Source organism: Salvia splendens, chromosome 4, assembly GCF_004379255.2.
Source record: "Salvia splendens isolate huo1 chromosome 4, SspV2, whole genome shotgun sequence".
In the NCBI taxonomy this organism is placed as follows: domain Eukaryota; kingdom Viridiplantae; phylum Streptophyta; class Magnoliopsida; order Lamiales; family Lamiaceae; genus Salvia; species Salvia splendens.
The window spans coordinates 5,837,876-5,904,704 of NC_056035.1; the positions used below are offsets into that span (position 1 = coordinate 5,837,876).

The 66,829-nt window shown below is 40.1% G+C and overlaps 13 protein-coding genes, 2 long non-coding RNA genes and 1 pseudogene across 28 annotated transcripts; 7 read left to right on the top strand and 9 right to left on the bottom strand.

The window, feature by feature from the left end:
* Positions 1 to 1,465: 1,465 nt before the first annotated feature.
* On the top strand, positions 1,466 to 6,568 carry LOC121798138. Of its 8 annotated transcripts, none has more exons than XM_042196991.1 (8): positions 1,466 to 2,256; positions 2,953 to 3,152; positions 3,328 to 3,562; positions 5,849 to 5,914; positions 5,998 to 6,048; positions 6,127 to 6,199; positions 6,369 to 6,418; positions 6,502 to 6,568. In XM_042196991.1, exons 1-3 carry the CDS (start codon positions 1,563 to 1,565, stop codon positions 3,352 to 3,354), a joined length of 921 nt encoding a protein of 306 aa, XP_042052925.1. In that variant the 5' UTR covers positions 1,466 to 1,562; the 3' UTR covers positions 3,355 to 3,562; positions 5,849 to 5,914; positions 5,998 to 6,048; positions 6,127 to 6,199; positions 6,369 to 6,418; positions 6,502 to 6,568. The 8 variants fall into 8 exon arrangements, with proteins under 8 accessions (XP_042052925.1, XP_042052924.1, XP_042052929.1 ...); XM_042196990.1 differs by having other exon boundaries at positions 5,849 to 5,905; XM_042196995.1 differs by having other exon boundaries at positions 3,328 to 3,463.
* A 1,751-nt stretch (positions 6,569 to 8,319) lies between these two features.
* LOC121798140 (thioredoxin H-type-like) lies at positions 8,320 to 9,369 on the top strand. Its single transcript, XM_042196997.1, has 3 exons — positions 8,320 to 8,775; positions 8,843 to 8,965; positions 9,062 to 9,369. Exons 1-3 carry the CDS (start codon positions 8,605 to 8,607, stop codon positions 9,191 to 9,193), a joined length of 426 nt encoding a protein of 141 aa, XP_042052931.1. The 5' UTR covers positions 8,320 to 8,604; the 3' UTR covers positions 9,194 to 9,369.
* On the bottom strand, positions 9,324 to 11,850 carry LOC121798139 (dnaJ homolog subfamily B member 4-like). The gene is made up of 2 exons (XM_042196996.1): positions 11,378 to 11,850; positions 9,324 to 9,992 (listed from the first exon to the last, which is right to left on the bottom strand). Exons 1-2 carry the CDS (start codon positions 11,848 to 11,850, stop codon positions 9,545 to 9,547), a joined length of 921 nt encoding a protein of 306 aa, XP_042052930.1. The 3' UTR covers positions 9,324 to 9,544.
* A 3,115-nt stretch (positions 11,851 to 14,965) lies between these two features.
* Positions 14,966 to 17,811, top strand: LOC121799410 (annotated as a pseudogene).
* Positions 17,801 to 19,542, bottom strand: LOC121799409. Of its 2 annotated transcripts, none has more exons than XM_042198774.1 (3): positions 18,943 to 19,542; positions 18,239 to 18,530; positions 17,801 to 18,124 (listed from the first exon to the last, which is right to left on the bottom strand). In XM_042198774.1, exons 1-2 carry the CDS (start codon positions 19,476 to 19,478, stop codon positions 18,479 to 18,481), a joined length of 588 nt encoding a protein of 195 aa, XP_042054708.1. In that variant the 5' UTR covers positions 19,479 to 19,542; the 3' UTR covers positions 17,801 to 18,124; positions 18,239 to 18,478. The 2 variants fall into 2 exon arrangements, with proteins under 2 accessions (XP_042054708.1, XP_042054709.1); XM_042198775.1 differs by having other exon boundaries at positions 18,896 to 19,541.
* Positions 19,543 to 24,591: 5,049 nt separating this feature from the next.
* On the bottom strand, positions 24,592 to 28,701 carry LOC121801212 (tetratricopeptide repeat protein 38-like). Its single transcript, XM_042200664.1, has 14 exons — positions 28,553 to 28,701; positions 28,018 to 28,170; positions 27,815 to 27,913; positions 27,359 to 27,460; positions 27,064 to 27,207; positions 26,711 to 26,805; positions 26,507 to 26,636; positions 26,313 to 26,417; positions 25,849 to 25,955; positions 25,731 to 25,782; positions 25,238 to 25,327; positions 25,071 to 25,155; positions 24,933 to 24,997; positions 24,592 to 24,853 (listed from the first exon to the last, which is right to left on the bottom strand). Exons 1-14 carry the CDS (start codon positions 28,646 to 28,648, stop codon positions 24,761 to 24,763), a joined length of 1,416 nt encoding a protein of 471 aa, XP_042056598.1. The 5' UTR covers positions 28,649 to 28,701; the 3' UTR covers positions 24,592 to 24,760.
* Positions 28,702 to 30,881: 2,180 nt separating this feature from the next.
* Positions 30,882 to 32,731, bottom strand: LOC121799236 (glutathione S-transferase U17-like). Its single transcript, XM_042198563.1, has 3 exons — positions 32,234 to 32,731; positions 31,820 to 32,157; positions 30,882 to 31,070 (listed from the first exon to the last, which is right to left on the bottom strand). Exons 1-3 carry the CDS (start codon positions 32,549 to 32,551, stop codon positions 30,917 to 30,919), a joined length of 810 nt encoding a protein of 269 aa, XP_042054497.1. The 5' UTR covers positions 32,552 to 32,731; the 3' UTR covers positions 30,882 to 30,916.
* Positions 32,732 to 35,389: 2,658 nt separating this feature from the next.
* LOC121800554 (glutathione S-transferase U17-like) lies at positions 35,390 to 36,060 on the bottom strand. The gene is made up of 2 exons (XM_042200106.1): positions 35,740 to 36,060; positions 35,390 to 35,650 (listed from the first exon to the last, which is right to left on the bottom strand). The coding sequence occupies exons 1-2, from the start codon at positions 36,058 to 36,060 to the stop codon at positions 35,390 to 35,392; spliced, it is 582 nt and encodes a 193-aa protein (XP_042056040.1).
* Positions 36,061 to 40,685: 4,625 nt separating this feature from the next.
* LOC121798149 lies at positions 40,686 to 41,647 on the bottom strand. Its single transcript, XR_006050024.1, has 2 exons — positions 41,512 to 41,647; positions 40,686 to 41,336 (listed from the first exon to the last, which is right to left on the bottom strand). It is a non-coding gene; the product is annotated as an uncharacterized LOC121798149 (long non-coding RNA).
* On the top strand, positions 40,983 to 43,787 carry LOC121798144 (HIPL1 protein-like). The gene is made up of 7 exons (XM_042197001.1): positions 40,983 to 41,116; positions 41,186 to 41,343; positions 41,515 to 42,309; positions 42,394 to 42,610; positions 42,697 to 42,875; positions 42,981 to 43,219; positions 43,325 to 43,787. Exons 1-7 carry the CDS (start codon positions 41,002 to 41,004, stop codon positions 43,704 to 43,706), a joined length of 2,085 nt encoding a protein of 694 aa, XP_042052935.1. The 5' UTR covers positions 40,983 to 41,001; the 3' UTR covers positions 43,707 to 43,787.
* Positions 43,788 to 43,930: 143 nt separating this feature from the next.
* LOC121798148 lies at positions 43,931 to 44,703 on the bottom strand. Its single transcript, XR_006050023.1, has 3 exons — positions 44,606 to 44,703; positions 44,345 to 44,505; positions 43,931 to 44,259 (listed from the first exon to the last, which is right to left on the bottom strand). It is a non-coding gene; the product is annotated as an uncharacterized LOC121798148 (long non-coding RNA).
* Positions 44,704 to 44,890: 187 nt separating this feature from the next.
* Positions 44,891 to 49,629, bottom strand: LOC121798143 (pentatricopeptide repeat-containing protein At1g05670, mitochondrial-like). Its single transcript, XM_042197000.1, is given in 6 exon segments — positions 44,891 to 45,648; positions 45,733 to 45,802; positions 46,092 to 46,174; positions 46,176 to 48,365; positions 49,208 to 49,271; positions 49,412 to 49,629. Coding segments are annotated over 3 exon segments (2,208 nt in total). The 5' UTR covers positions 48,276 to 48,365; positions 49,208 to 49,271; positions 49,412 to 49,629; the 3' UTR covers positions 44,891 to 45,648; positions 45,733 to 45,777.
* A 2,522-nt stretch (positions 49,630 to 52,151) lies between these two features.
* On the top strand, positions 52,152 to 53,367 carry LOC121798145 (wall-associated receptor kinase 3). The gene is made up of 2 exons (XM_042197002.1): positions 52,152 to 53,061; positions 53,135 to 53,367. The coding sequence occupies exons 1-2, from the start codon at positions 52,209 to 52,211 to the stop codon at positions 53,185 to 53,187; spliced, it is 906 nt and encodes a 301-aa protein (XP_042052936.1). The 5' UTR covers positions 52,152 to 52,208; the 3' UTR covers positions 53,188 to 53,367.
* A 791-nt stretch (positions 53,368 to 54,158) lies between these two features.
* Positions 54,159 to 60,525, bottom strand: LOC121798146 (protein TWIN LOV 1-like). 6 transcript variants are annotated; one of them, XM_042197004.1, is made up of 4 exons: positions 59,480 to 60,525; positions 58,832 to 59,039; positions 55,160 to 55,224; positions 54,159 to 54,990 (listed from the first exon to the last, which is right to left on the bottom strand). In XM_042197004.1, exons 1-4 carry the CDS (start codon positions 60,045 to 60,047, stop codon positions 54,929 to 54,931), a joined length of 903 nt encoding a protein of 300 aa, XP_042052938.1. In that variant the 5' UTR covers positions 60,048 to 60,525; the 3' UTR covers positions 54,159 to 54,928. The 6 variants fall into 6 exon arrangements, with proteins under 6 accessions (XP_042052938.1, XP_042052944.1, XP_042052941.1 ...); XM_042197006.1 differs by lacking the exons at positions 54,159 to 54,990; positions 55,160 to 55,224 and adding exons at positions 58,268 to 58,382; positions 58,701 to 58,730 and having other exon boundaries at positions 58,857 to 59,039; XM_042197009.1 differs by lacking the exons at positions 54,159 to 54,990; positions 55,160 to 55,224 and adding exons at positions 58,365 to 58,382; positions 58,701 to 58,730.
* LOC121798147 lies at positions 56,885 to 58,324 on the top strand. The gene is made up of 2 exons (XM_042197011.1): positions 56,885 to 57,003; positions 57,673 to 58,324. Exons 1-2 carry the CDS (start codon positions 56,900 to 56,902, stop codon positions 58,322 to 58,324), a joined length of 756 nt encoding a protein of 251 aa, XP_042052945.1. The 5' UTR covers positions 56,885 to 56,899.
* Positions 60,526 to 64,133: 3,608 nt separating the features above from the next.
* Positions 64,134 to 65,458, top strand: LOC121800555 (putative F-box/kelch-repeat protein At3g22730). Its single transcript, XM_042200107.1, has one exon. The coding sequence runs from the start codon at positions 64,349 to 64,351 to the stop codon at positions 65,456 to 65,458; it is 1,110 nt and encodes a 369-aa protein (XP_042056041.1). The 5' UTR covers positions 64,134 to 64,348.
* The last annotated feature ends 1,371 nt before the right edge of the window (positions 65,459 to 66,829 follow it).

Genomic DNA, 66,829 nt, shown 5'->3' on the forward strand with positions numbered 1-66,829 from the left:
GATAGTACCCCATTTTATAGCGCCGGTTGTTAGCGGTGAAGTTGATGGCCGGCGCTTTACCATCCAAAACTTCGGCGAAGAGGTCGGATTGGTGGAGCACGTTTATGTCGTTGTTCGAGCCGGGGACCCCGAAGTACGCATGCCAGATCCATAGCCAGTAGTCGGCGACGGCCTCGAGTATAACGGTGTGGTGGGTGCCTTTGTGGCCGCTCGTGTACGACCCCCTCCATGCCACCGGGCAATTCTTACATTGCCAGTGCATGCAATCGACGCTGCCAAGCATCCCGGGTAATCCGTGCACTTCTTCGTGAAGGCGGAGCAGGAACTGGCAATCTGTCGTGCTTGGCTTCCGGAGAAATTCGTCGGTGAAGGCTGCCCGGACGCCTTTGCAGAATTGGAGCAAGCACATTCTCCTAGTGCTTTCTCCAATGTGAAAGTATTCGTCGAACACATCCGCCGTTTGTCCAGTTGCAAGCTGACGGATTGCTGCAGTACATTTCTGCAACGTCATGTGGTTGGGACGGCCGACGGCGTCGAACCTTTCTTGGAAGAACTCTTCCCGATCCGCCAATGTATTTGCGATGTGGAGAAATAGCGGTCGTTGCATGCGGAAACGGCGACGGAAGTAGGTATCTCCCCACACCGGGTTATCGCTGAAGTAGTCGCGGACTAACCTTGCGGCGGCTTCCTCCCGGTTACGATCGATGTAAGTCCGGGAGCGTCTTTGGGGCAGGGCGACTTCCTCTGTCTCCCGGCGTTGATCTTCTTCAAGTGATTCTTCCATTATTCGACGCATTTGCTTATATGGATCCATTAGATCGATTAAATTTGGGGGAAGAATAAAAGAGATGATTTGAGATGAAAATTGGAGAGGAAAGAGAGAGGATTTGAGAGGTTTAGATGTGTGTTTGTATGTGAAATGTGGATGAAATAGGAGTATATATAGAGTAAAAAAAAACGGTCGAAAATGGTAATATTACCGTTTTCGAATTTTTAATTTTTTTTATTTAATTCGAAATTTTTAAAAAATGAATTATTGTGTTAGCGTGACGAAACCCACTCGCGGGCCGGCGAGTGGACGTCACGATGGCCTGGGAGCGTGCCACATCGCGGGAGCGCGTGACGGACGTTCCGGCGAGATGGTGACGGGACGGGACAGGACGCTGCAACGCGTCCCGCCACCGATTCATCACAGAGAAACGAAATTCGGGCCATCCGCATAACCCGTTGCGGATGACCTTATTTCCCTTACTTTATTCCATCCATTTTTCTCCATCCATTTTTCATAACAGTCAGGCGGAGGGAATACTCATTTATGAATAGTGTAATTGCCGGCGCAATAAATCGGAGCAGATTTGATAGGTCCACTTTAGAGCAGCTGTTATAAATGCTAATAAAATGTCCTTTATTGACTTGCATTGACAGTGACACCATCAGCATCCACTGTATTTCATTTACAATTAGCCTATACAATCTGTCTCTCATCATCATTCACTCATTCACCGCTTCTCAATATCCCTCTCCTCCTCGTTTTCTCCGCTCGCGCATACCCTAACCTAACAATGGCCGCCATTCCATCATCTCACTCTTCCGTAACCGCTACCGACGGCCCCGTCCTCACCCTGCTCAACAAGCGCATTCGCGCGCTGCGCAAAAAGCTCAACCGCATATCGCAAATGGAGGAATCCCTCTCTCGCGGTAAATCCCTCAACAAGGAGCAGGAGGAAGCCCTCCGTTCCAAGTCATTCATCGTGCCCCTCATAGACGAGTTAGAGAGGTTCCGCCGGCCCCTCCTGCAGGCTGTTGATCAGGAAATTCAGATCGCTCTGGAGAAAAGTGACCATGTTTCCGAGACTCAATCAGAAGATAAGAAAGCTCAGGAGAAGAGCGTGGAGCGCTCCGAGAGTGATGAAAGTGGCGTTGTTTCCTCAGCTGTTGCCGATCTGCTCAAATTGGTGTATTTTGGGAGCATGTTTGATGTGCGCACTCTGTCGATGGCACACGACAACTTTATGAGGAGGACTCATGAGAGGAACTGCTGCCTCTCGTATGATTACGTGACGGATGATGACGCTGCTGGCGATCCCTTGAACGACTTTGATTTGGATTTGGTTGCGCTGTTGGGGGGTCTTCTCACCTCGCGGCCACCGCATTCCCACCTGTCACACAAGGACACGTTGAAAATGTGTGTGGAGCGTGCAAATCTGTGGCTTTCCAACTCAAACCAGCCAATTCAGCCTAATTCTAGTGTCACTTGTATGAAAATTCTTGCCCTACCTCTCTAAATTTGCATTTCAGTTGTGATATGTGCTTTCTTTATTGGCATAGTAGCATGTTTAATGCCTTTTGTGTGGTTATATGTTTGGTGAAAATCCTTGCTTTGATAAGCTAATTAATTATTTTTAGAAGAGCAATTAGCATTGATACACTGGAGTTTAATATTCCTTTATCTGTTAAGGAAAATTTTGCTATGAGAAAGTTACACGCTTCTTAATAGTACCAGTAGTTAATATTTATGTAGTAGACTATGATAATTGGAATAAGTTTTGCTATTTGTTGTTCATTTAAGTTCCTTGCTTTGTTACAAGGGTTAGTAGTCTTAGGATTTAACTAGGAACTAAATGATTTTCCCTACTTTAGTGTGAGTCTCTTATCCTTGATTGCTTTATTGCCATCTTATAGTCCTATCTTCAGCTTTCTGAGAAGTTTAACTTGTTGGATGTGGACTGTCATTTTCAATAGGGCCTGTAGTTCAAGGGATGTACTTTACCAATTAAAATTATGCACCACCATAACTTACTTGCAGTAGAGTTTTGCTTGTTCATGTAGCATGATTTGGTTGCTTATGCTTTTCTGGAGATGTCTTTTTGGTTGAAAGCATCTTGAATTTCTCTAAATGTTTGGACCTGCGTTTACTTCTGTATTTTTTCTCTATTCTTGGGGTTTTTCTAGACACTGGCTTGAGAGAGAAGCTAAACAAGATTATGGCTTCGGACTACTTCACAACAACCCCACAGATTATAGCTCCTATTCAAGTGGCTGCAGCTGTGGGAAATTTTACTTCTTTTCAGGGTCTGCTGCATCGTTCTATAATTCCTCATGTTGGTGTCATTGGCCCTGTGGAAAGCTCAGCCGCAGGGTCTGAGCAAGAGGTAGAATCTTTTATGAACTGAATAACTGTTTAGGTTCTCCTTTGGCCAATAGTATGGCAGTAATCCTGTCTAACTAGATTGAAAGTCTTTCGATTGTTTACCATTTGCACACGTTGGCTGAATATTTAATCAGTGGATACTGTAATCACTTCTTCCTTTTATGTTAATTTTTTAGGTCATGCAGCGAGGAAGATGGTTCTAGCTCACCCTCAACACCTGCCCCATTGCACTCTTGGAAAATTGAAGTTTGTTGGGTGATGAAGTTATAATTTGCAAGCATTTTAGACCTGGATCGTGCTTTCAGTTTTAAAGTTGCGTTTCTTCTTATTTTGGTTGGACATTTGATGCCTTTGTTTGACTTACAGACTCGATCAGAAATAATGTGGAAGCCTTCTAGCAAAGTTTTTTAGGTAGACTTCAAAACCTTAATGTGGTGCATTTCTAGATCATGGTAGCAGAGCTATGCATAATAAACCAAACAGGCTAGGTGATGTGCTTTTCTAGGAGATAATATTTGCTGATGATCAAATTTTAGCACCTGCCATAGGGACTTTGCCCCTTTCGAAAACCTTTCATGCATAATCACCATCTTAAAAATAAAAATAGCAGGGGAGAATTAGTATCACAATCTAAAATAGTTAGTATAGTAAAAGTGTGCATGTGCAGTTATATTGAATGTGACACAAACAACCATAATGTTATCTATACCGATGCAACCGCGTGTGTAGAATAACTGACCTCGGGGTGAAAGGCTTCAGGATCCAAAAGAAGAGAACTCGAAAATCTTAGTTCTTCAGGAACAAAGACTACCCTCCACAAATTGATGCCAGCATTTAATGAAAACCATAAGTCTCATTGTTCATATACTCTGACACGTGTGCCGTCAATTTATATTTAGCATGCAACGTCTCAGTGTCTTCCTGATTTTTGCTGGAAAATGTCAGTGATGCCAATCAGTAGAAAAATAGAAAGTGACTGCAACTAATTTAGACACATAAATGTCTGGTTAAGCTGTTGTTGTTCCTTGGGGCTGGTGCATGGTATCCTAAATTTCGAAGCTAGGATTACAGCCTTAGAGGGAGAGATAGTTTGGTCTAATTTCTAAGTTGGGGATATAAATGACAAGGGTGATAAAAGCATCTGGCACTTATGTGCATGCCCTTTTCTTGCGTTCAAAATTTGTTCAGAGTCAGTGATTTGTTTGAGCAAAATGAAAAGAGTTATATGTATCATCCTAGGTTTTAAAAATCTTGTTGGCCTTTTTCGACATCCCATGCGATATTGATGTATAGTTACCATATTTGCTGCAATATTGAAGTGGCTTTCCATGTTCTGGTTACGAATCGCTAATCTGCACAATAAAGTTACCTTGTTCCTTTCCACATTTGTCTTTCTCCCACCTTGATGTATTCTTTGTCAAACATATTTTTGGAGGTGCCATGTGAGGTATACCTATTTTTTTCATTGTGAACTCTATTGGCCACTATTGTCCATGTGTGAACTACTTGTTCGGTTAAAATGTATCTGCTGAAAGATTTCTAGATTAGTAAAAGATGAAATATTATTTTGAAGAGCATTTATTTACCTTAGCCTTTTGGCTCAAATCTTGATTTAATTATCTCTGGAGAGAAAGGCCATAAGTTAATTACTATATATTGCCAAAGTTCCAAATGTAATTAGTTTCAGTTAATGCTTTTGTTCATAGTTTGCACCTAGAAGCTTCTTTGGTCTTTGCTATTGCCTGGTAACTTTTGATGTTCGTATTCTTGTCTTCATCCTGGGAGTGGCCTAATTCTTCATACTCTGCCTTATTCTTTAGCATAGAGAGATGCTATATTCTTTATTACTGATCAACATATATACTCACAGTTCACTTGCAATATATAGAAATGTAGCTGATTATATGACATTTTTTCGTTACATGAAAATGAAATAGAATAGCCCAGATAGCGACAAAGAGTTAGGCGAAAGATTATTGCATCTGAATGACTTCCTTTCTAGATCTTGTTCTTCTCTAAATGTCAAAATGTTAATTATGTAATCTGGTTCCTCAAAAGGGTATTTATTTTTTGAGGAATCATGATTGTTGAATTCCATGGAAGATGTGTATTTAAATAGGATTATAGGAAGATTGTCTTGTTCCAATTTAAACTGCTCCTTACTGTTGAATCCTGTTTCATCTTGTTTATTTTTCATGAGATTGCCTACTTTATTGATATTAATTGACTGTATAATCTCTGGGATGTCATTGCTTAGGTGGCTGCGGATTGCCTTGTGACCGTTAACGTGTATTTAGTCGTCGATATTGGTTTTTTGGTTTCTTCTTAGGAGTTTTTTAACCAATACAAGTTTGTTTGTATCAATTGTCCCTTATTCTCTCCTACTTGACAGCAAATGCTAGTTTTGGATTATACAGTATGAAGGTCAATCCCCATTTCCCTCCTCCAACTTAAAAGAAAAAAATGTTGTATTGTGCTGCCCATATATCGTGATATTGGTTGAGATCTTGTAATTCAACTTTGTAGTTGGTTGCTAGACTAAGCTGATTGTGTACTGTTTCTCCAATAAATAGTTATATCCATATGTGTTTAATAAAACTCTCTCTTTATGCAATCTATGAAATAAACTAGACCTCTGTCTATTCCTTGCAATATCTTCCTTCATCACTAACAATTATGAATCCTTGTATCTTGCAGGAGGAAGCCGCAGAATTATAATGACGATGGCATTTATAAAGATGAATTGCTGGAGAAGTTTGTCAAGTTCTGATTATCTTTAAATTCTTGAAAACACATTCTGGTTGGTTTTATTTGACATTAATATCTAATCTGCTCAATTTATTCAGAAAGCATCAGAGGTGGAAAGCACATTAGGACTCCATATGCAGACTGAGCAGGTAACTCCTCAAAACTTCAGGCAGATGGAATCTCAGGAGCAACTGTGTAAGAACTAAAAATTGTTGTGGTGGCTGCAGAGGATATGCAACGGTCATGGAGAGCATCTCATCAAGGGCATACCGCATACCAGCATATGCTGAATTGGTAAAGGTATGGATCGCTACTATGATTATTGCTGTACTGTCCGTCTTCAAGCTAGGCCGGCCCTCAGCGTGGCCAGAATTGTGACCACCTTAGGTCCAGAAGTCCCCCCACCCAAAAAAAAGTATTAATATTATATATGGGCAAATTATCTTCTTTTTTCCCCTGTTTTGGCTAGGGCGGATAACGTCTGAAATGGGGTTGGTCCAAACGTCCTCACCTCTTAATGTAGGGAGCTTATGATTTACAGTTTTGTTAGGATATTCTAAACTATTGTTATGAACATCTAAGAGAGAACTTATCAACTACAGGTACAACTTTGCCAAAAACATTTGTGATCTCCTCTGAAATGGTAAGACTGTGATATTTTTGTGGTCATTGATACTTAAAATTGTAACTTCTTACTGTATTTCATAATCAAATCAAGATCATAATCAAATCAAGATTGTTTTTTATTCCCTACTTATCCACAGCTATAAAATAAGCATACTTTATAAATCATGATGCAATCTTAGTGCAATTTACTTGGTAGATGCTTTAAGAACGATCATAAATTGACAATCACAGTTAAGAGGTGTCATTAGTGACAAATTTAAGAATGATCAAAACTAATACCACTATCTAGTTAATGTTAATGGGGGACACAAACCTTTTACCTTTACTAAGAGTCGCCCCTTTTTTGTGGCGAAAATCATATCAACACCAACAGTGCTACGGCTGTTTAGAGCATTCACAATGGAGGGCCGATGGAGGAGCCTTCCCCATCGGCCTCCATCGCCCCACCACTGCGGCGGAAGGGCCGTCCGTCGGCTCCCTCCTCTCTCTCCAAAAAGGCTGTTGTATCGGCCTATGCCGATGAGAAGGGCCCCTTGATCGGCCCTCCATTGTGGAGGAATGGCCGATCATCGGCCCTCTCAATTTTATTTTATTTTATTTTATTTTTTTCAATTTTTTTATTTAATTTCTCTATATATACATCCACTTCCCATCATTTCCAATCATCCCTACACTTTCTATCATTTTTTTTATTTATTTTGCATCTCATTGTATTCTATTTTTCAATATTGCAATTCAATGAAGATTGGAGTGTTAATATTTTTTGCATTTAAATTTATTTAATTTGATAACAAATTAAGTGTAGAAGTGCTAAAAAATTAAAATAAAATAATGATGATATGGAAATGAAGTGGAATGAGAGGGCTCTATGGGAGAGCTTTTTCATTGTGAATGCTCCTAAGAGTACTATTTCAAATTGATATTTCTAACTAGATAAAATCATCAATTCATTTAGGTCTATTATATTATAGTATGCCATACGTTCTCAACTTTTTTCTATCAAATAGTAATATATGTTATGCCTAATAAATATACGCACTTTAAATTATATAACTACAAATTCAGTTGACAAATACACACACCTCAAATAGGGAATTTCAAGATATATACGAATCATATAAAGTTAGAAAGAAGGAAGCAAACAATTAGTAAAAGAACGTGCGTCTATTGCATGGAATCACAAATTATAAAAGCAGCAGTTGCATTAATATAGCAACGAGAAATTATCATTTGAATTACAATATTTATCGGAGAAGAGCAAACTACCCAAAATTGTCAAATTTGATTAAATATGATAAATTCTGCAACTTTAAAAGTTAACTGAAAAAAGCCATAAAAAGTGGATATATTCTCAATTATTTCTAAAAAAAACATAGTAGTTTAGCGTGTAATATATTGATAATATTTTCACATCATACAACACCGTTTTATTTATGAATCAACGATATCATTTAATTTACTGGCAATAACGATTTTTCGACATAATTGATCATTTTAAAGTGGGACGAAACCGAACCAACAAGTAACCCTGAAGAGAATAGAGTTCCACTCCATATTGGTTAATGCATGTTGGCCAATAAGATGCTTGGGTCTCATCATCGGAGGTTACTTGTTGCATTTGTGGATGGTCATGTGAAGAATGAGACGAAAACTAAAGCAAAAAAGAAACAAATGCAGAATCAACTTCTCCACTAAAATTATTCTTTTTTCACTTTAAAATCTGCACTCAACAAAAACCATCATCACTCAACTCAAGGCTATACTTCACTGTAAAATTCTAGATGAGAAAAATATGTTTTGAGGCAAGGAATATTGTGATGAAGAAGCATGCTACAAGAAACAGTATGGTTTTTTATATTGGTTTTTATTAATGCATAAAATCTTGCCGCAATTAGCATCAGCGGTGGAAATGGCTCACGGTCCCAACAAGAACATATTCGGCAATGACTGTAATAAAAAAACTAGAAACCATTGCTGTGTCAAAGTCTATAAATAGAGCATTGCACCAATTCACAAACATAGTAATTTCACTCCTTAACCTCTTATAACTAGCCAGATTCAAGAAAATCTTCATCAAGATGGGAGCCAATGTTTCAACAGCTTATGACGGCCAAGCCTCGCCAAAACAAATCTACCAAATGCCGCCACCGATGCAGCCTCAGCCAGCCAAGAAGGGCCAGGTCATCGCATTCCACTCCTCGGCTAAGTGGAAACTCCATTTTGAAGCAGCGAAGCAGACTTCAAAACTGGTATATATGTAGGGATGTATTCACATAATCATTCTTCACTCTTCTAATAAGTTTATGTTTCTTGTAGATCGTCGTTGACTTCACAGCCACGTGGTGTGGGCCGTGTAAGCAGATTCTTCCGGCGATCAATGAGTTCGCCGAGAAATATACAGAAGTCGATTTCATCAAAATCGACGTTGATGAGTTAGATGTATGCGTTTCACTTGCTGTTTCTTTCTTTCTTTCTTACCAATCAAACTACCTTAAGAAAAATGTCCTGATCATCCGACACAAACAATGTGAACAGGATGTGGCTGAGGAATACGGGGTTCAAGCAATGCCGACTTTCATACTGATAAAGAAAGGAAAACAAGTGGATAAGGTGGTGGGGACAAAGAAAGATGATCTCCAAAACAAGATTGAGAAACACAGATTCTAAATTTCTAACAGATATAATGAGCATCAATACCTTTGCCTTTATGGCTATTGAGAGAGATTCTAGTATATTTATTACCGCAATAATCTTGGCTCACAATCTTCAGTACGAACAGCTGTGAGAGATGTAAAACTATGAAGAAAGAGCTTTCCATTTAAGAGGAATTATTATATGATACAGATTTCTCATTGCAGATAGTTTTTTACAGCAGAGATAGCTGTGCTAATATGTAACTGGTAACTACTTCAAAATATCGAAGATAAATAAGAAACTGAAGTGGATATTTCTCCTACTATGCACAGTAGATTATCTAGTCTCGATAGGTTAAGTGTAACTAGAGTTATATTACTAAACTTACGCGTTCGCCTTGCCCAAAATCCTTCTCAAATCCGATTTCTGTTCTGCAGTGAGCCTTGAAGGGAATTTGATATCAAATTTTATCCTCAGCTTGCCATTCTTGCTAGGTTCTTTGGATATTGGCATCCCTTCGTTTTCAATCAACATTTCATGTCCCGGTTTGATGACATTCGATACTTTGAGAGGTAGATCCCTTCCATCCAAGGTTTTTATGTTGAGAGTCTTGCATGTGAGAGCATCTACTAAGGAGATCTTATGATTGATGATTAGATCATTTCCGTTTCTCTTGAAAACTGGATGTGGCTTCTCATCTATGACAAAGATGAGGTCACCGGGGGTGGCACCAGCTTCGTGGTTCCCTTTCTCAGGAAAAGTGATCTTTGTACCCTTCTTCCAACCAGGCTTGATGTTTATAGCCAAAACCTCTTCAACAGTCACAGGTTTACTGCAATAATAAAACTGCACATCATTACACTTTGAAATAAGCATCAAATAGCAACCAAACCAACCAATATAAGGTGCAATCTCAAGCATGAAAGTTTGTAATTTGAAAACATCTTACTGCAATCCCACTCATGAAGCTCACGCGCTCAACGTTTAATTTATCTTTCGAACGAATAATAGTTAAAGAACATAAAAAGAAGTAACAAATGTTTGTTGAAACAGGGCATTGGGAAAAATTGGAAACAATTTAAAAAATTATAGTTGTAAAACCTGTATCTACTGCCAACAAAAGCTACAACTACAAAGCTTAAATTAATGCTAAAAATAGAAGAGGGGCAAATATTCCTCCATAAACTTGCAAACTAGTTATGCTCTGTTACTAATCATAGTTTCAACGGGGAACTACTCATGCATAAGCCACACCTAAATTTTGAAATGAGGGACATGAAATCAATATAAAGAGTGCATTCATGCACAATTGCACATGAAACAGAAACTAAAGCTTCCAAAGTATTCCGATTGCATGCACCACGAATCAATCAATGTGAAAATAGATAGATAATAGTATAACAAAGACATCAGAAGTTAGAAACATGAAAGAGAAATGAGTGAAACAAATATCCACATATAAATCTCAGTTCATGATGTAATAATCACTCTCTCCAAAAGTTCTTACTCGCATACTTGCACGAACCAGAAAATTCTACTTTGCATTTCTCCGGCTATTTCCAGATATGCTAATACGGAAACTTCTCCAAAGTTTCAATCAACAACTCACAGACAACCACCAAAACTTTTGACTCTGTAGAAAGAATATTATGCATCCATAAAAGAAATAAAAGCAGACAGTATCAATTCTGCATCAACAGAATAAAACACCTCATATTAACTTAAGGCATCATAAATGGATGTGATTTAAACCCTCTGGAACTGTTCTTTTTAAGCTAAAGAACAAAAGGATTCAAGTAAAATACAATTACACAAACACTCGAATTTTCTTCCACGTACGTAACTAATAACCACCAACAACCTATTCATCTCTCAATTGATTGTATTCCAAAAACATGAGGTGCAACCGTGTACGCATTCTGCAGCCACACAACACCAAACAAAGATAATTTCTGAAAATTATAGGTCAAATATCTAACCAAAAAGACTGAATTAGATTCTTTCCAAATTTTGAAGCTACTAATCAACAGGTAAGAAGGAGGAAAGTTCATGAAAGACGAGACTAATTCAGAAAACCACTCAATTCCCGTAATGAACACCTTCCTCAGCTCTAAAACAAAATCTAAGATCAAATTATATAAATTCATATGAAATCACACACACACACACACACAAACTGAAAGATGACAGAATGTTGAAGTGGCAAAATGTACCAACCCAGACTCATCAAGCACGACTCTTGCTATCTGCATCTTCCTTCTCGAGCCCTTATACAGCTCCTCCAAGGTGCACGGCAGCTTACTCTCCATCGCCGCAGCTTTCTTAACCCTTCCGCCGCCGCTCTTCCCTTTTTCAGCATCGGACCCCCAAAAAAATTCAAAAATTTCCTCCTCATCCCTAGGGCTGAACTCAAACCCCCTCCCCCCTCTGTCGCCACTACTCGGCGGCGGCGGGTGGACACTGGATTTGAGGCCTTCCTCACCGTAGACATCGTAGATCTGCCGCTTCTGTGGATCGCTCAGCACATCGTACGCCTCGCTAATCTGCTTGAATTTGGCCTCCGCTGCCTCAGTGTTGACCGCATTCTTATCCGGATGCCATTTCATCGCCAATTTCCTGTACGATTTCTTCAAATCCTCTTCAGCCGCATTCCTCGAAACCTTGAGAATATTGTAATAATCGACCCCCATTTCCGATGCGAAAGAAAGAAAGGTTTCGCCTTTATCCCTTTCTCTTCTGCAAAAAAGCTTATCAAAATCAAATGTTGATAAAGAAGGATTTTTATAGGGTTCTAGATGCGCAGGCTAGCGGAATGGCGGGTGATGCGCTAAGGTACGCGAAAGTAGCGATATTTATTAACGGTTTGTGACAGGCGACGAGGAGATACTCACCCACAAAATCAAAGAAAGCGATGATCTGGATTCTCGACTGCAGGCGTGATGATCAAGAGTGTGTTCAATATTTTATTACTATTTCATATATATAGATATAGTGAATGAATAGAGTAATTACATACGGATACGGTGTATGAAAGAATAACTAGATAAAATAGCTAGGGATAAAATATCTCTAATATCTACACAATATTTTATGTAGTAATATTCTTCTATGATCTCTTCCCATGTCTTTGTTTTCCGAATGTTTTTATACTGTATAAAAATTTGATGAAATCTAGAAGCATGTTTTATCTGTCATTTCTTTATCTGTCTAATTATATTTCTTGGGTCTTCATTGTTAATAATTTCTTCTTTAGTAAATAACGGGGCGTGTTTTTAGGGCTTTGGCAGTAATTTATATAAAAAATTTGTAGAAAAGGTGGTGATCTCCATTTAATAGTAATTAATTGAGAACTTAAGGCGTGCGAGTGTGACACAATTAACTAGTGTGCAATTAATAAAATTGCATGTTATTTATAATATGATTGAGTAGTAATCAAAGCTAATTATTATTATTTTTTTAAATTTAACTCCTATACGAAGGAGAAAATTACAAATAAACTCATATACTGTAGAAAGGACTTGAACTCGACACCTCATACATTAATGTCTAAGCTCCTTGCCGTTAGGACAAAGGCCCTGGACAATCAAAGCTAATTACTAGTATATACTATTCCATCTGTTCCATAGTAGTAGAGTCATTTTGCCATTTTGGTACGTTCCATAGTAGTTGAGTCATTTCCCTTTTTAGTAAAAGTCAACACAGTTCTTCTCACTCACTTTACCCTCTCTTACTTTATTCTCTCTTCATCTCTCTACTTTCTTAATCTTCATGCCGAAAAGAAATGCTCTCATTACTATAGAACAGAGGGAGTATTATATAATTTTAGTGATATAAATATAATGATCTTTAATATTGTCGTGTGTAATTTATTTTTTATCATTAATATCAAAAGGATAATAACACTTATCAAATTTAAGGTAAAAGATCGTATATTAATATAGTATATTGAAAATATAAAAATAGTTACATAAGTATGTCGATACAATTTAATACTGCACATTGTGCATGTATTACATTGACATAGTATGATCGGCGTGTTACTATTCGACTAATTATAAAAAAGTATATGAAAATTTATGAAAATGTTATCAAATTTTATCTTTCAAAGATAATTTGATACTATATGTTTGTGTGGCAAAATAGTTTAAATCGATATGATTATATAAATTCAAAGTTTTGAAATATATTTTGAGAGAAAGAAAATAGTGTACTTATTACTAGTAATGAGTTGATAGTTGACATTAATACTCCTAATTGACCTTTTTTTTCATCGTGTTTATACTCGGGGATTGTGTTCATCATGTACATTCATTTCATGATCTAATGGTTATTATTTAGTTGTGGTTAAAGGGAGTGTTAGCATTCCAGTAGGATTGGAATATTATTTGTCGTATAACACAACTTTCTTACATCTGAAGAAAAATATTTCAATTAACTTAGACGATGAGAACAATTATATTTACTAGAATGCTAACACTCCGTTTATGATCCTTATTTAGTTGTTAGCATTCAAATTAATATTATTTTTCTTTTCATTTAACTCATTAACACAACTTTTATACATCTGAAGAAAAATATTTCAATTCACTTGGACGATGAGAATAATTATATTTATAATATATGTATACATACAGGAGTGTAATTATCAAATAATAATTAAGATAATTTCAATAATTACTTAACATAAAATACTAATACAATGAATGAGTATGCATATATGTCCATAGAATTAATAACATTTCAATCTACCTTTGTGCGTGTGCAACATTCAATCACAAATTAAACGGCACGCCCGCGGTGCCTGCATGCCAAGTCATGTGCCTTCTTCTTCATCCGTTATTTATGTTCCAAGGAGTATGCAAGAATATTGTAGTTACCTCATTATTTTAAAACAATGGGAAACTCTGAAAATCATGTTTATTCAATCACAAATCATGTTTCTTGCATCCAATCTTGGAAATTCCTTCCCATAATATGACCAAATTGGTGGCGTCGGTAGGTGGCTAAACGACGCCGTAAGTATTTGTCGTATGTACGTGTGGGCATTGAGGTGATTGGATTAAATAGGGCCCATTTTAGGAGTTAATTAATGGGCTTAATTTAATGTGGGAGGTGGTGGACTAGATGATCCAATTGCTTAGTTATAATTGTGGGGGGCGGGGCCTCCTCACGCAATAGAAATATCCTGTCTTTGATGATTGCATTCAAAGTTGAAACATCCTATCTTTCATAATTGTGTTGTGATTTGTGATCGTGTACCTCTCAACTAACTTGTTTGATTTCGTTCGTCACTATTATATTTATGTATGTCCACATGTTTTTTTTTGGTAAGAGACACATATTTGTACTTGGCACTGCAACTTGTTATCACTTTGGAAGGAAATTTGATTTTATAACTTCTCATTTCACTCGGATATAGCTTAATTCCTAATGATCACGAGTCATGACACTATCATAAATTTTAATATAAATTACTAATATAGTAAGAGATGATAGAAATGAAAAGCTGCTTGACATATTTATCAAGAAATAGAACCCATCACATTAGAGAAAATTTTTTATCATAAATACTAGTGTGGACTAGTTTCCATAGAAAGATCAGAAATGAAAAAAAAACGACTACTTTTGTGACGGAGGTTGTAATCGAAATTTTCTAAATTTAGCAATTGGGTCGTTATTTGGCCTATAAGAATAGGCAATTTTTCTACTTTTAGCCCAAACAGTTTGGGCCTACAAATATTCCGAAGTATGGTAGTTAAATGTCGTTGGAATAAGCACCAATTCGCGGGAAATGAAGTTGAAGCTATGGATATGGTTTTAGCAACCACGCCAGCGGCTGAGTTCTCCACCGCCCCACGCCACCACCATCACCACCGAGTCCTCCACATTTTAACTCAATCCGACACCGTTTCCCTCCCTCACCTCAAACAAATACACGCGAAAATCCTCCGCACCTCTCCGCCTCCTCACCATAGTCCCCAAACCGTCTATCTCTACAGCAGGCTGCTTCACTTTTCCGGCTTGCAAGATCTAATCTACACACTGAAACTCTTCCAGAACATTCCGAACCCTAACACCTTCGTCTACAACACTCTAATTAGAGCTTACGCCCACAGCAAGCTCCACAAAAAAGCGAGCCTTTTCCGTCTTTCAACAACTCCTTGAACGAGAGAGCTTGCTTCCTGATAAGCACACGTTCCCGTTCGTGCTCAAAGCTTGCGACTTTTTATTCGATTTGCACGAGGGGAAACAAGCTCACGCGCAAGCTCTGAAACGCTGCTTCGCATCCGATGTGTACGTGACCAACAGTTTGATCCATTTCTACGCCTCGTGCGGCCTCCAGGAGGATGCGAGCAAAGTGTTCGATAGAATGCCCAGCAGAAGCTTGGTGTCGTGGAATGCGATCATCGACGAGCTTATGCTGGCGGGAGATTTCGATGAAGCGTTGAGAATGTTTGCGAAGATGATGGCGTCGTTTGAGCCGGACGGGTACACGGTGCAAAGCGTGATCGATGCCTGCACCGGTTTGGGGACCTTATCTATGGGGATGTGGCTGCACGCTTATGTATTGAAAAAGTGTGTGATCGAGCCCAGTTTTGATGTGTTAGTGAATAATTCTTTGTTAGAGATGTACTACAAATGTGGCTCGATGAGAATGGCTCTTCAAGTACTTGAATCGATGCGTAGACGTGATGTGAATTCGTGGAATGCTGCAATTTTAGGGCTTGCAGCGCATGGTGAAGCAGAGAGAGTGTTTGAGCACTTTGATCGAATGATCAACGAAGACAATCTCCGGCCTAACTCCATCACCTTCGTCGGTGTATTGAGCGCCTGCAATCACAGAGGCTTGGTTAACGAAGGGCATAGATACTTCGATTTGATGGCGAATGAGTACAATGTGGAGCCGGTCTTGCAGCACTACGGCTGCCTGATCGACCTGTTAAAATTCTAATATCTTGTCCCACATCGGCTTGGTGATGATCCTATCTCTTCTATATAAGTGTGGATAACCCTCCCCCTTAAGAGGCCTTTTAAGGGATGAGTGGCCCATTTCTAATATGGTATCAGAGCGGGCCCAAGTCGATGATGGATTATATCTCTTTATCTCTTCTCTTGCCTACCCACGTGATGAAAGTCCGATGCGTCATTCCGGCCCACACGTGAGGGGGCGTGTCCCACATCGGCTTGGTGATGATCCTATCTCTTCTATATAAGTGTGGATAACCCTCCCCCCACATCGGCTTGGTGATGATCCTATCTCTTCTATATAAGTGTGGATAACCCTCCCCCTTAAGAGGCCGTCGATGATGGATTATATCTCTTTATCTCTTCTCTTGCCTACCCACGTGATGGAAGTCCGATGTGTCATTCCGGCCCACACGTGAGGGGGCGTGTTAAAATTCTAATATCGACGGATTATATCTCTTTATCTCTTCTCTTGCCTACCCACGTGATGGAAGTCCGATGTGTCATTCCGGCCCACACGTGAGGGGGCGTGTTAAAATTCTAATATCGACGGATTATATCTCTTTATCTCTTCTCTTGCCTACCCACGTGATGGAAGTCCGATGTGTCATTCCGGCCCACACGTGAGGGGGCGTATGATGGATTATATCTCTTTATCTCTTCTCTTGCCTACCCACGTGATGGAAGTCCGATGTGTCATTCCGGCCCACACGTGAGGGGGCGTGTTAAAATTCTAATATCGACGGATTATATCTCTTTATCTCTTCTCTTGCCTACCCACGTGATGGAAGTCCGATGTGTCATTCCGGCCCACACGTGAGGGGGCGTGTTAAAATTCTAATATCTTGTCCCACATCGGCTTGGTGATGATCCTATCTCTTCTATATAAGTGTGGATAACCCTCCCCCTTAAGAGCCCTTTTAAGGGATGAGTGGCTCATTTGCGCTTGACATTGTGTCGAGCATGCCTGTGAAGCCGGATGATTTGATATGGAGGAGCCTTCTCGACGCTAGCTGCAAGCAAGGCGAAGGGATCGATCTGAGCCAAGAAATGGCAAAGTGCCTGATGGAAGGCGATGGGGGCGAAAGCAGCGGAGCCTATGTTCTTCTTTCGAGGGTGTTTGCATCCGCTAATCAACGGGATGAAGTGGGATTGATCAGGAAACTAATGATGGATAAGGCTGTTAATAAAGAACCCGGGTGTAGCTCAGTCGAAGTGGATGGTGTCGCTCACGAGTTTTTCGCAGGAGACACGACGCATCCACGTAGTAGAGAGATTTACCAGTTCTTGAAGTGGATTGAAGAGAGGGTGAAGATGGCAGGATATGTTCATGACTTGTCGCAAGCGCCTTTGGTCGATGAGGATCGAGACGGGAAGGGGGATTCTCTGAGACTGCACAGCGAGAAGCTGGCGATAGCTTTCGCACTGCTGAACTCGAAGCCAGGGGGGCGGCGCCTATACGTGTATTCAAGAATCTGCGCATGTGCAACGACTGCCACAATTTTATCAAATTGATCTCCAGAGTTATGAATGTGGAGATTATCATCAGAGATCGCCTTCGTTTCCATCGCTTCAGCAATGGCTCATGTTCTTGCATGGATTTCTGGTAATGTTTTCATTACTTCACATTTTATTAATTACTGTATCATAAGATTCATAAGCGAACAATATTCATAAACAATCAATCCCACACCATGTTTATTTGATTATATTCACTAGCCATAATTGCACTGGTTCAGACCATAATATACTGATTCTCTACAAAATCATTCCAAAAAGGGGGCCAAAGAATAAAGAATAAGAGAAAACTATAAGCTGCTAATCAGACACATGATACTTGTTGCACATATATATATAGAGAGAGATAATGCCTTCTGCATCTGAGTTTTCTTCGCAAGCATGTGGAGAAAGAAGGCTGACGTAGGATGTACAGAAACACGCACGCAGTGCTTGCAGAAATCAGCGAACGATTTCCAATTGCTCCAACATCACCAAAGACTGTTAGATTATCACAAGGCAGAAAACCGGCGAGCTACTCGTTGACATACAATCATAATCATAAATAATACTACAAGTTGCAGATGGGATTAATTTGGAACGTAATAGTAGTACCTTATGATGATTGTGGAACCACAATGACGTGCATAGTCGCGTTGTTGGGGGGAAGCTGCAAACGAAGAGGGAAAAGGTCCCCATTCAAGGGGCTTTTCGCACATATACTAATACGCTCGATTCCCAGCTCCTCTTCCATCCTCTGGGTTAATTCATCCACTCCAGTGCCCTTGAATGTAATGCTGAGTTCTTCAAAACCTTCGTCTACTCTCCCGTTTTCATCAGCAATGTGGAAGTATATTAGCCTTCCGTCATTGCCCTTCGGAGGCGAGCTATGCTCAGTATCACGCGACTGCACAAAACTTACACACTCAGCGTCCATTTTAATACAGGCTGAATAATTGTTTGAATGCATATAAATTATCAACTAATCTACAGATTATTCTGGCTTCTTCAAATAGTAAAATACCATTTCTGCATCTTTATTTTCAACATAGATTGCGATCACTTAGAAACTTAAAGTATATTAGTAATTCAAATCTGGAAAAGCATATATGCATGATTTGAATATTCAATCAACTTGCGTCTTAATTTAAAAATACTCCTATGCATAGATGCTGCAACTTCAGAATATTCTAGCATTTCTTTTCATGCAAATCCAAACAATATTCCACCAAACATTGAAATATTAAACATATAAAAATGAGTAGAAAATACTAATTTAATTAATTACCTGCTGTCTGGAAAACGAAAAGCTAGCCGGCCTGGAAGAATAACTGGCAGCCGGCGAGTAAGAAGAATCCTTCTCCTCCACCACAAGCGGCGGCGGCGGTTTGGCCGCGGGCGAGTTGGCGACGACGATATCGACGACATCGACCTCCCAGAGGATCCAGTCCTTGGTGGCGGTCCTGTGGGGGATGTCATGAGTGACGGAGTTCCTCCAGGGCGGGAGGCCGCCGTTGGCCCTCAGGAAGTGGCCGTAGCGCGTCTTGAGCTTGATGGCGGCGCCCTTATCCCGCACGGGGTCCCACTCGACGGAGCTGTCGAGGCGGGCGGGGTTGGTCTGCAGCACCTTCCGGCCCGTCATGCCGAGGAGGAAGGGCTGATTCGAGGCGGTGAGGTACTTGCCGTAGCAGCTCTTGAGGCGGATGATGCCGTCGGAATTCTCGACGGCCCATTTGGAGGCTCGGGAGGATCCGTCGCGGCCTTGGACGACGGACTCCTCGTCTTCGTCGGCGGTGAGGTACTTGTCGTGGCTGCTCTTCAGGCGGACGATCTTCGCGTTCAGGAATTGCTCCATCGCGATATCTTGTTGTAGTGGTCAAGTTGCGTTTCGAGTTACAGCTAATAAATGGAATTGGATTGACTTGTTCTGTTACAGAGTATTTAAAGAGGAGAGAGAGGAAGAAAGTCAAGCTGTCATAAACGCGGCATTGGGGGTGAAATTTTTGACATCACGTCACGTGTACAAGACGAGTTTGACTGTAACTGAAGACGAACTTTCCTTATTGCAACATATTTTGTGATCTACTGCTAATTAGATATAGAAGATTGGACTAATATATTTATTGATCTAAAATACAATATTGAAAATATTAGTACTTGGCATCAAATTTGGAAAGGATGGAAATTGGAGTCACCAGTCAAAATACAAATATATTCAAAGTTATGAGAAACAAATGGCAATGTACATAATTTTAGAGGCAAATTGTCAAATAAATAATAAAAGAGGGATACAATTTTATTCTTAGCCACACTTTTTAAATTTTGAAAAATAAAGTATGAGTGAGATTCTTGCAATCAACACATTTTTTTTTGGGATGAATTACGCGTAGATTAAAATACATAGACAAAACAATATTGGACAAAAAGATAGTATCATCTAATTAATTTTTTATCTATGTTTTGTCCATGTATTTTAAATGAGAGTGAAGAGGTATGTGATAGTTGAGACAATCTTGAATTAGTTATTTATTTATTAATTTGTCTATAATTTAATGAAGCTGAGGAAGTACTGCATGCTATTTTAGTTTATTTTTTTATTCGGTCGCTGCAAGTTGGAAATTCAATACCAATGCACGAATATTTTTTGGCCAAAAGCAATCAACAAATGAAGATAATCACTGGTATCATTTTCAGATGTGAATATTGATTCTATATACGCATGTTTCGTCAAAGCTTGGACCTGTATCAATAAGAATATCAGACTGAATTTTACATATTTACATCTAGACATCAGTACATTTTAAAAATTATATGTGGATTCTTTTATTAGTGCATAAAAATCAACTCTTCATATTTTTAACGCACAAAATACGGCATTTATCAATATTATTTCTTTTTGTTTCATTTTATTGATAGATTTTCATGTATTGTCATTGTATGTTAATTAAATGTTACAAACTTATCATAAATATTATGTGATGGGTCAAGATTTGTGTAATAACGTGCAAATATATTTTGTTTATTTTTTCGAATTATAACAACTAGTAGTATACTCCAGCCCAAGTTTAGCCCACAATAATAATAGTGGAGTATTACAGTAAGTTACTATCCAGTTGACAATTTCATTAACGTAACCTAATCTTAAAATAATGTTTTAGGGAAAAGATCAAGGTGGATGCACATTTCTTTTTACCTCAATTTTAAGTCTTTATTTGATTTATTTTTGTTAAAATAAATTGATATGCAAGTATAATTAAAATAGAGGTACCAACGGGTCATAACGCAGTTCGCAGCACAGAGTTGTGGTAACCTTGAGGTCACAGATTCAAACTCCGCCACCCCCTGGGAGACTGTCGGCTTTAATCCACAAATCCGGTCGAGCAGGATTAATCGAATTCCGCTGAAGGCAAGTTCGGTACACTTGTGATCAAACGAAAAAAAATATAGGGGTATGTGATCTACATCCTATGCCCATGGCAGGAAAGGGGCATTTAGTAATTCTAAACATAAATCACAATATATATAGTCGAACTTGGCTTATTTATTAGGTGGGCGGACGATAACACACTCGATACATAGTCTGCGGTCTTAAGGTCGGGCACCATTTTTTTTACCTTCATTCTCACACATTTCACTCCAATCTCTTCCCCCATCTCAATTTCTCTCTCATTAGTAGGATGAATCCGACGGTTTCCCAAATCCGAATAGTCCCGATGGTATGCCGATGTTTGGCGGCGGTGCCGCGGTGGTGCCAGGTGATCGCGTCATGAACCTGACGAATTCCGACCATTCTATACACCGGGTTCCATGGAGTCTAACTGAGATCCAAACAACCAGTATGATCCGATTTCACCACGGATTCGTACGGCCTCGACGACATGGAGCCTCACCTCGTCACCTAGTCAAGAAAGAAAACGGTGAAGGCGAAAGCCAAGAAGTTGCCTGTTGTGGAGGTCAATGAAGAATACGCCCCATGGAGGCAGAACTACATCGACGAGGAGACCATGCTTTGGACGAAGTGTTGGTCCTACGGGAGGCAGAATTACACCGGCTTCGGCATAGGCCTACTGGGACTTGTTCATGTTCGCTCATTGTTAGACATGGACAACATCCTCATGGCGTGCCAGGACCTGGTTAGAGCTTGTACCTCGAAAGCTTGCGTATATGTTTAGTAATCATATAATTCCGTACATGTGTAGTAATCATATAATTCAGTTTTTTCCCCGATGTAATAAGAACTTTATTATCGACCTACCGAATTATATGATTACTGTACGCAAAACTGGTTGCTAAAACTTTTTAAGAGAGAAATATATATTAATTGTCATAAATTCATAATTAAAATACTCTTTCGTCTTCCATCTATCTTTGTTGGTCCCCCATAATGAATATAAAGTTTAGTACATTTCATGTGACAAGTATTGAAGTAAAGTTATTGGTTGTGTAATCGAGCACACCATCGATCTATTGTTATCTTACTTGGACCACATGTAATGATGTAAATACACCTCTTTTTGTAACCAAATATTATCAAAGGACGAATTGTGTCTCTTTCTCTTTCAATATTTTAGTAATTTGAACTTGAATTTGGAGTTGTTAGGCTGAATAAACGTACTACTACCATACAATAATTTAGTTTTCAAAGTGGGTTGAAAAAATATTAGGCCCAATCAATTTTCGGACCGTCTCGTTATGCCCAAAACTATTTCAAGCCAGTGTATCCAATACAATATGATGATTTTGACAGCTCCAAGAAATCATATGATCTTCTTCGAATTACTATTCCAAAATAGTACCAGTAATAAAATAAAGACTAAAGTCTCAATTTGGTTCTTAACATATTGCGTTTTTTTATTTTGGTCCAAAACATTATCTTTTGAATTATTCGGTCCCTCACATTTGAAATCGGATCACATTTGGTCCATTTTGGATGGTTCCGTCAAATTTTTGACGGTTTTAATTACCGGGTCACAAATCCGTCACTAATCCGTCACTAACTGAGAGAAACAAATTCGTCACTAATCCGTCACTAATCCATCACAAATTCGTCACTAATCCGTCACTAATCCGTCACTAATCCCATTATTTACATTAAAAAGAAGGAGAAGTAAAAAACATTTCTTCTTCCCTTCGTCTCCTTTAATTCCTATCTCCTTAATTTATCTCTCTCACACTCACACACATAGAGTCACCGATGAAGAAAGCTTCACATTGCGGAGCGCAATGTTGTTAATTGGCGGGGACACATGCTTCCAACGGTTATGAATCAGCCAAGTTCCGTAGACCCAACAACGCCGCCGCCACCGCCGTCGCAGCCACCGCGATCCTCCTTCAGCTGCGACCGCCACCCCGCCGAGAACTTCACCGGCTTCTGCCCCATCTGCCTCTGCGAGCGCCTCACCACTCTCGACGGCAACTCCTCCGCCAACACCCCCTCCGCCTCCGCCGCCATCAAAGCCCTCTTCTCCTCCTCCTCCTCCTCCTCCGCCGCGAAACCCGCCGCCACCAGCAGCAACTTCTTCCCGCCTCAGAAGCCCTCGAAGACTTCCTTTTTCCCCGAGCTCTGCCGCACAAAGTCATTCTCGGCGTCCAAGAACGAAGCTTTGAGCCAATTCTTCGAGCTCCAGAGGAAATCTTGCGATGTTAGAGGGAGAAACACTATCTGGTCTCTCTTCTCCCTCGACGACGGCGACACCTCCTCCAGCCAAGAAAATGCAAGAAATTGATGAAATTGAAGAATCCCATTTGGAGAATTCAAGAAACGAAGTTGAATTCGAGGTAAATGAAGGCGAAATAGTTGAAGAAGAGAGTAATGTGAAGAAGATAAAGAAGCACATTGATCTCCACAACCAATAGAAGAAGAGCTCCGGCGGAGGCGGGTTTTGGGCGGCGGATTAGTGACGGATTAGTGACGGATCAGTTTCTCCCAGTTAGTGACGGATTAGTGATGGATTTGTGACCCGATAATTAAAACCGTCAAAAATTTGATGGAACCGTCCAAAATGGACCAAATGTGAACCGATTTCAAATGTGAGGGACCGAATAATTCAAAAGATAATGTTTTGGACCAAAATAAAAAAAATGCAATATATTAAGGACCATTTTGGGACTTTAGTCTAAAATAAAAGATTAAAAACGCTTATTTACTAAAAATGATGCTTTCATTCTGTAGTTAGTTTCATTTTCATTCCTTTTGCTATTCAACCCTCATTAGTTTGCAATTATCACACTGCTAATAATATAATTTGTAGATTAAAAAACCATGGTCCATGTTCATAAAAATTGTGCACTATTCAAATTGTGCACACCTGGGTACTTGGATCCCGACTACTACAGGTCTTTCCGGTTGAACGAGAAGAGCGACATCTACAGCTTCGGGGTGGTGCTGCTCGAGCTGATCACTGGAATGAGAGCCGTCGATCAGAGCCGAGAGATGAGGGAGATGACTTTGGCGGATATGGTGGTGCCCAGGATTCAGATGGGGTTGTTGCATCAGGTGGTGGACCCTGTTTTGGTGGTGGATGGGGAGGCCATGGAGGGGGCTGCCGCCGTGGCGGAGCTCGCATTCCGCTGTGTTGCGGCAGACAAGGATGACCGGCCGGATGCGCGGGAGGTGGCAATGGAGCTGCGGAGGATTAAGGGCCGGGGGAAGAGTTGTAGCGGCATGTTGAGGAGTTCGAATTCAAGCAATGTGGTTGTGCCTGATGTTATTGGGTAGGCCTAATGATTTTAAATGGGGATTCTTCTTCTGGGTGAAATTAAATGTAAATTAGATGTAGCGCTTCTCTTTTTTAACGTTAACTGAATTTATTTAACTCCCCCTTTTTCCTTACTCGGCCTTGTTAGTACGGTCATCGTGATCACAGTGTGGTTGGTTATCAAGTTAATTAATCATATACTAATGATGATTAGACAAACTCACATGGCTTAGTTAACAATCCATCTAATCTGGACATCCCAAACATTCATAATCCAAACCCATCACTGATTAATGATGAATCAAACTAATTATTGGACAGTGTTCTTGCAGTAGTTTCTCACGTGGCATATCGCTCTTATTCCTACCTCTCTTATACTAATACATACAGATCGTAGCGATCTTATTCTCACCTCTCTTATGTCACAACATTACACAGATCATGCTGCATGGAAGTATGCAGCTTCTAATTGTTTGGCTTTCTGACCATAACTAGCTGCTTCCTCCATTCCTAATATCGAACATGCTTTCTCCTATATTGCAATAACTTGCATAAATTGAAGCGAAACTTGAACCAAAGCTCTAGCTGAAAATTTTGAATTGGACACGTACCAGGAGAGACCATAGAAACGGCGCACCTTCCCGTTTCTTCAGTTGTTTCTCAATAGCTTCTTTAGCTGCAACGGCCCGAGTCATTGTTATTATAGCATACCAATTAATGCAGACATCTGGAAAAAGTTCAGCAAATACCTGCAGATGCTTCTCCGGTTTCTAGCAGCAGAGTTATGTGCACTTCAGTGAACACATCGAGCTGTTCATCAGATGCCCCGATTACCTAGCACAACATAGTCAGCTATCACGTTAGATCTATTAGTATAAGGTGAAGTAGATGAATCATTAGGTGCTTTTGTCAATACCTTGTAATTAATGGCATCAAAGTCATGCCCAAGAAGTTCCACAGCCTTCTTGTAGTCTCCCCTCCCGTATCTATAGAGAGCTTCTGCAAGCTAGAAGCGCACAAACATATATAAGCAAGTTTTTAATGAGCCAGCACTGGTTTTAGTAGCTTACATTATCAACATCTATTTGTCAAACATTACGTTCAGATTTGATTTTATCTCTAAACAGTAGAGCTGACAACAATGCAAAATTAGACAACATAATTTCCTTGTGACAACAAATTGAGTTTTTTTTTTTCATGGGAAACAGTTCAGGAAACATAGACTCAATAGGCCGGAGTTGCTTGTCAAACTAAAAGAGAGTTTTTTTTGTTTCTTAGAATTCTAATTTAGCTTATAGACCACATCACACATAAAGCTAATAAATTTCTCAAAGTAAAACACCAGACATTGCAGACCATACAAATTATAAAAAAATATCATTTAGAAAAAGTGAATGACAGAAACGAACAGCAAGTCCTCTGTGCATTTGTTGTTGTTTCTTCTTGCTCATCATTGAAACCCTGTAAAGAGAGAAGGAATCAACCGATGCCTTTCAACAAGGAGAAGAGGTTGAAAAGTCTCCTTACCTTGAGTTCAAGCCCTTGAGTAATTCTTCCGCTTTGTTAAATCTCCCAGTGCAAGATAAGGTCCATAATATCAAAATGTCAAGGTGCCACTCCAGAAACCAGAAGGCCTGAGCTACGCAGTTAAGTATGAATTGCCAAAACAGGTGAACAGGATGAAGTCTAATAAAAATGAGAAGAAAAATGTGGCCTTCCAAATAAAGGTGTCCAATCAAGAAAAAATGAGGGAAAGGCCACAAAGAAGAAACTGACTCAGAACATTTTCTACTAATTTAGCTTGTCAGAGCAGTCATTAAGCAACAAACAGAAGTAATGAATTTAATGTATGCCACTTCATGCCTTGCTTAGTCTAACGTGGTACTATAAGGGCCGGAATAGAACTCAGCTTTCATGGATTACCAAAAATAAATTCAGTTCTCATGAATTTCAGTAAAAGTGAATAAGGGTATTGTAAATTGGAGCCTCACTTGATCTGTCAGACAATTAGCTAACTCATTTAGGCGATCCTTGAGAATATCATGCACACCTCGCACATACAGACGCAATAACAAACCGGAAGCATTTAAATACACCTGTATGCATAAGATGAAATTGGATAAGGCATATGTGGAAGTACGATGGAATAAGGTATTCTAGAAGAAAAAAAGCATTTGTGGTAGACCTCTACTGGGGTGGCATCACTTCTTTCCAATTCTTTCCAAATGTGCTCATTATAAATGTCTTCTACTTTTGTTATAGGAGCATGGCCTTCCAAGTAACATAGAGCAATGTGCCACCAATTATGTGTATACCTAATTAAATAGGCGTCTTTAATTAGGCAACACATGAAATAATTTTGTTAGCTGATTGTGATATATCCACACACATAAAAGATGACAAAGAACCCCATGATTGTGCACAATTCATCATGAACTCCACTGCTTCTTTGAAACGACACTCGTACTGGTAAACATGGCATAGCTGCATGTGTTAGAAAAGATGAGAGCCAGTAAGTTATCAGTACTAAGTCGATATTTGATGATATCACTATGTTTGTAAATTTTAACTTCACGGGCATAATAATGAATGATACACCAATTATTCCAACATTGTTTGTTTGACTTTCCTTCTTGAGTGGATATTTATATTTTTGACTTAAATTGGCATTTGTGGTCTTTGTCGACCTAGCACCTTTTTTGCCTTTACTATGAGCAGAGGAAATTGGAATTGGAAACTCACTGCATGCTGTGACCAGGCATCATCTTTATTGAGCTCATATCCCTTTTTTCCTGCTTTCTCTGCATCTTCCATTCGACCTAGCTCTAGTAATGTAAATGCAAGCATGCCATATATATAATCCTCGTGGTCATTCATTGGCAGGACCTGTTGGTAATATGTTATTGGTTAAGTAAATCCAAACTGAAAGGATACCGCGTGCTATATGGATACAGACATAGATAAAATAGACAGACAGTAGACGATGGGCATGTTATTGAAAACCTAATAATTGCAATTTTCTTTTCAAAATGAATACCTGTTCTACAATTCCCAGAAATAGATCTAGTCGACCCATATAAAAGCATTGCACTTGAGCTCTCTTCAGTGATACAAGATCTCGGGGGAAATCTTGCAAAAGCTGTAACCAATCCAATACTCTGAAAGTCAGATTTCCCATAATTTCTTTAAACCAAGGGATGCACATTATGAATTCAAGAAACATGGTCTACTCTATACTCCCAGATTTAGTGGATGATAATTAAAGAAGTATATGTATATGTTGATTATATGATATTTAAGCAAAACAGTAAAAAGTTAATGGTGTATCCAAGTTGATTATATTATCTTATCCGTTGTACAAGCTACCTAGATAAGCAATATAATTACAACCAGAAGTAGAAAAACACAACGAAAACAACATTTCATGTGCTAAAATTAATAGAACTTGAAAAACACAGAAATGTTCTCCACAGTGAGAGAGAAAGATGACAACCTTGGAATGCTGCTGCACAACTAAATCGTCATCTCTATCCGAAGAGATCATATATTGGATCACTTCAAACACTGCCTTCTCATACGAGCTAGCACATTCCTGCCCACATTCCCAAAAGAAAAAAGAATGCCAGGACATGTTGAATTTCAAGAAGCTTATTCAGACCATAACTATAAATTTACAATAACAAAATTGAATCATACGAGATGAGACTTGGCAGCATCGATGAATTCAGGAGCACGGGATGGATCAGATGAGCAGAGAAAATGAGCAGCCAAAATGTTGCCTAGAACACACTCCGGATCACTTTTTGGAGCTTCTAATATTACCGACCTTTTCCTTTCATAACTAAGCACCTAATAACCAACAAAACGAAAAATAAGAAAAGGTCTTCCCGTGTCAACAATTCAACAAACTTATCAGTATGCATATTTCACGAAATTCTAGGTTTCACAATGTTCACCTAAATTCCCCCAATTATATGGCAAATGTCTAACAGGAAGTCGAACAGTAACTCAGAAGAAGAAAATGAGATAATTAGCAGAACTAAGAATTAGTGCATATGCGAACCATATCCCTGGGTAGAACTAACAATAATTTCAATGAAATCGAAGAATTTAGCGAGATATAGCAGAATTCAACCATAAAATTAAAAGCCTGGTATAGGGTAGTCGATCAATCTTATAAATTTCAGCAGCAAATTCAAAGTATGCAAAAGACGTTGGGTTAAAAATATACCTGGTGGTAGTAATCGTTGATAGCAGAAATGCAAGCATCGGAAGAAGTCCTAACTTGGTAGCCCCATCTGTCCAGCTTCATCTCTGCTGCAGCCATCTTCAACAAAGAGATTTCCTCTTGAGTTTTCGTGTTTCACTTTAATAACTGCTTATTTTAAGTTGTTTTATGTTGCCTTTACCTCGACTTAAAACCGCTATGCATAGCGACCCGCCACGCTGCCGTCACTTAACCGTCTCATCTCTTAACTATTCATAGACCCACTATACTTTTCACTCCATCTTAATTATTCATGGGTCCCATCGTACTTTTCACTTCATCTCTTAACTAAAAGACAACACCTCATTCTCTTATCCATCACTTAATCATCTCATCCCTTAACTATTCATTCAATTTCATTTTTTATTTTTACTTCCAACAAATTCAATTAATAAAAACACACTTCATTAAATAAAATAAAATTACAACTTAAAATCCTAAAAAAATACATAATTAAATTCGTGACAAAATAAATAAAAAAGACATAATTTAAAATACAATTTTATAGAAATTATAAAAACTACTCCGCCGGCGAATCATCCCCCGAAGGCGGTGGCGGTACACTCAAGCTACCTAGAGGCGGAATACCAATTTGTCTTGCCATATACTCAATTCCGGCAAGATGGGCTTGATATTGTGGAGGTGTCATGCGAGAAGTGTCGTCATCGTGGCGGTCAAGTACATGGACAATAGGGAGTTCGAGCCCGAGACCGAGCCCGAGTCCACCTGACTTGATTCGCCTCGGCCCCTCCTCCCTCTAGCCGCCTTCGCCGCCTTGGTCCCTTGCGGCCGACGGCACCCACGGGAGGAGCCTCATGTATCGATGGTCGTGCCCTCAACCTTCTGTGAGGCAAACTCTTGTGCGGCGCTGCCTGAACCGCCCTCACTAGACGAGTATTGGCCACCCGCCTTGTGCTTCGTGCGTTTCGAGGTCGAGTCCGTGCTGGACTGGACACCGCCAGCCCACCTTTCCTCGTCTCTGACCACCTCCCAAACATCGACATGTTTGAATTCTTTGTCGTTGTCTTCAAAAAAGACTCGCAAAGCCGCTCTCAGAATGTCGACTACACTGGCTCCGCTTTGGTAATTCGCCGCTTCATTCTTGTAGATCTCGCAAAATTTTTTGACTTCTCTGTCGACTCGTTCAAAATGACTGCAGAGCATCTTCAATGTGCGGTTGTGGGACCCCTTTAGCTTAATCTCGTTGTAGGCGTCGGTGATCTTTTTCCCAAAAATACTTCCGGGTTTGTTGATTCCCGACGATGGGATCGTACGAGACGCTGACCTAGGCGTTGTACAAAACCATCGTGTCCTTGCGGCTGTATGGATGACGGGGTACATCCTCCTCCTCCTCGGCCGCCTCCTCCTCTTCCTCCACGGCGTCGAATGCCCTGGAGCTTCCACCGCCTCGCCCTCCTTCCAGATTGAGTTCATCCGGATAATCCTCCCTAATTTGGGATAATCCCTGCGAATACCTCGGGGCGGAGGGACGAGCGTATGAATTCACATCAAAATGGGGTGGTTGGTACCCCGCCGGCGTCGACGAGCCCTGGGTGCCCGACGTCGACGAACCGGAACCACTCAAGGCATTGTACATGCCCCCAGTCGCCAAATGAGTTTATGTCAAACCTGCCGGAGTTTCCGTCGCCAGACATTTTGTGATGAAAATTGGAGAGGTTAGCTGAAAATTGGAGAGGAAATGGAGATGATTTGAGAAGAATAGATGTATGTATATGTGTATAATGAGGATGAAATTGGAGTATTTATAGAGTAAAAAAAGAAAAATAAATAAAAAATATAAAAAGGTCAAAAAACGGTAACATTACCGTTTTAATTTTTTTTTTTTATTATTATTATTATTATTATTATTTTATTAAATTTGAATTTTTTTTAAAAATAATTTATTGCGTCAGCGCGACGAAGCCCACTCGCGGGCCGGCGAGTGGGCGCCACGCCTAGCGCCAGCGCGCGCCAGCCGTCTTGGCGAGACAGGGACGAGACGGGACGCTGCAACGCGACGCGCTGCCGTCTCGTCTCGGAGAGACGAGATACGAAACACCCGCGCGACGCGTAGCGGGTGCTCTAAGCATTAATATTTTAATGAAGTATAGTACTAGGAATTTACTATTTCACCCCTAAAACAATAGTAATTATATAAGGGTAAAATAGGAATTTCGCACGTATCACCTATTGTTGAAATCTTTATATAGGATAGTAGTACTTATTAAAAGATTGGATAATATAAATATTGGTACTGACACTTCACTACCACGTAAGCGCATCAGATTCTTGAACTTTCAACTAATACTCCAACATTCTCATTTGTTGCTAAGGCTCTCTCCACAAAAATAAGCCTTCAATCTGCTGCATTTCACAAAGGCCTCTCCTCCAACAACACTGCTCCTTCATGTTTCCTCTCAATGATCGTGCCTCTACCCTCGTCTCCCGATGCCTTCTCGAGCTCCTTGAATGCCGGAAACCACTGCCAAACCAAAAACATCAGAGGCATCTCTCAAAGGGGATACATATGTTTACTACTTGAAAGAATTGAGCAAAGATTAGCTCAACTCCACTTGTTGCTGTTGTTTCATTATGAAATGTTACTAGTCTGTATTATGCAAATTATTAATATGTAGAGGTTAATAACTGAAGTGTCCCAACAACAGCAAAGTCATGTCTCAAAGGGTATATATATGGTTTTAGTCAAGGATTTTAGTTCCATTCATCATCTCATCAAATTATCTTTTGCTCTATAAAACTAGTATCATGATGGAGAAAACGAGGATTAAGTAGATGTCAAAACTCATAAGATCAAAACAAATGTATTTTGGGTATATATGAAGAATATGCTTAACTTTCATTATCCCAACTCAATGAAAAAGAATAAAAACATGGACTATTGGAGTTTACTTTATACCAAACCAGCCACTTTGAAGTAGTCCTCTTTGGAAGAAGTCCTCTTTGGAAGAAGTCATCTTTGGACTTTTCTATTTATCATATTAATGCTGAAGTCATACTAACTGCAGCATGTGGAAGAAGCTGCAACGAGGAATCCCAATCACAATCCTAGCCTAAAAGGGCTTATTATCATAATCAATTCACTAGAAAATGATAATCTGGTAAGGAGGAGAGATAGGAGGATCAGTTCAATAACAACACTGATAAAACACAACTAAACAATGGAAAAAAATCTTTCAATCAGAAGCAGCTTTTGACATCATGGCCTGAAACCTCTGGAGTTGTACTAGAAGCAACTGAGGGTCCATCAAAACATCCTTAACAATGTTGTCGGAGTAAAGCCTTTCTGCCCATCCGTCCAGACGAGGAGTCTTGGTTTCATCGAGGAGTTTAGTTTCATTCATCATCTCAGCCACCCTTATATAACCAACAAAACTCCCCAGAGCTATATCAAGGTAGCCAACACTATCTCCACCAAAGAAAGCCTTGCCTTTGCTGCAGTTAATGAATGCCTCCTCCAACTGCATAAATGCTTCAGAAAATTTCTTGAAAACCAACTCTTTAGCTTCCTCTCCTTCGGCTTCCCTAAGCTGCCCGAGTAACGGGACCAACTAAAACCATTTCAACTATGTCAGTAAGTACTAAATTTTATTCATGGGAGGCTAAAAGGGAAGAGGAAAAGTGCACCTTGTCATCGACAAAAGCAGCCCAGAATCGAGCTGTGGCACGGTCGTAGGGATGAGGAGGAAGGATCGAGGGGCCATTGGTCCATGCATCATCAATATATTGAACAATGATAAGAGACTCACATATTGTCCTATCACCATGAATGAGCACTGGGATTTTCTTGTGAACTGGGTTGGTTTTGATAAGAAGCTCGGGTTTTAGGCGTGGATTCATTTCTACTAACTCATAATCGATGGATTTCATCTCAAGCGCCATCACAACCCTGTTCACAAATGGGCTCTGCCTGGCTCCTAAAACCTTTACACCACTTGTTGCCATAGATGATGTGAAAATCTGAGCAAGCTTTATCTTATTTGATGCTATGTGAAAAGAAGTGATGCAGTTGTAATGAAGATAGACACACAGCTCTTTGACTATGAAGAAAAGGCTTAACTTTCACTATTCCAACTCAAGAAAAAAGACTACTGATCTCATCTGTTGCTATATAGACATGTGAAAAGTCTCCCACTTTGATGTCATCGATTCGTCTGTTTCCACTACATGATGGAGAAAAAGAGGATTTTTAGATTGTTTATTTCTGCCGGCCAAGGAAGATCAAAACGAATCTCTTTAAAGTTGCAAATTCCATACTAAAATACCTACTTAATGGTTGGAATCATTTTCATGTTATTTTATCACCTTGCGATTAGTCCATAAGTGGCCACATTCTTGATGCCGCCGACATTATTAAATCTGCATTGGTAGTATTTGGTTAAGATAAAAGGGTTGATAAATCATGACTACATTTTTCTCAAATTCATTAATACAGCATGAAAATTGTTAAATTCAAACGAAACAGAGAAGCTTATTAATAGTTTTCATACAGCACAGTATACATAGATTCAAAAAATTAAGGACTTTATTACTTGATTTTCAGCTAGATCACATCTATGCCCACCATTTTATATTATTAGGCCACTCGCAACGCGTTACGCGGGTGGCTCGAAGCCCGTTCCTCTGTGACGAGACGCGCGCGGGACGCGTTGCACCGTCCCGTCGCGTCCCCAGCCCGCCGAGACACCCGTCTCTCCGAGATGGCCCGCGAGACGTCTCGCCACGCGCGCGCGCGGTGGCGTGCTCCGGCGCCATGCGTGACGCCCACTAGTCGTCCCGCGAGTGGGTTTCGTCACGCTGACGCAATAAATCTTTTTTTTTTAAATTCAAATTTAATAAAAAAATTAAAATTAAAATTCGAAAAACGGTAATATTACCGTTTTCCTTTTTATTTTTTATTTTTTTACTCTATAAATACTTCTATTTCATCCTCATTTCACACACAAACACACATCTATTCTTCTCAAATCATCTCTCTTTCGACTCCAATTTTCATCTCAAATCAACTCTTTTATTATTCCCCCAAAGTTAATCGATCTAATGAATCCATATGAGAAAATGCGTAGAATAATGGAAGAATCACTTGAAGAAGATCGACGCCGGGAGGCGGAGGAAGCCGAGGCGCCCCAAAGACGCTCCCGGACTTACATCCATCGTAACCGGGAGGAAGCCACCACAAGGTTAGTCCGCGACTACTTCTGCGATAACCCGGTTTGGGGAGATACCTACTTCCTTCGACGTTTCCGCATGCGGAAACTGCTATTTCTCCACATCGCAAATACATTGGCAGCCCGGGAAGAGTTCTTCCAAGAAAGGTTCGACGATGTCGGTCGTCCCAGCCACACGACGCTGCAGAAATGTACTGCAGCAAACCGTCAACTTGCGACTGGACAAACGGCGGATGTGTTCGACGAATACCTCCACATTGGAGAAAGCACTGGGAGAATATGCTTGATCCAATTCTGCAAAGGCGTCCGGGTAGCCTTCACCGGCGAATTTCTCCGGAGACCAAGCACGACAGATTGTCAGTTTCTGCTCCACCTTCACGAAGAAGTGCATGGATTCCCCGGGATGCTTGGCAGCGTCGATTGCATGCACTGGCAATGGAAGAATTGTCCTGTGGCGTGGAGGGGGTCGTACACTAGCGGCCACAAAGGCACCCACCCCACCGTTATACTCGAGGCCGTTGCCAACTACCGGCTATGAATTTGGCATGCGTACTTCGGGGTCTCCGGATCGAACAACGACATAAACGTGCTCCACCAATCCGACCTCTTCGCTGAAGTTTTGGATGGTAAAGCGTCGGCCCTCAACTTCATCACTAACAACCGGCGGTATAAAATGGGGTACTATCTTGCCGACGGCATCTACCCGAAGTGGCCAACCTTCGTGAAGACGTGCATCAGGCCTGTGAACGCAAAACAGACTCTTTTTGCGCAGAAGCAGGAGGCTGCTCGCAAGGATGTGGAGAGGGCGTTCGGGGTTCTCCAAGCGCGCTTCAACATAATCAAATCCCCGGCTCGTACGTGGTTCATGGAGAGTATGGTCGACATCATGTATACGTGCATAATCTTGCACAACATGATTGTCCAAGACGAAGGACCTGAGGCGGGAAATTGGTTCGACCCTGAAGCCCCCGGAAGCTCTACCGCAAGTAGTCCGCCTCGCAGTGGAGTGCATCCGTCTATACAAGAACGATTGTCTATTCGGGCAAGGACACATGACTCTACCGCCCACGCCCAACTCCAAGATGATCTAATGGAGCACATTTGGGCAAAATTTGGCGGAGGAAATTATTAAATTATGTATTTTTTATTTTTTTCAAGATTTTACGAATTTTATGTTGTAATTTTATTTTATTTAATGATGTGTGTTTTTATTAATTGAATTTGTTGGAAATAAAAAAAATTGAAATTGAATGAATAGTTATTTAAGAGACGGTTAAGTGACAGATAAGAGATGGAGGGTTGCAGGTTCTGTCCCTTAGTTAAGAAGTGAAGTAAAAAAGTACAGTGTGGCCCATGAATAGTAATTTAAGAGACGGTTAAGGGACGGATAAGAGACAGCGTTGCAGATGGCCTTAGCCCGAGTGGCTCGTGATCCGGGAACATATGACATTACATAACTTTGAAAAAACAGAAATAATAAACCATCACAGCATTTATAGCCATTTATTCACTTAGAGGATTTAAGATAAGCTTGAATCAACTCATGAAGTTCCATGAGCCTGTCAAAGTTTGGAAAGACGGCCTTAACCCTGTCGTCCGAGCATAACCTCTCGGCCTATTTTGCCAGTTGAGGAGCCTTTGTCGGATCCATCAGTTCAACTCCAACAACTTTCTCAGTCACTCTCAGACACGCCAAGCATGATCCAAGAATGATGTCGAGATAACCTATGCTGTCTCCTCCAAAATAAGCCATTCCTTTGCTACAACCGATAAATGCCTCTTCAAGCAAGATCAAGCCTTCAAACAATTTCTGAACTAGTGATTTTCTTTCCTCTTTGTCGCCGGACTGTCTGAGCACTTTGACCAATGGATACCACTGCAGGAGTTATATTGGTATAAGTTTATCAGAAGCTGTTTGTGATACATGATTTATTTTAAAGAAGATGTAGCCATGTAGGTATGTACCTTGTCATCGATGTAGGCTGCCCAGAAACGGGCTAAGGCGCGATCATAGGCATCAGAAGGGAGGATGCGCGGGCCTGTGTCAAAGGCATCAGCAATGTACTCCACAATGATGCACGACTCACAAACAGACTTATCTCCATGGATTAGGACTGGGATTTTCTTGTGAACAGGGTTGTGTTTGAGCAGCATATCGCTTTTCTTCAAAGTATTTTCTTCGATGAACTCATACTCAATTGACTTGATGCACAACGCGAGCTGAGCCCGGTTCACGTATGGGCAGGACCACATCCCCAGAACTTTTACATCACTAGCAGCAGCCATAATCAAGATACAATAATCTGTTGGATTGATGTGAAGTGTAGAAACTATATAACCAGGCCTAGGCCAAGTCATTGTGGCATTTCCAACAGCGGCTATATTATAATACTCAAATATATTATTATACTGCCAAACCTTACATTTTAACTTAGGATCTAGTCATCGGCAGCAAACGCCATGATAATCAACATCGTTGGAATTGACAAAGATATACCTCAATATAACATGAGAAGAAAGCAATGTTTGAAAACTAGTATGTTTCAAAGATTCCTACGGCAAGGCAGGCTTGAGGTAAACAGACATAATAAATATCGACTAAACTCCTAATAGTATTATTCAATTCATTATTCACAATTGTAAAATGGGTTGCACAGTATTTAATTACCATAATTTCCATATGCATGTCTTTTTTCAAGCAGTAATGTTGAAAGTTTTTCGTATAATTAACTTAATTTGCTGTGGTTTAGGGCTTTAGGCACCTAACGCCGAATTTTCTCCCCGAAGAAAAAGATGCAGGAAGAATATTCACTAAGCAGTAATATAGCATTACATAGCCCTCCCTTAATATTTGTTACTAATAATATAAAGATGAAATTAAATGCTATGGATATAATAAATTCCACCTAAATTTGTTAAATTTATGCATGAAACTGAAAATGCAAATACCTGCGTTATTAATAACTAGGGATGTTAATCTAGTCCGAAACCTGTGGGTCGACCCGAATAACCCTATAAAATCATAGGGTTAGGGCTAGAAAATCGTAATCCAAATGCAGAACCGGGCTATACGGGTTGACCCGTTTGGGTCGGCGGTTATGCGGGCAACGGGTGGGTTGCGGGTTAGCCCATGGGTTAAACATTTAAAATAATATCAATATTAAACGCAATATTGATATCAAGTATATATTGTAATTATGTCTTCTCTCTCAAATTGAAAGTTAGGGTTATATGGAATGCTTGATTTCCACTTAACTGCAGTCAGATTCACGTGTGGTACTAATTAAGTAATATGTTTATGTATTTTGTTTCAAGTTTCAATTGCTATTATTTTCTTTCTCTTGATCACTTTGATAATATTTTACTATTTGTGACAATCTATTTATTTTCATAACTTAGAATATTGGATTGGGTAGAAAATAACACATAGATCACTTTTGATCCGAATAGCCCGTGGGTTGGCTAGAAACCCGGAGATTTAGGGTTAGGGCTGAAATTTTATAGCCCGAAAAATTCACAGCCCGAATAACCCGTACCCAAATAGCCCGATGATCCGAGTGGATTAGCCCGAACCCGAGCGGGTTTGCCCAATTGGCATCCCTGTTAATAACATCAAAAAGTGAAAGTAAATGATTTTCTTAACCCACTTACTGTAATATACTCCATTCATCTTTAGTTTTAATTAACCATCAAATTTACACATATATATTAGGAAGCTTTTGTTTTTGTATTTCTTGTGAAAATCCAATCAGCCTATATCATTGAGAGGGAGAGACAATTAAGGAGTATTTGACTACAATAAAGACCATGATTGAATGTCAAAAATTTATTGCGAAGGATAAAGCTTTGGTCCACCTACATTATATTGCAGTATTGCATGGCAGTTATGCAATCAATTCTCTATTTAAAAATTTAAATTCTCCACACCAAATCTTTCCTCTATATAAATTCTCCGTACCAAATCTTTCCACTATATAAATTCTCCCATACCTCATCGTTCATGGCTGTGCAACTCCTATAATTTATCAATGGTTGCAAGGATTGAAATATAAAAAAACGTTTCGTCGGACTTAAATTTATAGAATTATAGCCATTAATGAGACTAAATTTAATCGAACAAATATCTATTGGTCTCAATAAAGTCATATTTGTAACTTTATAATTTAAATTATGCAACTTTAAGTTTTCAATAACATAATAGTACCAATTTAATTTGAATATAAATAAATTTCTATAATCTCAACATAGTTGCATGATGTTATGCTGTCTATGATTTTACTTATCTGATAAATAAATTTACTTCATTAATTATATTTTTATTATGGATTGGATGTTGCTAAATCATTTACATGTAGATATATCGGCCAAATTAAATTTATTTATGATTAATAGACTAGAATATTATTTCATACAGTACATAGGTATTATTTGTTAAAACACAGTCACGAAACTAATTTGGGGAACGAAATGAAATAATTTTGGTGAGAAGGCGCTTTAGAGCATCTCCAGTGGTTCTGGACATGCAATAACCCTCCCATAGCCTTGTCACTGCCACATCATCAGCACTAAAATCCTCCTGCCACATCATCTGAACATGCAACTGAACAAGCAACTGGACATGCAATAGCCCAATCACATCACTCAATTATGAAAAACAAACAATTAACAATCACACAAAATACGAAATTAAATATACGACACATATACGCGAAAATATACTATTTTCATTTAAATTAAAAAGTGCATTTAAAAAATTACATAATTTTAAATAAAAACTAACGTCTTGCAATCCTCAGCGCCCACAACTCTTCAATTAAATCCTTTTGGAGTCGAATATGAGCATCCGTTTGACGCATGTCGGCATGTGCTTGGAGGAGGGCTTCTTCATCGTGAGGTACCCCACCTCGTACGTTGGCGGCGGCGACGCCGTGGCTTGGACCTGCTTCATTATCGCCGTTGGCCCAATTAGTCAGTTGTACACCTTCATCTTCGACAATCATGTTGTGCATGATAATACATGCGTACATTATATCATCAATGCAGTCGACATTCCACAAACGCGTTGGTCCCTTAACTGCAGCCCATCGAGCCTGAAGCACACCAAATGCGCGCTCCACGTCCTTTCGCGCCGACTCCTGCCGCGTCGCAAAGTAGGCCTTCTTCGCATCTGATGCGCACCGGATCGTCTTCACAAAGACGGGCCACCTAGGGTATATCCCATCCGCCAAGTAGTAGCCCATATCATGCTGGTTGTCGTTGGCGACAAAACTGATGGCCGGACCGACGCCCTGGCACTGCTCGTTGAAAAGGGGTGACGAGTTGATGACGTTTAGGTCGTTGTTCGAACCGGCTATCCCAAAATACGCATGCCAAATCCACATCCGGTAATCAGCTACGGCCTCGAGGATCATCGTGGGATTCTTTCCCTTGTAGCCGGTCGTGTAGAACCCCTTCCAGGCAGCGGGACAGTTCTTCCACTCCCAATGCATACAATCTATGCTGCCTAACATTCACGGGAACCCATGTTGATCCCCGTGCATCCGCAGCAGATCCTGGCAATCTTCGGGGGTAGGCTTTCGAAGATACTGATCACCGAATACTTCAATCACGCCCTGACAGAAATACTTCATACATTCAATGGCAGTCGTCTCACCGATGTGGAGGTATTCGTCCCACATGTCTACCGAAGTCCCGTAGGCCAACTGCCTGATTGCCGCAATGCACTTTTGAATAGGGGTGTGGCCGGGTCTGCCAGCCGCATCGTGCCTGAAGCGGAAATACATATATCGATGCTCCAAAGTGTTAACAATACGCATAAACAAGTACCGCCTCATCCTAAAACGACGTCTGAAATGGTTGATCTTGTACTCATCAGCATCCCCACCACGGCCACCACCACTACCACCGACATTACTCATTTCTCGTTGTTGATCTTGTACAGAAATTAATTAAGATAGAGAGAGTACTCGTTAAAACAAGTGGTGCAAATGAAAATGATGTCCAAAGCGCGTATATATAGTGTTTCGAAAAATAAAAAAAATAAAAATAAAAAATCTGACGCCGGTCTGACGCCGATCCGGGGCCTACAATGCGCCGTGAGGATCGGCGTGGGCATGCCGATTTTGACGCCGATTTCGTCGACGCCGGCTGCAATGGTTCGGCGTCAGCACCGGCGTCCGTGAAAAATCGGCGTGCCGGTGCCAACACCGCCATTGGAGATGCTCTTAGATTTAGCAACGACGACGTCAGCAATTTGGAGGTGCTTATCTATGTAACCGCATCATCCGAGCCCAGTGAAAGAGATTCATCGATCAAACTCACATTCCGCTTTATCTCTGATCCCCAACGCAATATCCCTATTCTCTCTCCTCCGAAGACCTTTGCTGCATTTCACAAACGCCTCTTCAAACAGACCCAGCCCCCGCTTCGTCTCCTCCAACGCAAAACGTATGGGCAATTGCACTTGGTTGGTTGGAACCCATTTTTAAGTGAATGGGGTAGGTAGGGTAGGGTGAAGACTAGATATAACTTTTATTTTGGTGATACTAAAAACATATCTATTCCTGACAGATAAGCTATGATACGATTGTCCATTTTTTTGAGTTTATACGATTGTCTAATATTACAAATATCTCTGTCGCAATATACCATCACTCCAAGTAATGGAATCCCCACTCATTTTTGAAAATCTTATCGGTATGATATGATGCTCTACAATCATTTTATCTATGATTAATACAATTTCAATTTTATTTCCGACGTACTCTTAAATTTAATGGTATTGGAACAACATTCATCTTTTGAAATTGAGGTTGATTGAACTTTTTGAACATTCAAAAGCCGTATGAAAGTGGCCAAAGTCAGACTGAAAAGAGAGGTAAAGAACATGATAAAGGGTTGTGCATTTAGTGTTACCAACAATTATGTATGCATTAATTTGGTCTCAGACATTATTGCTTTCCTTTTGAACCACTTCTATCCACTGAGATTTTGTGTAAATGCACAAGTCAAAGTGTCCATAGTCCTTGTATAAAAAAAAGTCCAGACTCCTTTTACATCAAACTTACCTTTCTGGTTTGCTGAGAGAGAGACGGAGTGTTTTCTTCTCATGAAGAAATATGAAAAGTTCAATTGCTTCTGGATAATCACTTGAATATTTAATTCCAATCCAGCCTTTCCAGCTTCAGCATTTATAGTGGGAGTGCAGAAGATAAGGATTTGGTGGCCATGTGCCTTTTTTTCCTCACTATGGAAAATACTGTCAAGAATTTGTGTCTCCTCTGTCTGCTGCTGCTGTTCTTGCCATCTCCTTCTTCTTCATATCCCCTCTGCACAAACTTGAGTATGTGTGTGTTTTTTGGTGCCATTTCTTGTTTTTTATTCTTAGACTAATGTGTATGTGCAAGCGCAGGGCAACCGAGCAGCAAAACGGGGCGTTTGTCGTTCTGTCCATACGATGGCAAAGTCTGTTGCAGTAAAGCACAAGATGTTCAGCTGCAGAAGCAGTTTGAGGCCATGAACATTTCTGATTCTTCCTGTGCTTCTGCTGTCAAATCTATCATCTGCGCAGTGAGTATTTTGCTCAAACTTTACTACAAATATATTTTCTCCTTTTTTGTTGGAAGATAAAGAACATAAGCTTCTGTAATCAATGAAAAATGTTAAGAGAGAGTTTAACTAGCATTAAAAAGTCTGTGAGTAGATGAATGCATTTTTCTGATGATTATTTTCATGTACCAGACTTGTGATCCATTCTCAGCACAGTTGTTCAACGTCGATTCAGAGCCTCGATCAGTCCCAGTATTGTGTAATTCCACAGCAGCATCAGCATCAGCATCAAGCCAGAGAAATGATAGCTTCTGCTCAAGTGTATGGCAATCATGCCAAGATGTGCTGATTTTGAATTCCCCATTCGCTCCCGCGCTGCAAAGCAAGGCTGTGGTTTCACAAAACGCGACTCTGTCAAAGTTAACCGACCTCTGGCAATCCAAGTCCGACTTCTGCAATGCGTTTGGTGGCGCCTCAGGTGAAAGCGCTCCTTGCTTCGATGGGGAGCCTGTCTCACTTAACAAAACAGACACGCTGCCTCCGCCAAAAAGCATGTGCCTTGAGAAAATCGGCAATGGCTCATACATCAACATGGTTTCTCATCCTGATGGATCCAACCGGGCTTTCTTCTCCAACCTGGCAGGAAAAATCTGGTTAGCCACCTTACCCGAACAGGATTCGGGGGAGGTGATGGGAGTCGATGAATCAAGCCCGTTTGTTGACTTGACAGACCAAGTATACCTGGATACAAGCTTTGGAATGATGGGAATGGCATTTCATCCAAACTTTGCTACGAATGGGAGGTTCTTCGCGTCCTTCAACTGCGACAAGGAGAAGTCTCCGGGATGTAGTGGGAGGTGTGCCTGCAATTCAGACGTCGGGTGTGACCCATCTCAGTTAGGCTCCTTGGATTCAGGAGAAGTCTGCAAATATCATATCGTTGTTGCTGAGTATTCTGCCAATGGAACTGCTTCAAGCCCATCAATGGTAAACACTATCACATTAGAACCAGATATTCAGTAAATAGATTGAACAAGAAAATGAATAATGCAAGTGAGTTGATATCTCTAGGCAGACAAAGCAAGACCAAGAGAGGTACAGAGGATTTTCACATTGGGGCTACCCTTTACAGCAAATCATGGTGGCCAAATTCTCTTTGGCCCAGATGATGGCCACCTATATGTCATGTTGGGAGACGGAGGAAGTAAAGGAGATCCCTATAACTTTTCTCAGAACAAGAAATCGCTTCTTGGGAAGATTATGAGGGTTGATGTCAACAAGCTTCCAAGTAAGTAATCAAGATACATAATCTATAAAAGCCTGTGTTTTTTCATATGATCTCAAATTTCACAGAATCATGTGGTGAATTCTCAGGCGAAGATGAGATGGCTAAACTAGACCTGTGGGGAAACTATTCTATTCCAAAAGATAATCCTTATTTAGAAGACAAAGAACTGCAACCGGAGATCTGGGCTTATGGCCTCAGGAATCCGTGGCGCTGTAGCTTTGATTCAGAGAGACCTTCCTACTTCATGTGTGCTGATGTTGGACAGGTTCAAAGATACTGCTATAAACAAAACTTATCGAATATCAATGCCGCTTAATAGTGTGAAAACTGCCACTGCTGTGTGATGCTTACCTTTTCGGTATCTCTGTAGGATCAATATGAAGAAGTTGATATCATTTCCAAGGGAGGAAATTATGGATGGCGTGTCTATGAAGGCCCCCAAGAATTCGAGCCTCAGAAGACTCCCGGGGGCAATACTTCTGCAGACTCCATTGATCCCATCTTCCCAGTGCTGGGATACAGCCACTCCAATATTAACAAACTTGGATCTGCAGCAATATCAGGTGGATTCTTTTACCGGTCCCAGACCGATCCATGCACCTACGGAAGGTGAAGACACAAGAAACCATCTCTGTTTTGTCTCTTTGAAAATATATGATGGCTTATACTTATACTGAGAAACTAATTTACATTTGCCTATTTGTGTGTGTTCAGTTACCTGTACGGGGACCTTTACGCGAGCCACATTTGGGCAGCGTCAGAAACTCCTCGTAACAGTGGGAACTTTACAACCAGTGACACTCCTTTCAGCTGCGCCACAGATTCTCCCATTAAGTGTGAAGTCGTGCCCAACAGCAATCTTCCGGCTTTAGAGTATATATTTTCATTTGGACAAGATAACAAAAGAGATGTTTACATTTTAACACAGAGTGGAGTGTACAGAATAGTTCGTCCAAGCCGATGCAACTATGCCTGCTCCAAGGAAGTTGTGACTTCTAGAAATCCTCCTGCACCTGCTCAGTCTCATGGATATTTTCTTCTGCCACATTCAGCCATGAAGCTACTTCTTCTTTTGGCGTTTTTGCTTTTTCTGTGACATTTTCTGAACCTGAGAATGGGATATAGTAGACTTATGATGTCTCTCCATTAATATCCAATATGTTGTGTTTGTTTACAATCTTTCTGAATTTATTTATCCAATAATGATCAGTTGTGAGAAACGCACAACACGTCTGCAAACTTATGGGATAGAATTGCTGGATTGAGATTTTGCATCGTAGGATGTATTATACGAAGGTTAATTGCATGTAAAAACACAACTATAAAAAAAACTCTTATTTTTAACCAAATAAAAAATCATAATTTAGAAAACATATATCGGGGAATAAATGTGTATGCTTTGCCTGATGATGAAAGTTCCAAAGCACGGTCTTGGAGCATCACACAGTATAAAGAGTGGATCATTCCTAGCTCCAAGTGAATTGATACATTATTGGACCTTTGAGGTGAAAACAGACTAGGAAGCAAACGCACTGCTCCATCGTATCTTGAGGTCTGAAATCCATCTATGCGTTTGATGATGCTTGAATTTCACAGTAGTGGACTATGTCCTCCACCAAAGGCAAGTACTGCTCCACTCTCTGTATGCCCTGAAACAGTAATTCAACATATGTAAGAAATTTCACCATTCTGCTTTGTGAAATAGCATCAATTTTGAACTGTTCGAGCATATACCTGTTGAAAACACAAAGTCAGACCTCCAGAAATTTCCCTTGCAATGTGGCCTCTGTAACACTGCTGCTCTCATTGATGGAGTCCTTGTCGCTCTTGAATTGTGCTTAGCTCTTTCATATGTTCAAGTATACCCCAATCGTGTGTCAAAACCACACTTTGTGCTAAGAAATTTCAACCATCAAGAAATCAGTTATTCTGACTACTCTATATGGCATATATAACAAGATTGGTTTTCCATTTTCTTTTGAATCAAGATAGTACCAATTCTTAGAGATGATCACCAGCATTTGAAGCATCAAAATTATGAAATGAATGTCGTTGTACACAATATGTTAAAGGAATTTCACAGACTATGCTCAACACAAACAAACTCACCTAAACTATTACAAAAACTAACTAATGAATAAGAAAACATCCTTCAAAAAATTCCAGGAATTTTTCCCAGTCCTGATTAGCGCCTTCAACAGAAACAAACTTTGCAATTTACATGCAATCACATGAATACATAGATAATACTGTACAAATTAAAGATAGAGAGACGGAGAATAAAAAAACATCCAGTGTGGTTTTAAGGTATTCGTGAAATCAATTATTTCATCAAGGAATCAAAACAAGTGCCGGCATCATCAAGAGGCCAACCTTTGGTATGACATGATCAACACAAGATAAATGGCAAAACAGACCAATATATGCCAAGCAGTAGCTGACTATCTGTAATACTGGCATCTGGCTTGATAGCATTTCCTCCCAAAGCCATGCCAAGAGTATATTGGCGTGATAGCATGAGTTTAGTAAACAAGGTATTGACAGAAATCGAAGTAAAATAGCTCATGCACAAAATGCACACAACTAAAGGGCTTATAAATCAGCAAAGCCTCTCCATCACTTGGATGAGATCCCATCTCAATCTCTTCATGATGGCCGATTCTGATTTTCATCGTCATCTCAATTCATGCATAAAATCAAGTCCTATTCATCGTTCTTCATAAACTGAGTTGAAGTATTCAAGATAGAATTCATCCACTCTCTTCTTCCTTCTTCCAAAAAAAGTCCTCCCTATTGGCTCTTTGTGGGACTAGTTAATCAAATTCAATGTTTCTAAGTTCTAACATTTACATTCCTTCTCCTGGAGTTGGACCGATCATCCAAAAGTATTGGCTTTCTCAAATTTGACCTCTGTATCCACAAAGCATCATAAAGTCAGACCTCCGGTGGCTATTTGCTAGGTTTAGTACACATACTTTTTTTAGGAAAAACTCATCCTGCCTCCTCTCCATCACGGGAGTTCAAAGATCCACAACTTCCTGTACAGCCAGCATGTTACCAAATGTGTTAAAAAAGTAGTCCACGGTGTGAGTTCTAGTTAAAGATTTAAGCAACAAGCATACCTTGGCCCTGTTACTGTTATGTACTTTAATCTAGATGCAACCACATCACAATTTTTCCACTTCAGTCACCCTGGAGAACAATGAAAAAATATATAGAAAGGTCTATCAGTTACAGCATTTGTTTTTTGAACTGGGCCATAGCATTTCTTTATTCTTGCTTCTAAATCTAGCTTTATTGCCATGAAATATTTATAACTGACCCTATATTTTACTGCATATAGACATATAATGACCATACATTGATGCAAGTTAAAACAGGCAATATTTGTATTAGTAAATACAATTATTTAGTACAAAGGTCGACCAAACACAATAATTTAGTACAAAAGGTCGGCCAAACAAAACAATTAATGACACACCTTTTAACTTCTTCAGCACGGAACATCAAAGTCAAATCGATACTCCTGTTGGCATCATTCATATCCGCAAAGGTGCAGTATGTATTCTTCATCTGCTGCTAATCCCTTCTTTCTCATCTCATCAAAAAGTTCTCTAGCCTCCCTATACTTCTTCCTCTTAATAAATCCCTTAATTAGTGAATTATAGGTCTCAAGAGTGAGATTGTATCCCTTTTCAACCATTTCCTTACGCAAAAACCATGCTTCTCTCATATTCCTTGCTTTGCAATGTCCTCGTATAAGTATATTATAGGTATTTCCATCTGGTACCACTCCTTGATCACACATATCACGGCAAGTTTGAGTAGCTGCATGCACATCATTCCTGATACAATGTTGTTTAATAAGCGAATTATAAGTGGTGGCGTTAGGCATTATACTGTTCTCCAGCAACCAGCTTAGCAGCTTCTGACAATCTTCCAGCATCCCTGACATACAAAATCCATTCATAAGGACATTGAATGTAACAATTGTTGGTTTAACCCCTCTCTGTAACATCTCACTTAGCAGCTGGTGTGCCAGATTCATTTGACCAGATTTGCAATATGCATCCATTAGAGTAGTATAGGTAAAAACATCAGGCTGTATCCCAGCCACTTCCATATCTTTCATTAACTTCACTGCCTGTGCTATATTCCCAGATTTGCAAAGACCATTGACAAGCGCATTCCATGTGTAGATATTGAGAATAAGTCCTTTTTCACGCACCTCATGAAGAAGTACATTTGCTGTTTCAACATCCCCTTGTTTACACAGCCCATCAACCAGTGCAGTGTATGTGACGACATTAGGATTCAAATCCATTTTGATCATCTCATTGTGCAGCGAAAATGCTTTTCTAATTTCACCTGCCTTGCAATAACCATCAATGAGTGTTGTATAAATAAATTCATCTGGTTTCAACCCATTATTTAGCAATTCATGAAAAAACTGATCTGCATCTGCTACTTTTCCATTCTGACAAAAGGCACAAATTAGAGCAGTATATGCAATAACATCAGGAATTATATCCTGACTCTGCATTTCATTAAACATTCTTAATGCAGATGAAGCATTCCCAAGTTTGCTAAAACCATCAATAAGTGTTGTATATACTACATTATCAGGAAAAACACCCTGAGAAATCATTTCCCTCAAAATATTCTCAGCATCGACCATTTTACCAGTCTTGCATAGAAGAGTGATTATACAGTTATACGTAAATGCATTTGGCTTCAGACCTTTCTGCAGCATAGCTTCAGTAACTTTTATCACGGCCTGAAGTTCTCCTTCATTACAATACCCATTGATAACTGTACTGTAACTTACTGCATCAGGAAAGCAACCTCTTAACTCCATTTGTAGAAGCAAGTTATGAGCTTCTTTGGTTTTCCTTGATTGACAAAGTGAGTGAATAACTATATTATATGATACAGTATTCCAGTTAATACCCACTTCAGAGAATTCTTGGAATACTTTTAAAGACATTAGAGGACCACCAATGTCTTTTGAAACTCTGGAAAGAAACAGGTTACAGGAATCAAGACTGAGAACCACACCATAGTTCAACATCTTATCAAAGAGCTTTCGCGCATCTTCAAGGTGTCCAATTTCGGTAAGAACCTGGAAAAAGATGTCAAAGACATGGGGAGTAGAACCCCAATCTTTGTAGGTGTATATCAATTTTTCAAGAAAGTGGGAGACCAACAAGGTATTGCCATCAGTACTAGAACTTGTCCAGAATTCATGAAAAAGTTTATGAGCCGAGTTTATATCATTAGCTGCAACAGCAAGATGAATGATGATGCAACGAGCCTCAAGTGATGGGGATCTTCTCATATATGACCAGTTGAATAATTTCATAACTAGTGTATAATCATTCTTTATTTCCATGAGAACCCAAACCAGATGATCAGGCCTGAATTTGGTCTCAAAGGACCTCATAATTTGTCGAAGAGGCTCATAGCAGCGTTGCTTGAGGATACTTGAGATGTGGTGGACAAATTCAGAATCTTTTATAGAAGGTTTCTTTGGTGAATAATTGGGAAAAGATCTCTGACCAGATGAGCCCGACAGAGAAAAACTTGAAAAGCATGTGAATGTGAGATGACCTCTGCCTAAACTTGGTTTTAGACAACATGAAAGTATGATGGGGCCCCTCTTCATGCTGTCGGAAGAGGTCCGTCAACACAACTTTCAAATAATACATGTCTGGTCCAAGTGGCTGCCCTCCAAACTTTCTAACCAATGTATCATCTAATACATACAAAAACGAAACAAAGTTAATTATCAATAACTCCACAGTTAATTTTAAAAAACTACTATACATATGACATGAGTGCAGACAAAGAACCAAGCTTTGACAAACAACATATGCCTTCTAGAAAAATGACATATTGATGTCTCAACATCTGACCAACTAATGATTTTGCTCCACCCAGGGGCGGATCTATTAAGAGCTTAGGAGGGGCATTTGTTGCCCCACCTCATATTTTCTACTCCATGTATATATTGTCTATTATGAAATTATTTTTTAAAAATTTTCACTAAATGCCCCTCCTCAAATGCTTAAATTTTCTTCGTAGGTAAATTTGCCCCCCCTCACAAATTCTTGGCTCCGCCCCTGCCTCCACCTTTGCAAATTTCACTTTTTAGAATCAAAGCATATGCCAAACCAATTAATACTAAACATCTGGGACTAAGAGATTAATTTCAAATAGCTCTAACAGGCTACAACAACAGCATTGCTAGAAGTTGACGTTACTCTGCGCATGCTCATTTGAAATCATATCACGATTAAAGCACGTCTCATCCATGATTAACCAAATGTTTTAATGAGATTTATGCCCACGACCACACATGAAACTAAAGCAATTCATCAAACACATAATAAGCACACAGTAGAATTCCTAATGTATGCATGTCAGACAACTGAAATTCATTGAAACGAATATATTGTGCATGAAAGTCACCATACATAAAAATCAAGGCAATTCATCAAACACATAGCCAGCATAAAATATAATGCACTTCATACTAACTACAGAAACTTGAGCAACCAAAAATTTAATCACCACAGAAGATAAATGAGTATTAACTGAAAATCTTCAATCTCGCATACTCAGAAGATGGATTTTGGCAATGCAAAGTCTCCTCTATTTCCTGGGAGGAAAAAATGAAAAGTGAAAGTTTCAATAGGGAAAGTTGGAATAACAAAAGTATAAGATAAGCCCCTTCGCTAGCTTAATTCAAGGACAATTTTCTCCTATTTTAATCTTTCAATTCAATATACTAGTTCTTACCAAATTTTTGCAGAAATAAGGTTGGGTGTGAATGGTAGTGAAGCTTCAAGCTTTTAAATATTTCTTCAATGGAGGATGGAAAAGGAGGGTGGAGGGATGAATAGGGGAAGAGATCGAGGCGGGCTGTGGTCGGGTGGCGTTTGAATCTTCCGACGATAGGCGTGAACGGCGCAACGGGCGGAAAGGGAGTTCACGCGAGAGGGAGGATTGCCTCTTCTTTTTTTTCATTTCATATTACTCCTAGTATTGTATTTCATTAATACACAAATATAATTAATAAAATTTCTACTATGGTTGGTGTTGGTGGAGTACATATTAATAATTAAATTAAATTAAATTAAAATATAATGATAATGTATAAAGGTTGTTTGCAATAATTTATTATTAATATTTATTTTTGGAAGATTATAGTTACTATTATATTAATACTTATATAAAGGTTGTTTGCAATAATTTATTATTAATATTTATTTTTGGAAGATTATAGTTACTATTATATTAATACTTTTTCTGTCATATCCTAAGACGTTTCTATATTGATATAAGAATTTATATAATGATGTTTAGTAGATTAATTATTAATTATAAATAATAAAACTAGAGTGTAAATGAGATAATAAAATATAAAAGTATGAGAAACAAAAGGATAAATAGGGAAAATAAAGGAGTTTAATAATTGAGTCAACCACTAGGAGATTTTCTACTTTAATCCGTAAAACTGTTCGAACGCAATTAGTCAGATTCTGACAAAGGCTGATTTGATACAAATGTGGTCAAACCGAAAAACCAAAAAAAAAAATTCGTATCACTTAACCATGACAATTGATTGCACAAACCATATCAATTGCCATCATAAAAAAACATCCTTATTTGCTCCAACCAATATGTTTTGTACTAGTACTAACTAATTCTTTTTATTCTATCTCAGAGTATGCACTTCTTATTTTTGAAACTGTTTACTATGTATTGAAATGAGACTCATTATCTACTAATAATACTTTAATTACTTTTTCTTTCCATATTTTTCACTTTATCAATTGACCATTATAATTCGTGTCCAACTAAAAATGCATACTCGTGTGAGATAGAGGGAATAATAGTATTTTGTACTAGCAAATGATAATTCTATTAAAATGGTTCTGAAATGGTCCATATCCTCAACTCTCATATTCAAGTAAGAGCATCCCCATCCGTGCTCTTGCCAACGAGTACGGATGTGGGCCCGGACCCACTTTTACTCCATACTCTTAGGCAAGAGCACACCACCCACATCCGTGCTCTTCCGCAAGGACAAGCTCAAGGGTCCCACCATTCTATTATTCAATTTAATTAAAACATTTCCACAATATTAAAAAGCATTAAAATTACCCGGAATAATATTACAAATTATAAAAAAATAAAAATCACATAATTAAAATCCTAAAAATTAAAAATTACATAATTAAAATCCTAAAAATTAAAAATTACATAATTAAACTCCTAAAAATAAAAATTACATAATTAAATGCTAAAAATACCCCGTGGAAGACTATTCATCCGGTTCTACCCCAATGTTCTTTAGAGACCCCGTATCATTGCCACATGCGATCGAAGTTGCTCGGGGGTCATAGTTGACCTATCGGCCAAATTGAGTTGGGCCAAAACCCCCTATAACGAGTTGGTGGGGGGTTGAGGTGGCACATAGGGAGCGGGAGCGGGAGCGGGGTCGGATGGAGTCGCGGCGCGACGGCGGTTGGCCGTCGCCTTCTTCCTTCCTTGCGGCCGGCGTTGGGAACTGCTCGGGCCGGCGTCGGGGCTACCCAAGTTAGCTCCGGCAAGTTGGCTAGCCACATCATCGGAGCCGGCGTCGGATAGGGATACCGACCTCGACTGTTTGTTGGAGGAGCTAGAGGAGGAGGATATGCATCCCCTATACTTCGGATGCACACGCACCTCCTGGTCATCTTGGTCGTCCACCGGGTAAGGCCGGTAGCCACCCGGAGCTTGAGAACCTTGGGAAGGAGGAGGGGCCAAAAATTGTGTTTCCGGACTAGGGAATGGTTGTGAGCCGAACCATTCGTGGTTCCAACCGCAGGAGTCGGAGGGGTGATCGCAGGAGCCGGACATTTTTTTTGTAAGAGTGAAAGAGAGATTGAGAATTGATAAAAGCAAATGAGAGAATTTAGATGAGAATTGTGTAGTGTGGTGTGAAATTTTTTATGTGAAAGTGGAAGTATTTATAGATGAAAATGTGAATTTTGGGGGAAAAATTGAAAAATAAATTAAAAGTGGGGAGAAAACGGATATAATTTATTGGGAAGTGGAAAAATATTTTTTTTATTTTTATTCGAATTTTTTAATTAAAATCCGATTTTTTTTAAAATGGAAACGGTGCTGAATGTCGTTGGCCAATCTGAAGCAGCCACGTCAGCTGCTCGCTGACACGGTGCTGCTCGATATGGATATAATTTATTGGGAAGTGGAAAAATATTTTTTTTTTATTAAGATTTTTTAATTAAAAACCGATTTTTTTTAAAAAAATGAAAATTGCCAACGGCATTGCCGTTGGCCAATCTGAAGCAGCCACATCAGCTGCTCGCTGGCACGGACGTGCTCGATGTATCGAGCAGCAGTGTGCCGGGCCAGCGGCACGGACGGACAGATGCCACTCACCGCTGCGGATGCTCTAAGTAGTACTTATATTTCTTAGAATTTAATTATATTTGAATTTAAATTTTGACTCGTAGTATAAATTGGCCTAGTCTTTGCACTCATTTTTCCATCACCTTCTTACTCTACAGTCTTCTCCAGTAAAGTCATGAACTCATTCATCACTCACCTTTCTTCATTCCTGATCATCATCCTTCCCTACTTAGTCTCATCCCAAACCTGCCAAAACACTTGTGGTCAAGTCCCCATCAAGTACCCGTTCGGCACCGGAACCGGCTGCGGCGACCCGCGCTTCACGCCCTACGTCACCTGCACCGGCGAGCAGCTAACGTTCACCACTCACACCGGTTGCTACACCATCACCACCATAGACTACAGCAAACAAGTCATGTACATTTCCGACCCCACCATGTCAACTTGTTCCTGCACTCAGCCCAGCAAAGGCTTCGGCCTCGACTGGGACGCCCCGTTCAGCTTCCATGACAGCACAGTCTTCGCGCTGCTTGGCTGCTCCACGACCTCCTCACCGATCTACAGTGCCAGTGGAGATGGCGGAAGCAACAGCAATACCACCTTCCCGATGTGTGACTCCGAGGGTGGCTCTGTCTGCAGCCTGCTCTACTCCTGTGAGGCCATCGGCAGGCTGAGCCTGCCAATCACAACATGCTGTGTCTACACGCCCGTGGACCTCGGGCCTTCCTTTGAGATGGACCTGCAGAAGCTGCAATGCACATCTTACTCAGCGCTGTACGGATTCAACGGTCAGGAATCCAACCCCACGGGGTGGAAATATGGGATCGCGATCAAGTATAAGTTCAACTACAACAATGATTACCCGACACTGTGCGCTACCTGTGAGAAGAGTGGCGGAGTCTGTGGATACGAGAGCAGCCCTGACAAGGCATTCACTTGCAACTGCCCCGATGGCTTGAACAGGACGACGGATTGTCTCTATGGAGGAACGTGGAGCCATGGTTCGAGATCTATTCCTTTGAAAGCAGGTAAGAACTAGTTTGTTTTACCTTGAGATTTAGCTTGTTCCTTGCAAACTGACATGATATTTGCAACTTGCAGAGGCTCTGTCACTAATCGGCTTTACATGGTTCGTCATGCTGGTCTTCGTCTAGACTGGCAGCCGTCGTCTTGAATAACTCAGACACGTCTCTGCAAAGGTCATTTAACAGTTTGATGTAAATTGTGTTCCTTATGTACGGACGATGATTAATTCCTTTACCATGTATTTCTATCAGCTGCAAATATTGTACTACCACTCAGTCAAGAACATCACTACGTGTTTGCTGGTTTTATCAGTTACTATTAATCTCATACAAAAAACCACAATAAATCAAACAAAACTGATTCCCAAAAAGCAGTCAGTCATCTTCACATAACCCTCACAATGGTTTTGAACATTCGATCAGTTCACAAAGCACGAAACTTTACTGTCGAATTCTACTTTATCTCATAACCATCCAAATTCTTATTCAACCGAAACTGTGGGTCAAGACAATAGCAAAATATGTAGCACAGCTAGCAAAAAGTTGATTTTCAAGCCTCAAGAAACCAACATCAATAAAAAAAATAAGATGCAACAATAATACCTTATGGAATATATTCCTTCTTTAAAGCGCCACCACTCAAAGGGATAACCACTTTCTTCTCAAATGTTCTTTCTTTATCCCGAATTCCATCAAAGTTCACTCTCCACCATTTGATCTGGTATCATTTGCATCCCTACTAGATTATCAGTCCCGGTTCACTCCATAAATTGCTCCACCTGCTTCTTCCAGGGAAAAGAAAAACACAAAGATCCCATTTTGCATCAATTTAAGCGCGGATATAACCATATGCAGAAAAATAAACACATCACCATCAAGAGCAAAAATTATTAGAACTGTAAATTTAAAAGAAAAGGACTGCTTTGAGTTCTTAAGCACAATCAATATTATATTCAGACACAGAAGCAGCATAATTAGCTAAACCATCTCCTAACTTTTTCTGTAAATTACTGGCAAAGAACATCCAAACAAGGTATATAGCCAGCAACAAGAATAATATCGCACAAAAATTGAACATTTGATTTCTCAGGAGGATACCATTTAGGCATATCTGGTTAGCTTTGCTAAGGAAAATGGTAAAATAAAACATGTCTATAAGTGGAATGAGGCGAAGTCCATCAGAATTCTGATGTTAACGTTACATTGTCTGATATCAACTACAAGTCTACAACAGCAGTAGATATTAGTTTTGCATAGTCCTACAACAATTACAAAAATGGGGCCCAGAAACAAGGTGGATCAGGAAATGAATGAACTAGACAATTAGGAGAACACAATCCCAAGGCTCAGGGCTTGGGTTATGTACAGGTCACAATGTCGCATAGTCATCCATCACACAAGGGGTTATCGGATGTTGCAGCATCGGGGGATCCTGTGAAGTTGCAGCTTTTCCCATAAGCAGGTCATCTGTCTGGGAGATTGGCAGTGTGAAGTATAATAAACCTCAACACATCCATATTGACAGAACTTCAAGCTGTGGACATACTCAACCAGCCTCGAGCTGTTGAAATTTTCAACCCACATTCCCATGATAACATCTTCCATCTTGAATAACTGAGTCAAATGAATGAAAAGCTCAATTTAGTCAGCATATCAAGAACCACCAAAAGAAAACTAGTACAAGTGTATAACTAAAAGCACAGGAAGTGGTCCAGGATATACACTCCAATCTACAGTCACAGCCTTTACTTTCCATTCAAACCAGGCCAAACCCAAGCACACACATAAAAGCGAATTGTTAAAGGAAGTCGGAAGCTTACTCACCCTTAGTTTATGCTCCCTAAACTTGGCTGCGACATTCTCTGCTATGTCAGATGGCAAAATATAACCTGGGACATTTGCATAGGGCGGATACACCTCTTCCGGCCACTCCTGCAAACCATTTTTTTAACAGAATTTGATTATATGAACCCAAGTACTTCAGGCCTAGCATAGCCTGTCCCAGAAAGGAGGGAGGTTCATATTTGATCAGGTTGAGTATATATTTATTCAGAACTTAGAAGACTTCTCAATTGATTAGATGATAGGCTAAATTGCATACCTGTCAGTTTCAGGAAAGCCTCACTCGCATACACTATAGGCATGTCAGGTAAGAGCGCATTCGTTCTGTAATGTAGCATGTCACCAAGAAAAGGTAGTCAGCAAAACGACGTATCCAGAAGATTATTTATATGAAGACAGGATCATGTGGATATGAACGAACTCACAATACAAAGCTTTGTTTGATTCTACCGAGCGATATACTTAAGGAGGAAACAAGCTGCGCATTTCCAGTTGGACAACACCTTTTTTTCTGGCGACGAATCTGCCTGTAAACTCGCTGTAATTTATTAGAACAGACAAGATATTGTTAATTGCAGCATTGGCCTTTGTTTTCTCCCACTCATTCGCTTCTTAAGGCTCATTAATCTCATCTTCTGCAATATTTGAATAAGTTGCAATGTGTCAGCACCAGGTTTTGTTTATTTGTTACATTGCATATTCTGTGGGAAAGGGGGTGGAGACATTGGTAAATACTCGTCAAATTTCTAGTTGTAAAGGGCAAGTATGAGATGAATCAGCTTGATCACTGCAACAAACTAAGCTTATAGTATATACAGAAACAAACAAAACCACTCAACCAGCATAGAATAGGATGAAAGGAAATTAGATCTATGTTACATTGTAGCTAAAAGTTATATTTTTGTAATTACTTGAGATCTTCCTCTCATTCATCTAATAATTAACAAACACCAAAACCGAAAACCATAAATATACAGATAGCAGGTTTAATTCTAGATCTAATTAAGATGAGCTACCGTGTGTATGTTTGTATGTATAATACTAGTATTTGAAAATCAAGCACGTGCAATAGAGAGGGAAACCATACTTAGAAGAGAGGGGCAGAGGCTGCGTTGGCGAGGGAGGTAGGAACGGCGGGCTCCGGCGCCTACTCCGATGTCTACAAGGCCAGCCTCCGCTGCGACTCCTCCACCGTCGTTTAGGTGCTCGAGTACCTCCCCGCTGATCTCGCCGCCGCCTTCAAGGCTGCGAAGAACGACTAGGAGGGAGGGATCGACGCCTGCCACCGCAATTCGATTGTTCATCGGGATTCGAATCCGTCCAATTTGATTATTCCGCCGACGGAATCCGATTTTGGCCAGGTACGGATAAGTTGATCGGAAAATTTAGGGGTTTTCATTTTAGTTCATGGCTGAGTGTTTATTTTTGTTAAAAGAGATACAGCGGCTGAGAGAGATAAATTTGAGGAAAAGTTAATTAAAAATATTCGAAACGTAGTTAAATAAAATTTAAAAATTAAAAGTAATATTAATTCCAGTTAAATGCTTTTGGAGAGCTAATTGTAGTAATAGTGTTGGTCGAAAAATCAAATAATTAAGTTGTTTTTATGAGTTGTTATTTTGTATTAATCCATAGATTATAGGTTTATTATCCATTTGAGTTAAAATAATTATATTGAGAGTTTTTTAAATAATTGTATTTTCCACGTGTCAAACCAATCGCTTCAAATATTCCCTCCCTCTCTTTGAATTTCAGTTAAACTCCGTCAATCCCAAATAACTAACTCTCTTCTTTCACCTAGAGCTCTTCTTCCAATCTTCAGCTAGAGAGTGAAATAGTAGAGAGAGAAAGGAGAGTGAGTGGAGTCAATCTGATCAGAATCGGTCAGTTTTTTCAATTTCTCTCCACGTACTTTAATTCATTGATTGTTTTCAATTAATCGGTCAGTTTATCAAGATCGTTACTCGTTAAAAGAGAAGAGATAAATCCTGTGATCGTAATGGCTGGAAGCGTGTCTGCGGAGGCGGCAAGCGGCGCCGGAGGAATGAACGGTGATGATGATACGAAAAGCAAGCAAGCTCAGAGTAAATCCGATCCGAATCGGTCAGTTTATCCTTTTTTCAACACGTACTTTAATTAATTTGGTAACTAGTCCTTTACCAGTTAATTTATTTGTTGAATTTATGTCTGCTCATATTATTTTAATAACTGGCGTTTGCGACGCGTTGAATTCATTCTATAATCTTAGAATTATGTGTATGTCTGCAATCAGTCATTCTTTTGATAGTGCTATTTGCCTTTGCATTTTCTGAAACCTAGGGTTTTCTTATATTTGTATTGAATTAATTGAGTGTTAACGTCACAGAATCATGTCACATTCTTTTTCATAGTGTTATTTGCGTTTGCATATTCGGAAAGCTATTGTTTTCTTCTATTTGCGTTGAAGTCATTCAGTGTTAAAATCACAGAATCATGTTTTTACATTTAACAGTGTTATTGGGTTTGCTTCTTGTTGAATTCATTCTGGAATCTTAGAAGAGGCAGAGGGAGGAAGGAGGGGCCCTAGATGCAGGGGATGGGGGAAGAAATGCAGGGAGAATCATGGGATGTCTTTTAATAGTGTTATTGGCGTTTACATTTTGTGAAACCTATGGTTTTCGTCTGTTTGTGTCTTTTAATGGTGATATATTGGGTGATATTTTCACCAATTTCTGTGAGATAATCACTGAGTTCATCAAGAAATTGGTGGAGTAACTGTGTTAATAAGTGCAGGAAAGGGTTTACTGAACAATGCCTTGAGAAATCAAAATCATGTTCTGCCCCCACAAATTTGGGGAGTGATGCTGGAGCTTCTTCTGGATTTGTGAAGGAAGAGCATGTCGATGCTACTGGAGCTGCATTTGTGAAGCAGGAAGAGAATGCTGATGCTACTGCAGCGACTGGAGTTGGATTTGTCAAGAAAGAAGAAGACGTCGATGCATCTGGAGCTGCATTTGTGAAGCAGGAAGAGAGTGCTGGTGCTACTGCAGCGACTGGAGTTGGATTTGTCAAGAAGGAAGAAGATGTCGATGCTTCTGGATTAGTCGCAGAGGTTGATCCTAATCTTGCTTTGGTTGAAATAGACCCCTCCCACCAGTGGATCGACGATTACATTACTGGCGTGGAACTGCTGTTCACCGAGGAACAGGTTGAAGCACTTGGTGTGCCGACGTCTGCAGACTTTTTCATACGATCCTCTTTCGACAACCAAGATTATCCTGCTTGTTTCTATAAGGTGCGTTTGCACCATGGATCTCGAACCGACAGCATGTTCCAACTAGCTGGCCCTATATGGGATGCTCTTGAGCATCCCATCCAGCAGAAGATAGCCCTTCGTGAAACCCTTTCGTTTTGCAAGGAAGGTGATGTTTTGGTTTGCTACTAGAATCTTGGTACAAGTCCTTTAGAACAGCACTCGAGTAGTGAACGATTGGAACTACTTTCTGCATATTCAAGACATTAAATCTGCAATTAGGTCTCTAGAAGTAGTACTACTATCAAGTATGATGAAGATTAGTGGGTGTGAGTGACAAGCGGAGAGAGGTTAATACTGCCAAAGGTCTCTCATTTTGTACACAATACAATTTTAAACTAGGAATTAGTAACAAATGTCTTTTCTCATTTTTTATATACTTCTTTCGTCTCATAAATATAAAAACTTTCAATTTAGAATAGTATAAGTTTTAATTCAAAATTAATAGAAATAATTAAAGTATTATTAGCAAAAAATGATATTCATCTTATAAACGAAAAATACTTGCCAAAACTTGTCAGGTAAGAGCGCATTCGTTCTGTAATGTAGCATGTCACCATGAAAAGGTGGTCAGGTAAAGGACGTATGCTATAGATTATTTATATGAAGAAAGGATCATGTGGATATGAACGAACTCACAATACAAAGCTTTGTTTGATTCTACCGAGAGTTATACTTAAGGAGGAAACAAGACGTTCATTTCCAGTTTGACAGCATCTTTTTCTGATGACGAATCTGCCTGTAAACTCGCTGTAGTTTATCAGAACAGACAAGATATTGTTAATTGCAGAATTGGCCTTTGTTTTCTCCCACTCATTCGCTTCACAAGGCTCATTAATATCATCTTCTGCAATATTTGAATAAGTTGCAATGTGTCAGCACCCGGTTTTCTTAATTCGTTACATTACATAGTCTGTGGGAAAGGGGGGTGGAGACATTGGTAAATACTCGTCAAATTTCTAGTTGTAAAGGGAAAGTATGAGATGAATCAGCTTGATCACTGCAACAAACTAAGCTTAGTATATATACAGAAACAAACAAACCACTCAACCAGCAAAGCCATGTAAATGTTGACGCATAATTAAATTGCAATTAGCAATTCTCTCAATGATATGAATTGTAGATACAAATGAGCAAAACAACAATCAATGTGGCATCAAACATTAGTTCACAACTCAAATAGCAATAAATTCAGCATTAAACATTAGATTTTAACTCAAATAGCAACCATTGCAGCATCACACATATACCATCTCAACAACATCAAGCCTCATATGCAAAACTAACCTTGATCATCAAGGCTTGAAACCGACTCCACGGAGGATGCACGTCCCCGTTCCAAAATCGAATCCGAACAAACTTCCCTCCTACAACACCTGAAAACAGTCTCACGAACCCCGCCCCCATCTTCACACTCACTCCTGAGCCGGAGTCCAGACAACCTAGGCCTCCTCGAGAGAGGCATCTGAACCCCCACAAAATTAATCACCCTATCATCCTCCTTACTGAAAACAGGACACATCTGGAACAACATCCAAAAGGGGGTCCCATCCTTCCTATAATTCAACAAACTAATCTGCACACCCCTCTCCTCCCTAATCGCCTCGCGAATCGCCATAACCGACCTCCTATCCGTCTCCGGGCCCTGGAACATCCTCCCGTTCCTCCCAACCACCTCCTCTCTAGAGTAACCAACCATTTTCAAGAATCCATTTGAAGCAAACACAATAGGGTGCCCAGGAACACAAGGATCGGTTATAGTAAAACAATCAGGGAGTTCATTCAGAACTTCCCTCGCCCACACAGAGTATCTCAAGTCAAATGACTCCCCACCCAATCCCAGTTGTGATTCCATCTCAAATACAGCAACTTCCCCTCAAAGATTAAATCTTTATGCCCAAAACTCAACCCCAATCTCAACCCCAATCCCATGTGTCGCTATCACCTTTCGGGAAGCTCAATTAACGGTTTCGAGTTTCAACCATGGAGAAAATTCAAGGTCTTGATAATACTAAAAAAAAGCACACAGATTTTTCAGAAATTTGTGGATGGAAAAGGACATGCAATAGGAAGTGGTAAGATATTGGTAAACAATTATTGAGGGTTTTAGCCATACAAGGAAACGGTGGTTGAGGGGTGTGTGTAGTGGCTTTTTTTTTTTGTGTGCGAGACTGATTGAAGAAATTGAGAGAGAGAAACAAGATTATAAATATGAGTGAGAGGAAATATCTTGAGCATGGAATGAACTAAAAGAGTTGAGATGTACCCATCAATCGCTTTAGTTGCATGAATTAAACTGATTTCAAAAAAACTTGAATTCTAATAGGAGTACCTCAGAGCATCTCCAATGCTGGCGGACGTCAAATAGCCGTCAAATAGCCTTCACACTGCCACATCATCAGCACTACAATTCTCCTGCCACATCAGCTTGCCACATCAACTGGACATCAAATAGCCATCAAATAGCCTTCACACTACCTATCCACATCACTAATAACAATTATATAATTTAATTTACAATTGTATCAACATACATAATTTAATTTACGAGACAAATACGGAAAATTCGAATAATAATATTAAAATTTAAAAAGTACATTACTTTTAAAAAAAAGTACAACAATTTAAAAAAATTACAAAAAGTAAAAAGTACATTAATTTAAAAAAGTAAAACAAAATCACTCATCGCCGCCGTCCTCGTCTCCGTCGTCGCCCAACGCTTCTTCACTGCCGTCGCCGCCGCCTCCGTCGCCACCTACGCCGCGGCTATTCCCGCCGGTGTCCCTCCTCATCGCCTCCAGTTCTTCACGCTGGCTCTGGAGCAATACGCGAAGAAAATCCTTCACCTCGGGGTCCACCGCCGCTTGGAAGTCGGCTAAGGTCTTCACCATTTGAGCGCGCGTTTGTTGGCGCGCGAAGAATTTGAGCTCCTCGGTAGACCTGCCGAGGGGGGATGCCGAATGGACATCCTGGGAACTCGGTGTGCCCCCCCTCGCAACCTGCTGCGCCCGCCTTTGCCCAACCGGGCGAGGTCGGCGACCGAACGACCGAGGAGTCGGGACCTCCTGGGCCGTCTCGGGGAGGTCTGACGAACCACCGCTGCTGCCGCTATAATCTCCGGTATAGTTCAGTCTCTGCCTCTTCGGCCAGCCAGCGTCGACGCCTGCCCGGAATTTCTCCGACTCGTTGAGCACAACGTAGCAGTTCCAGTAGGTGAACTCATAGTACTTCTTATCCGGATCGGGGTAGGCTCTTTCCGCAATCCTCCTGCAGTCTTCCTCTGTTTGGCCACTGGTCTGCATGCGGAGGGCGTTGGCGTACAAACCCGAAAATCGAGAGACGCCAGCCCTGATTCGGTCCCAGCACTTCCGGACCTCCTCCCCGGTGCACGGTCTCCCTTCAGGGCAAAATGCCCTGTAGGCTGCAGCTATCTTCGCCCACAAGTTGACGATCCTCTGGTTGTTTGAAACGAGAGGATCGTCGCAAACACTCACCCACGCCTTGGCAACCGCAACGTTCTCCGCGTCCGTCCACTTCCTCCGGCCCCGGATTTCGGCGCGGGGCTGCGACGACTCGCCGACCTTCTTCGCCTTGCCCTTCTTCTTACCCCGCCCTACTCCCTGGCTTTGAATGAGAGTTTCAGAAACGTCGTTAATATCAAAACCCAAGTCCGCTAAGGAGAAGGTCTCCGAATACTGTGCATCCGTTGGGGTCGATGTGTGCGAAGAACCGGTGGAAAAATCAAAAGTCGGCCGATAGGCGTTGTCCCCCCCGTGCGTCGCCTGCGACTGTGGAATCATATGTTGCGCCGGTGGCATCATCTGCTGCGCCGGTGGCTGCATGCCGGGTGCCCACCCCGGCATCATCTGCATAGGGGGCTGCATGCCGGGTGCCCACCCCGGAATCATCTGCTGCCACGGGTACACGTTGTAGTACCCGCTCATTGGAGGCCAACCACCTCCCCCAGGAGCCGGGGAAGTATGGGACCCTGCCCCGGGAGTCGGGGGCGTCTGAGACCCTACACCGGGAGCCGGGGGAGTCTGAGACCATCCCCCGGGATTAACTGGAGTACCTTCGTAGTTGTTCTCCATTGCTCGTTATTGATCTTGTACAGAAAGTAAGGTAGAGAGAGAGTACTCGTTAAAACAAGTGGTGCGAATGAAAATGAGGTTCAACGCGCGTATATATTGTGTTTTGCGAAAAAAAAAAAAAAAAATATTTAAATCCGACGCCGGTTTGGCGCCGATCCGGGAGCCACAATGGCGCCCGTGAGGATCGGCGTGGGAACCGGCGTCAGCGCGGGAATCGGCATGGCGACGCCGATTTTGACGCCGATTTCGCCCACGCCGGTTCTAATGGTTCGGCGTCAAACCGGCGTGGGCGAAAAATCGGCGCTCCGGTGGTGACGCCGACCATTGGAGATGCTCTCAGAGATGAGGAGAGTTGCAGTGATGACTTCGCAAGCTAGCTAGCAACTATGGAGAATCACAAAATGGGCAGAATTTTAGCTCTTTGATAATTCAATCACGTGAATTAAATGAGATGACAAAATATAACCAGGGCCATTTGCATAGGGCGGATACACCTCTTCCGGCCACTCCTGCAAAACATTTTTTTTACAGAATTTGATTAAATAAACCTAAGTAAGATAACTTTTTCTTAGTTCATTCAAAATTAGAAGTTTCTATGACATAATTAACTCAAATACAAAGATAAAAGAAGAGCTTTTTTAGAATCAATAGGCCCATTTAACTAATATCTTAGTCTGACAATCCCAAGGATTATCTAGAGTCGGGACCAAAAACTTAGAAGTGTGGTTGTGAAAATTACCTTGAAAGTTGTTATCATAGGAGCTCCTAAGAGGAGATAGTTTAAGGGTTTGTCAACAAAATAAGAAAAAAGTTAGAGTTGAAAGAGCAGTTTCAGTGGTGAAGGTGGATCATAAAGTCTTGGCCAGTTATTTACTTTAAATTGCATCTCACAATTCCAGATGCCTATACTATATATTTGTTGGATCTGCGGGGAACAAATAATGCATAAACAATCAAGAGTCGATGGTTGGATTGGAGCCATGGTGCATACTATCCATGTATTCCGCAGAGGCGGAGTTGAGGCTGCTTTAGCTGATAAATGTCTCGATCACCACCATCGACATAGATGGCCGGAGCTCTGCATTGGATTCCAAGTATAACCTAGCCGCCCCCTCTTCCGGAAACTTTCCTTTTATCGACGGATCGCTTCCGTCACATTTCCTGATCCATATAGATTCCACACCTAATCATCAATGCCAAAAATCATCATCAGTCCGGTTTGAGCCCAGGAACAAACATACTCTTTGTACTATTGATTCAGAACTCGTCCCGGTTTCACTTCGATTACCAAAAATCCGAAGCTAAACACATCTGCTTTCTCTGATTTGGATTGAGAAACCTCCATTGGAGCAAAAGAGAAAACTACAAAAGATGAGAGGAAACCGATGGAGAGAAAAATGAGAAATTTTATTAATGGGCTACATTTTTACTGAGTGTTAATTGCAAAATATATAGGCAAACAAATAAAATGCTAAACACAAACTAATAAAGGAAAACAATATCAACTAATTACATTTTTATTTTTAATTTCAACACCACGAACTATGTATGTAGCCACTGATCAAATCATAACCAAAAGTATTATACAGAGAAATAGATAGACTCACAGTGTACCAGCAAGACCAGTGCTGATGTGAGTCTTGTCTTGTGGAAACATCCTAGCAAGCCCAAAATCACCACTCCACCACCATCTTTATTCCTTCCGCCACCGCTCCACCACCACCACGAGGGTGAATTCTTCATATCCTTAAATTTCCTTATATTTAGGATTTATTTCCATGATCTTTATTTTACATATATTTAGGATTTATTTTCATGATCTTTATTTTATTTATATTTAGGATTTATTTTCATGATCTTTATTTTATTTACATTTAGGATTTATCTCCGTATTGTCAGGATTCTACGTGATGATTTTTTATTGGTAAATATTGAAATTTTAAAGGTCGATAAATATTTGTCAAAGGCCATATTATAAATATGTATAATTCATAGTTCCTAAACCCTAAACTCACTTTCCTCTCTTCGTTTGTTGAGTTTGGTACTTGCATCTTTTTGCATTATTATGAAGCATGATTTGTATCTACTGCAAGAAATATGGATAGAGATTTTGATGAGACTTCCGATTAGAAGCATTGCGAGATGCAAATGCGTTTGTAAATTATGGCGCTATCTCGTGCAATCGTATACTCCAAAACCAGGTATGGCTTTCCTTCATCAAGACAAGATGGGTTACGCCGTCTGCGATGAGGCCTATGAGCCTCTTGTCCGATTCCGCTTGCCACCTCCTCATGATCAATATGCAATCCCTCGTGTTATAATTGATTCGGTTAATGGTTTGCTTTTGTTGTGGGATGGATCGGATAATCATCATAATATTCTTTTCATAGTCAATCCAATGACTTGTGAATATATCGAGCTTCCTCCTCTACCTACACGTAGGTGCCTATTTGGGTTTGGGGTAAGCAAATTAAACGGGCAATATAAGATTTTATGTGTCGATGAATCTAGGACTTGTGACCTCTTCACTCTAGGAGAAGGAGAAGGAGAGGGGTTGTGGAGAATCATCCCATCAGCAGCGACTAGACTACCCGACAAATCACGGGTGTCCAGATACCTCCAAACTAGACTTTTACGTGCTTATACTTTATTTTTTAGAGGAAATCTTCACTGGATTGCAACTGATTTCGAGAATAATTTTGTGGTTTGTTGCTTTGATTTTGAAACAGATGTCTTTACCAGTTTTTCTCTGTCCCCTCGTGAAAATGGATATTCCGTTTATACATATGGCGAACAACAACTATGTGTTTTGAATGATCAACTATGGGCATGCGATATAATAGGTGATAATGTTGTTATTTGGAAGATGAACAACTATCAAGATTCAAATTCTTGGAAAACAGAGTATACCTTTGCCCAAATACCAAGTAGTATCCATGAACCAAATTTCCATTATATTGTTTTTCCGCTCAAAGTTTTCAGCAATGGTGACTTGTTGGTTGGTGTTGAAGATCGATTACTTGTGTACTCTACAACCACCAAAGTTATGGTCCCATACGCTCATCTTCAGCGATCTCACTATCATAATTTGCCTAATATAACACATTATACCCCCAGCTTTCTTTCACTCAAAATCATGGGAATTAACAATGTTTCATCATTACTTATTTACTAGTAAAACTTATATTCATATGGTTTTTGTACATATTTTGTTTAGTAATTTTCTACTATGGAGTATAATTTTTGTACTATTTTTTCGCTAACAATGTGAATTTATAGTACCATACATTGTGGCATATCAAGTAATTTATTATCCAACGAAGCAGAAAACAAACATCACATTTTCCGGAATAATGAAACTGGAATTAAATTCCGATTATAAGATAATTCTATTTCAGCAAGAAAAACTCGAAGAAAGATTTATTCTTCCACTTTTCTGAAAAACTCAAAAATTCAATTCAGAATTGAGTGGTTTCGCATATACATAAGCATAATAAAAAGAATAGAATGGAATTGAAACTTGAAGATATAAATAAATAAATTTAGGATAAATTGCTATAAAAACTATGAATTTTGGTCAAATTCTGGTTTGATTCATAACTTTCAAAAAATTTCTTGGTGGTAATGTTCACGTATGATTTTTTCAATGTTATATCAGATACAATTTCACCAAAAAATGCACCATAAGATCATACTTGAGAACAAATTCAAGCAGAATTTGACTAAATTAAGTTGGGACATTCCAGAAAAGAATACGATAGTTAGGACGAATGGAGTATTAGTTTTTACACATGATTAATTAAACTAGTTGAACTAACTAACCAAACAAACATTTGCAAGTGTTAGAAAGCAGCGAAGATCACGCGAGGATCACACGGCGATTATACGAAGATTACAGAATTAATGTAGAATGATCCTTTCCAGATTTATAGCTAGGGTAAATCTTACCATATGTACATAGTATTGCTGCCTATATGAGGCTTGTATTCTCCCATCATTAATATATACTTAGATGAATAAAACATAGCCTTATTCAACATGGTATCAGAGCATTCAGAGCATAATAAACGAGGGCTCAGAATATAGTTTCATCATCGCCCGATACCTGTCCCGACCTGAAGGCGGACAACCGGCGAGAGACCTGAAAAATGGCAGAAGGAGACGATGTCAAAAGCGGCGACATTAAACTCAAAGCAAGCAAGAATGTTGCAGTAGCATTCAAGCTAAACGGGAGAAATTATCCCCTATGGGCTCGACTGATGCGAGTAGCCATCGGGAGCAGGAGGGCTCTACGGCATATCACCGGGGTGCCGGAACCACCAAAGCCAAACGATAAAGAATACTTGGAATGGGAGGAGACCGATTTAGTGGTCTTCTCCTGGATCGTAGACAATATGGAGATCGAAATTGTCGGAGATTTCGCACATCACCAAAGTGCGAAAGCCATCTGGGACAGCTTAGCCGTGACGTACCAGAGTACGTCGGACTCGTACATGATTTACGACCTGGAGGATAAGGCCAGCCGAATCGTCCAAGGGGACTTGGA

Excerpts from the sequence above, each read along its gene's own strand:
- LOC121798138 (XM_042196988.1), top strand. The coding sequence starts at position 1,563 with ATGGCCGCCATTCCATCATCTCACTCTTCCGTAACCGCTACCGACGGC. Across the intron at positions 2,257-2,952 it reads GCCTAATTCTAGTGTCACTT|ACACTGGCTTGAGAGAGAAG; the intron begins GTATGAAAATTC and ends GGGTTTTTCTAG. Across the intron at positions 3,153-3,327 it reads CCGCAGGGTCTGAGCAAGAG|GTCATGCAGCGAGGAAGATG; the intron begins GTAGAATCTTTT and ends TTAATTTTTTAG.
- LOC121798140 (XM_042196997.1), top strand. The coding sequence starts at position 8,605 with ATGGGAGCCAATGTTTCAACAGCTTATGACGGCCAAGCCTCGCCAAAA. Across the intron at positions 8,776-8,842 it reads CGAAGCAGACTTCAAAACTG|ATCGTCGTTGACTTCACAGC; the intron begins GTATATATGTAG and ends TGTTTCTTGTAG. Across the intron at positions 8,966-9,061 it reads TCGACGTTGATGAGTTAGAT|GATGTGGCTGAGGAATACGG; the intron begins GTATGCGTTTCA and ends CAATGTGAACAG.
- LOC121798139 (XM_042196996.1), bottom strand. The coding sequence starts at position 11,850 with ATGGGGGTCGATTATTACAATATTCTCAAGGTTTCGAGGAATGCGGCT. Across the intron at positions 9,993-11,377 it reads GTCGTGCTTGATGAGTCTGG|TAAACCTGTGACTGTTGAAG; the intron begins GTTGGTACATTT and ends TTATTATTGCAG.
- LOC121799409 (XM_042198774.1), bottom strand. The coding sequence starts at position 19,478 with ATGGAGCAATTCCTGAACGCGAAGATCGTCCGCCTGAAGAGCAGCCAC. Across the intron at positions 18,531-18,942 it reads GCTGCCAGTTATTCTTCCAG|TCGCGTGATACTGAGCATAG; the intron begins GCCGGCTAGCTT and ends AGTTTTGTGCAG.
- LOC121801212 (XM_042200664.1), bottom strand. The coding sequence starts at position 28,648 with ATGGCTGCAGCAGAGATGAAGCTGGACAGATGGGGCTACCAAGTTAGG. Across the intron at positions 26,637-26,710 it reads GGTTCTTTGTCATCTTTTAT|GTATACACATAATTGGTGGC; the intron begins GTGTGTGGATAT and ends CTATTTAATTAG. Across the intron at positions 25,956-26,312 it reads CTAATTGTCTGACAGATCAA|GCCTTCTGGTTTCTGGAGTG; the intron begins GTGAGGCTCCAA and ends TGCGTAGCTCAG.
- LOC121799236 (XM_042198563.1), bottom strand. The coding sequence starts at position 32,551 with ATGGCAACAAGTGGTGTAAAGGTTTTAGGAGCCAGGCAGAGCCCATTT. Across the intron at positions 32,158-32,233 it reads CTGCTTTTGTCGATGACAAG|TTGGTCCCGTTACTCGGGCA; the intron begins GTGCACTTTTCC and ends AAATGGTTTTAG. Across the intron at positions 31,071-31,819 it reads CTTCTAGTACAACTCCAGAG|TGGTTTCCGGCATTCAAGGA; the intron begins GTTTCAGGCCAT and ends TTGGTTTGGCAG.
- LOC121800554 (XM_042200106.1), bottom strand. The coding sequence starts at position 36,060 with ATGGCTGCTGCTAGTGATGTAAAAGTTCTGGGGATGTGGTCCTGCCCA. Across the intron at positions 35,651-35,739 it reads CAGCCTACATCGATGACAAG|TGGTATCCATTGGTCAAAGT; the intron begins GTACATACCTAC and ends TAACTCCTGCAG.
- LOC121798144 (XM_042197001.1), top strand. The coding sequence starts at position 41,002 with ATGTGCCTTTTTTTCCTCACTATGGAAAATACTGTCAAGAATTTGTGT. Across the intron at positions 41,117-41,185 it reads TCCCCTCTGCACAAACTTGA|GGCAACCGAGCAGCAAAACG; the intron begins GTATGTGTGTGT and ends GTGCAAGCGCAG. Across the intron at positions 41,344-41,514 it reads TCAAATCTATCATCTGCGCA|ACTTGTGATCCATTCTCAGC; the intron begins GTGAGTATTTTG and ends TTCATGTACCAG.
- LOC121798145 (XM_042197002.1), top strand. The coding sequence starts at position 52,209 with ATGAACTCATTCATCACTCACCTTTCTTCATTCCTGATCATCATCCTT. Across the intron at positions 53,062-53,134 it reads ATCTATTCCTTTGAAAGCAG|AGGCTCTGTCACTAATCGGC; the intron begins GTAAGAACTAGT and ends TGCAACTTGCAG.
- LOC121798147 (XM_042197011.1), top strand. The coding sequence starts at position 56,900 with ATGGCTGGAAGCGTGTCTGCGGAGGCGGCAAGCGGCGCCGGAGGAATG. Across the intron at positions 57,004-57,672 it reads AGTAAATCCGATCCGAATCG|GAAAGGGTTTACTGAACAAT; the intron begins GTCAGTTTATCC and ends TAATAAGTGCAG.
- LOC121798146 (XM_042197004.1), bottom strand. The coding sequence starts at position 60,047 with ATGGAATCACAACTGGGATTGGGTGGGGAGTCATTTGACTTGAGATAC. Across the intron at positions 59,040-59,479 it reads TTCAAGCCTTGATGATCAAG|AAGATGATATTAATGAGCCT; the intron begins GTTAGTTTTGCA and ends CAAATATTGCAG. Across the intron at positions 55,225-58,831 it reads ATCAAACAAAGCTTTGTATT|AACGAATGCGCTCTTACCTG; the intron begins GTGAGTTCGTTC and ends GCTACATTACAG.
- LOC121800555 (XM_042200107.1), top strand. The coding sequence starts at position 64,349 with ATGAAGCATGATTTGTATCTACTGCAAGAAATATGGATAGAGATTTTG.